The sequence below is a fragment of the Periplaneta americana genome, chromosome 9 (genome assembly GCF_040183065.1).
Source record: "Periplaneta americana isolate PAMFEO1 chromosome 9, P.americana_PAMFEO1_priV1, whole genome shotgun sequence".
Lineage (NCBI taxonomy): Eukaryota > Metazoa > Arthropoda > Insecta > Blattodea > Blattidae > Periplaneta > Periplaneta americana.
This window is the reverse complement of record NC_091125.1, coordinates 103060634-103122988: the sequence shown is the minus strand read 5'-3', so window position 1 is coordinate 103122988 and position 62355 is coordinate 103060634. Positions and strand designations below refer to the sequence as shown.

Genomic DNA, 62355 nt, shown 5'->3' with positions numbered 1-62355 from the left:
CCCCCCCCCTTCATCCGGACATCGGGCACGGTATCAAGGTCACTCTTTCGGACCTTATGAGGGCCAGTATTTAATATGAATACTCCCCTTCATACAGACCTCAACCGGATTGGACCACTTAGAACCAATCAGATGCCAGAAGGAGAACCTACGACCTATCACAGCAAGTACTCCCCCTATTGAGACTACTATATATATAAGAACTGGCAGACTATTTCCTTATTCAACAACTGCTCTGAAGATGGCCACAACACAGCGGTCGAAACGTCAGCCAATAACACCAAGACAACGCGGTAGAAGCCCTGAAGCTTATCCACACACCATCTAGTTCTTATGTTTAACTTATAAAAAAATATGGCATGCATACGAAAGAATATTACATGAATATTTATGCTTAACATATTATAAAATACAGTGTGGTAATTAGCATTTAATAATAAATAAATATACATAGAGCAAAGAGTCCCGCTCTCTAATCTTTATACCATATTGAGACTTACACTTAATTTTGTTATTTTATGCATAACAAAACAATTGAGATAGGAAATATTTAGAGTAAATTTCTTTAAACCGCTATTTTGAATTTCAATAGCAATACACTGCTCCGCCGATTTAGTAGAATGCGTTTGAGTCTAATGTTCTGTTCTTGTGACGAGAATCCAAGCCCCCGTATATCGGTGAGGCAACATGTCACAAAACGTTCACGTTTAAGTATTTTTATGCTCGACCATGCCGAAATGTACTAATTATACATCTGGTAGCAGGCCTTTAATGCATGTCATTATAGTACACCTACTCATTAAAGTACAGGTCTTCAGCCAATGATAACTCAGCTTACATGTGTTCAGCCAATGACAAGTCAGCTTTGTACCGTTATAAAACCGCAAGTATCGATTATTCTCGGATATGCAATCGAAAGAGAAATAGCGAAAAGTCACGGAGGCTGGAAATCCAATACTGTCGCAGAAGGTTATGTTCTGTTACTATAATAATTAGCGTTAATTTTAAATAATATTCAAATAAATTCAATTTGTCATCTCGTTTTTCAATGTCGAATTCAATATTATAATATTATCAAGTTTAACGGGACTACGTCAAGGTCAATGACATTATTGTTCCTCGGAAAAAATCAATACTTTCGCGTCTGCGCACATCTCACAATTCACGACCTAGAACAAGGTCACTTCCGAACTTGTCAGATACAAGTAAAATGTATACATCTGAATACCGGTAATTTCAAGTTAGAAATATGGTCGAGCATAAAAAGTCGTATGAAACTCGCCTATAATGGTAATTAAGAAGCTCGTATGAAAATTATGAAACTCGCTTGCGCTCGTTTCATAAATATCCATACTCGATTCTTAATTACTATCATTATAGGCTCGTTGCATAATGTACTATTATGACAACGTAAATATTATTCAACGCCAAGAAAACGGCTCAAATATTAAGAATGTTGGAATGTTTAAGGTAATATTTACTTATTTATTTATTTATTTATTTATTTATTTATTCACTCACACTCTTATTTACTGACTTATGTATTTGTTTGTTTGTTTATTTATTCACTTATATTTATTTTTTAATTATTTATTTACTTATTTATGTTCTTATTTATTTAATTAATTACATACTAATTTATTCATTATTATATTTTATTGATAAATATATTCTAGGAAATAAAATTAATTTGTATTAACATTGTATCAGATTCACTTTTTATAATGAATGAACAACTCTTAAATATCCATTTCCGTGTGATCGATGTTTTCCTGTCCATATTATTTCTCGACTTTCATGCTCTACCGCTTGCCGATTGCAGGGAACTTTCTCCGCCTGTTACTTCTGTATAGGCTACATTAGGTAAACATCGACTTTCTCCTATATCGACGGAGTATAGTGTAATAATAATAATAATAATAATAATAATAATAATAATAATAATAATAATAATAATAATGTATTTTCTTTTGATTATACAGATGACGTATATAGTTACTCGTATAACACCCGAAGGAGCAAAAGCTCGTGCTCGGGTGCAGTTTAGTTAAGTATACCGATCGTCTAGTTCAAAAGTGCGAAAACTAAAAAAAACAAGTTTTGAGATATCTTCAGTTGAAAGTTCCAAATAAATCACTTAGAAGGAACAGAGTTCTGGTTCATAACCACGACAATTAAAAATGAGTCAGTATTCAGGTCGAGAATATCACAATTATTAATACATTTCGAATTGTACTAATAATGAATTAGTAAAGTCCATAGTTATAATTATTTCTAAAGCAGTTTATTTAGTTTTTTTGCTTTTCGGTTGTAAATATGATTTATCTCAATACTGAATCGGAAAGAGCTCCGAAAGGGGCTTTCAGTAGTATAAATAACTAAAAATTGGCAATTTCTTAGTTGTCGCACCTTTGAACTGGACGATCGATACATTCAATATCAGAATTACTTTTATATTAAAGATCCATTTCTTAATAGACATTATGTGCATCATCCCCGGATGAACTGATTCACACGTGTTGAAAATATACGTTCACTAATATGGAAGACAGGCTGACAGACAGACAGACAGAGAGACATACGTTATATAAAAATTATCATTTTTATATCAGAGATGCTGAAAATATTTATTCGGTATTTCCATGAAAATCCCGATGGATTTCTTGCAGATTCGCAACATTTTTCACTTCGCGCTTCTTACAAGAGAAAATAGAAAGAAGGAATTAACTGTAAAACGTGAGATTTCTATTGGTTGACGCAGAATGTAACTACAGACGGAAAACCCACATCATAGCTATCTGTAGTACTACTTCATATCCGCACTTGATACCGCTGTGTAAGAATGACCGGAGCGGCAGCAACTTAGTGACGTTTTATCAATGTGATATTCTTATACTATCGCTATAGCCGTCCTCCTGTCATGACATTGTGTTGAACAAGCAATATGCCCATGCAGGCATTTATTACAAGACATTTCACTAGTAATTTACAACCTAGTTACTTTCGTGTGCTCTTCAGCAGCTTTTGTAGGCAACCGATTTAAGTGGTAAGTGAATTCTGTCACTTAATTTAAGTAGTAATTTTTTTTAAACACTCATAGTAATTAATTTGTAATTTGCAACCTATTTAAGTTAGGCTCGTATATAATCTACAATTTGCATAGTACAGAAGTGATTTGAGTGGTAAGTGAATTTGTTCATTGCAATCATTATTTTGAAAATTCATAGCAATTAATTCTAAATTAAACGTTATGAATTCTAATGTTATTGGCTAAAGAAATTTTATGCACGGTACGTGTCGCACATCCAGTAAAATACTGTCGTCTGTCGAAAATCATATATTACTTTCGTAAATTTTTTCCAACACTGTTTTTTCTAGTTGGAAGTATGAAATACTAAAAATAAAATAGTAAATTATCAAAGGTTTTGTTACCCGTTTATTAGAATATTTTGACAGCAGTATGTTACTAGGAAAAGCATATATTTACAAATCATGATTTTCGAGTTACGACACTATTTTACTGGGAGTGCGATATTTACACACAATATATCTTTAAGATTTCGATATGGCACGGCTATTGATCACATTTAATTAAAGCATAATATAATATATTTTAAATTTAAAATGTAATGATATCATTAATAACAATATAATCACTAAAACCCGGATTTTATGTAATTACATATTTTAATGCTACATATTATTTTATGCACGAATAAAAGACAAATGTTGACGAGATACAAATGCAGGAATGTTGTCCATAAATTTTATTTTACATTTTTTTATACATTTAGTTTAATATTACGTATTTCACACCGTACTACATAATTTTACATATTTTAACATTATTGCAGAATATATAATAAATAATAATTTATAATGACAATAATAATAATAATAATAATAATAACAATAATAATAATAATGTGTTAAGCAAACTCCCGTTTAGCTTTCAAGTGTCTCTCATCTCTTCCTCCTCCAAAGCTTTCTCAATACTGTGGTTTATAATTGAGAAGGATTACCAATAATATATCACGATGCATTAAAATGATATGTAGTCTTCATTTTTTCGGTACCTAATGTACCTAATGTCTAGAGATTTATTTGATGTAATCATTAGTTCTATCAATAACACTTTTACACCATGGAGTATGTTTTGATGGAATGTATTCGTTCATGAGGAGTCGAAAATTGTTGTTGTTAGCTTTCGGAATTCGACTTCATTGGCACTAAAAATAACCTGATCGTCGATAAATAAAATAGCATTTAGGTAGGCCTACTTTATTCCTATCTTATTACCATAGAATAAATATTATGTCATGCTTGTATTTCTGAATGTAGTAGATACTCTGATATACTTTTTCATTTTCGTATGTGAATCCGTCAAGACATTTCCTTGAAGTTTCTTAACAAATGGTACAAATAAATAATAAATAAGTACACAAATAAAATTTAAGTAAATGAATTAATGAACTAACTTACTAACTAACTGACTAACTGACTGACTAACTAACTAACTAACTAACTAACTAACTAACTAACTAACTAAATCTTTATTTTCCTCCAAGATTCTATACAAATGATCCATTTCGGCATACAAAAAGAAAGAAGTCATTAGTTATAATAATAATAAAAATGAAAATAATAATATTAATAATAATAATAATGTTCATAACAATAATAATTATTTAATATTAAATATTAAGTATATAAAGTTGTCCACCTTATTCCTGTTACCGCTGTTAGGAATAAGGAACGGATAAAAGTTTACAAAAGTCGCTTGTTGCTACGGCAACAAGCTATTAGAAAAGAAAAAAAATAGAAATATCCATTCCTATTTCCTAGCAACAGTAACTTCAATGTACAGAGTAGTTTAATTACCTGATGGATAAAATATAAATGAAGATATAGCTTTAATCAATTGACTGATTTTTAATTATGATGTTCGCTCTGATAGTGAAAGGTGAAAGGTATGATAGAACTTTTGCTCTACTAATTGATAATTCTGTATATAATAATCAACTTTTCTAACAGAAACTATTGCTATAACACGCAGTAACCTTTACTAAAAACCATCGCCTCCGTCAGGCACGTAGGCTACTAGTAGTCAGAACTCTAAATTCGCTAGTTTCGCATTACATGCTCCTCGTTGTCTTAGATTTATTACGATAGTAGAGTGAGGACAGTAACTTTAATTCAAATAATTGTTTCCACAGTAGTGCGTAAAGTTGCATTTTAACTACTGTTATCAGTGCCTAAAGTGAGTCTTTAAAACACTAGTGCGTAAAAAAGTAAGTAATCACTTTAGGCATTGCTATTCATTTTATGCACTGCCAAAAAAAATGTAATATTCAATGTACAAATTTCATTCAGTAAGAAATTAATACATTACGTAAACCTTTAATTACTTAAATATTATACGTAACACAAAAAGTAACTAATTTAACATTTATATCTACATTTTAGCTCTTATTATTCCGAAGTTACATGTAGTAAGCCTACTCATTGCAACAAGATTGATGATTTAACTATTTCTAACCGTTTTGTAGATTATATGGCCGGTGAGATGGCCATGAAATCGTGAACATGAATAAAACAGGATGTCATCACAGTCTACTATATACAGTCACGAAGCTTGAGTTTTGAGGGTGCTAGAAACAATAGACTGTGACGGTACTATTTTGCATTGCCTGTAATGAGGCGATATTAGCGATCCTAGTGGTGAGCAGCTATCTAATGTTTGCATATTTACTACGTATTGAGCTTCGCGATTGTATATACTAGACTGTGATGTCATTCCATGGATATTGTGTTACTTCTTAATGGTTCTGAGTATAGAGGACGATGACATTGTGATCTAATAATCTCTACAACCTGAAATATTTATTTAATGTAAATTTGTGCTATCGTAGAAAAACATTGTATGACACAATTCGTAACGTTATCTTTTTGGCCCTCGTGTGTGTGTGTGAAAAAGAGAACCTTTACGAATTTGTCTTATAAATAATGATTAAGAATTACGTAATAGCTACAAAATGGTGAAGGTCATTTTGAAGGAAAATATTACAATTCTACTTTTACGTACCAACCGAAATCATATCTTTCGTCTGAAGGACTTTTCAGCTATGGGCATAATTCTATAGATAATAGCTCTGACATAAATACTTTTATTGATAAAGGCTTAACATAGACAGATGGCTTAGCAAAGCACTGTGCTTGTTCGTCTAGTATAAATTAAAAGCCAAAAATATGACATAAGAGTAGTATGCAATTAAATGGAATGTAATTATTTCCATTTCATAACGACTGTGAAATTAACTTAATAGGCTGTCCATTATTAATTATTATCGTCTTCTCTTTTTATAGAGTGTATACAATTAATAATTATCCTGTAGATGTGATTAATTAATGTCAATTTCTGCACGGTAATATTTCCATGAAAAGCTGTTACTTGAATATTAATGAAATACTTTGTAAACTCATATCATTATATATATATTCCAAATATTTATAAAAGCACTAAACGATTATTACATACTATTTAATTTAATTTAGGTTATCTATGAGAAGAAAAATATTTCAAATACAATTTTGAAACTAAATTATGCCTACATTTAGATTTATTTGATTTAATGGTAAGTTTGGATAACACTTCGAAACTACTTCAAGTTAAATGTCCGCTTTTTAATACTATTTATTTTCAGCTTTTTATCTAATTCCGATACTATTGTTTGAGTGAAGGTTTTGAAATAGAATATTATCTACAAATGTTATGGATGAATTACTTCGTTGAGAGCTAATACAAACAACCAATGTCAAAGCGAGTAGAGGAAATTACTGGATAGACAGAACATAAATGTGTAATTTTTCATTTCTAAAAATACTGGCAGTATACCTTTGTATCGAAGTCTCGTGAGTGGTATTTTACACATTACAGTACTTCCTTTGCACAACATCGGAATGTAAAATATGAAGAATTACAGAAATTTGAAATTAAATATTAAAAAAATCGCTTTTTTTGAAATCATATCTACTGTAAAAGCATTATCGGATAAAAATGTATTACTTTATTAATATATGGAAGTGAGGCTTGAACCATAAATAAATCGGATCAGCACAGACTTACAACTGTTGTTATTTGCAACGTCGTGCGCTGGCCTTTACGTTTCACTTGCTTTACAAGAGACTTCACAAGTAGAATCTCTCTGCGATCTCTGCAAATACATTTATTACTCCACAATTGAAGGGTTCAGAGCCATAGTGGGCCAAGTGCCATTTATTAAAAGCAGAGAAAGCAAGGTTAATAGTTAAGTGATTACCGCAGTTTGATGAAGACTGACATATCATTCAGTTTTAATGTGCATACTTTATATTACTTGCTACATGTTTCGTTAAATTATGGTATTAATTTAATTTTAACCCTTGTTTTCTATGTTTTTAATATATGGTGCTTGGCCCACTATGGCTCTGAACCCTTCAATTATGAACTTAGAAATGCTAGGAAAGTATGTTGAACAAGATATCCAATGAATTCGACATACTCATACAGATTTTGAATAGGTAAAGATGTGTATGATAAAGCGTCATGTTTCCTGTAACGAGTCGCTAGGAGACCATTTTCAGCACTTCTTGTCAAAGTAATCTTATTTTAATGTAGCTAGGAAACAGAGACAACCATACTCTGTGTAATGTGGAAACAAATACATTTCGGCCATAATGAACTTATTCATTGTTTAAGATCCTGAATAAATCCCTAATATTGTTGGTTTATGCCATGAAACACTCTGTATAATTAAATATGTAAAGTTTTTAGGCTTACTGTTACGAGGACAGCTGCGATTTTGAATGCATTCGCTGGAGACTAGACTCTAAATTCCGGCCAATCCAAATGATATTTGTAAAATACACTGGCGTTAAAAGACATCTGACATAATTTTATGACCGTGTGAGCGAAAATTTTAACCACATGATAAGTCTGAACAAAAGAAATAACAAATGGACAAACTTTTAAAAAGTTCCGCTAGTTCTCAATAGGTGATTCTATTATTGGGACGGGTAAAAATGTGTTGGGGGGAGGGGAGGAAATGATGTAGATTAAGTATAAGTCATTACCATAATTGGCAAAGTCAGTGGTATTCCACCAAACCTAGTGTTTTTTTTTTAAATCAGCAGAGTGGACAGAATTTTAAATTCTATAATGCGAGTATATTTATGTACATTAGTGGCAAAAAAAAAACCAAACCGACGGAATAATCAAAGTCCCCGAAATGAGCCACTGCGCATGCCACGCTCGCATTCACAAGATAGCGAGTAATCTATTGAAACTGTTGTAGTTTCGACTGCTGACGTAGCCCATTTCGAAAACCATTAGAAAATAAGCTGGTAAAATTCATGTTCTGGGAATAATAAGTTAATTAAGTAGTAAAATATCGCTGCAATCGAAAAGTATTGGGAATAAATTTGAATAAGGAACAAATAAAGTTTCCTTCCAAGGCAGGATTCGAACCGAAAGTCTTAGTTACCAGTCTGTCGACGCTATGGAATGAACAAGGCTCTGAAATCAGCTACAAGGGTCGGTCCGGTTTTTTTTGCCACTGCTGTACTATTCACGACACTGACTGTTCTCTTCGCCACCTATTAATAGAAGTAATAACTAAAGAAGCCACACTTACTCGAACAAATTATCGATCATTATAGGTTAGTAGGGTCCGGTATCTTCGAACGCCAGTGTACACTAATGTTGTGTAGGCTTACTAGCGTAGCTTAGGCAATAGACGTGCTTTCCTAGTGATTCGGAACTGTACTCGAGCGTGAGTTCGATTCCCAGTTGGGCTGAGTGCCTGTTTGAGTTTTTTTCCCGAGATTTTCCCGAACTGTGATGCAAATGTCACATATTGACGTGGCAAATCCTCGGCCTCATCTCGTCAAATACCATCTATCAGCAATTCCATTGACACTAAATAACCTGGTAGTTGATACATCATCGTGTCGTTGAATAGCGGATTAGAAATTATGTTGGGACGGATTTTCTGAGCGCATTACTGTTTCATATCATTGTTTCATAATTTAATGTTAGTCATTAACAGTCACCGATGGAAAAATACTATACCAGAACATCTTGAGTAAAGAATAACGCCTACTGAGGCAAGTAACCATGGAAATACCTTCAGTTGTCACCTACGCCTAACATCACTTAAGTAAGCAAAATATTTTTGTAATCTGGACTGACATTAGTGCCATCTCTTCAAATACAAATATTTAAATTACATTTCCAATATACGTAATGTAAATAATTTACAGTATAATTCAGGAACTGAACTTCCATCTCTTTGAAAAGCAATGGTAATCAAGTAGACTATTTAAAACAAATATCTACGAGTAACAGGAAGCAACGCAATTTGCCGGAAGTGGTCAGGACTCGTCGTTAGACCTATATAAGGCTGTTCTCTGTGTCTGGCATTTTACTAGGCCAGTTCAGTATGCGCATGAATGTGGCATGTTTCACATAGTAAGAGGTGTCTGTACAGTTCAAAGGTATGAAATAAATCTTTTCGACTTTAGAAACTCAGTAAGTGAACAAAAAAAAATGTTTAATTTGCATGAGGTTATTGAATTGATTAAAACCATGTTTTTCATATTTTAATATGTGTGGTTTGAGAGATATTAACTAAATAAAAGACTCATAATTCCTGCAAGCAGTTGGTATTAGCACAGTCTACTATATACAGTCACGAAGCTTGAGTTTTGAGGGTGCTAGAAACAATAGACTGTGACGGTACTATTTTGCATTGCCTGTAATGAGGCGATATTAGCGATCCTAGTGGTGAGCAACTATCTAATGTTTGCATATTTACTACGTATTGAGCTTCGCGACTGTATATACTAGAATGTGGTATTAGCGTCGTACATTACAGGCGCTATGTTCGGTTCAAGTTTGTCGAGTATGGCGAAGTTCGATATTCGTCGATGTTCGCTCTGCAGAAGGAGGCCTGTCGTGTTTGTTCCACCTTGTTATAATAATATTCGCTTTCCTCCGCTTCCACTCATTCATGTTATATTCGCTTAAGGGTTTTAGCACAGATCTTGCGATTAGTTTTTTTTTATATGAAATAAGACGAAGTTTGTAATGTCTTGGTTGCCTTTCATGTTCGAACATTGCAGGACACTAGTTGATATTCTAAAGTGTTCACTTTTATATAAAATTTATAGCAGTTTAGGTTAATATAATATGATGTGTTCGTGTTGTTTTACATAATAATTTTTGTAATATAGGATAGACTCTTTATAAAATTACTTTTATTAAATATGTAATAAATAAATTCATAGAAAGTGTCGCAAATTTAAGTATCACTAATTTTTTGTATTGCAATTAACATAGAATAAAACATAAACTGCGCTTCTATAGAAACAACACATACGTATTAACTAGCATACTGTTAAGATAACTTCAGAACTGCATGTATAACCTTCCAACTTGTGCCCTGTAACTATAATATGTGAATATTGAATAAGTAGCAGAGTTTAAAAAAAATAGTATTGAGTAGACTATAGATGCGTCTTTTTAGAATATATTCCTCCTCTTTGTAATATAAAGTTATTTACACATTTTTAAATGTATATAAAATAACATAAATATTTCAAAATGCTGCAACTAAACATTGTTTTAATTATATAAACGCTTCATATCGCTTATAAGTGAACCTAATTTGTTTTATTTCTAATAACCGAGTAAATGAAATGAAATTACTTCTGTTACGTTAGACAATACATAAATATCTTACTTTAGTTATATTACAAAAAAGGGGGTTTGTCCGCTAAAAAGACGCTTTTATACCCAATGGAAATTTCTAAACTCCAAATGCTCTATAACAACTGTATCTGAAGTTCGTGGGTTTAAGTTTGGCCAACGAAAATTGATTTTAAATAACAGTAAAAACCTTTGCATTGCTTCTTCTGAAAAGGAAGTAAAGCTGGGTTCCGTGCCGTAGATTTACAATACGTAAATAAGCTGTCCCTGTTAAGCATTGGTTTTTTTTGAACCGACGCATGCGATGTGCGAGGCCCGCCTCGTGCAAATCCGGACTACACCAGAGATAGTGAGTGGTTTCTATTGCTGCGAGGTGCGCTAACTTCGTACCTCGCAGTTATAGAAACCACTCATTATCTCTCATGTAGTTCAGATTTGTGCGAGGCGGGCCTCGCACCTCGCACATCACATGGTCGGTTCAGAAAAAACAAGGCTTTAGAGGTCTCGAGGACAAATGTTTCAGTTACAATGGAACCCCGGTAATCCGGAATTCGCGATAATTTGGACAGTTACAGTTCTTTTTTTTACACTGACACTTCGAAAACAATATTTCACACATTAATGGTACAAGTGAGTGCAAAGAGTGAAAAATGTCCTGATAAATTCAAATTGTACAACATAAGATTCATCAGATATACAAATCTGGCTTTCAGCTAGTAGCTCCCTGTAAAGTAGGTTTGAATAATTTCAAGGAAAAATTGTTCCGGGACCGGGTATCGATCCCGGAACCCTTCGTTACTGGAGGTACGTTAACAGAAAGCCACAATTTAAGTCACACAAGTATTTGTGTGCACTCATAGTTGAGTTCTGGCGCCTTGTCAGCTCATTATTTGAGTCGTGTGGATACAAAGGAAAAATTGTGACGGTGTCGTGTATAGTTCCTGGGGTAGCTCAGTCGGAAGAGCATTCGCGCGCTAACCGAAGGGTCCCGGGATCGATACCCGGCCCCGGAACAATTTTTCCTTGAAATTATTCAATTCATCAGATACATTTATTGAATTTGTGGACTGTAACCGAACTACCAGAAACAGACGTAGACAAGAATTATCTCTTTCTTTAAATAACAGTCTGAAAATTCCAAAGCTAATACATTCTGTGTTGCACTAAATAGCTTCAAACTCGTTCATTTTTAATTAATATTTTGTCTTCGACAAATCTGTAAAAGCAACCTCCACGGTGGTCTAATGGCTAGAGCGCTGGACTTATAACCTTGTGAATTCCGGATTTGATCACCGGCGTACCCCTGATATATAATTTGTGCTCGGCAAGGCCGTGAACCAGGTAACATGGGGGTTTTCTCTGTTTCTCCTATGACATCTTAACAAATCTTCGTCTCGTCGCGGGTGTAGCGTAGACCAGGCTCCTATGGCGCACTCTGGGTAACGACACAACTGCCTTCACATGAGAGAACTGTCAAGTATCGCCATTAGTAAATAAAAATTGTAAAAGGTAGTTATAGTATGTAGGCTTATTATCCTGTCCAGTAATTGACTTGAACTAAAGAACTTCAAACTTATTTTTTAAAATCAATATGTTTTGTTCCGAAACGAAACACTACAAAGACTGACGAACACAACTGACGCAGCAGAACGAGCCACGGCAACGAAGTGGACCTGGGGGGGGGGACATGTGGCGAGACTACACCAGACAAGATGGACCCATGCAGTCACGATGTGGGACCCCTATGTCGGAAAGAAAGGACAGGCAAGACCACGGCTCAGATGGTCTGACATGTTTACCAAAATGGCGGGGAAACAATGGTCGAAGACAGCAAAGAACAGAGTTTTGTGGAAAGAACTAGGGAAGGTCATTGTAAATAGTGTTAAGATATTGTAAATAGTAAAATCAATATTAGTAAAAGTGTGAGATAAATTTTGTAAATAGTAAAGTCAGTGTTGAGAAAGTGTTAGTTAAATAGTGTAAATAGCAATCAGGGTTTGTCAAAGTGCTAGTGTTAATATTTTATGTATAGTGCAGAAAATGAACAAAGTAGTATACACGCCAAGCTCGTCTGGATTGGCTCACTAAGCGAGTTCACTTGAGCCATCCCTGTTGAGGGCCTTCTAATCCCAACACAGGAGGCCTGGCTAGAATTCATTCATTCATTCATTCATTCATTCATTCATTCATTCATTCATTCATTCATTCATTCATTCATTCATGTTTTGTTTCATATGTTTGCAAAATAGAATGATTAAACACTAAGGGCCATATTCATAGACATTCTTAGCGCGGACTTCCGATGGATGATCAACGAACTAATGTTTTTCGTATTCATAAACCAGTGTTAACGATATGATAATGATATGAATCCTGTACAAGTAATCACTCCATAGCCGGGGCTAGTTCAGCACGCACGTAGCGCGGGCTAGCGAAATGTCTGTGCATAGCACCCTTTGCTAGTAATTAAATAACTATACAATACCATTTTTTTCAATAAATAATCTCGTTCCAGTAAATTCTCTACAATTCAGTCTTTCACTGGATATTTCAGACTGGATATTCCCCCAATTAGTCCGAATTATTGAGATTCTCTTGTATTTCTAGCCCGAATAGAAACTTCAATGCTGAATAACCTCTGCAACCAGAAGCTTGCTGAATAAAATAAAATAAAATAAAATAAAATAAAATAAAATACTACTACTGCCACTACTGCAACTGCTACTGCGGTACAAGAGATAGCCGTCTCTTTACTTGTGACACCAAAGTTTTCAACAATCCACAAACAACGTAGATTTTATTAAAGTTAGCATGGCTGATAATATGATACCGGTAATAATAATAATAATAATAATAATAATAATAATAATAATAATAATAATAATAATTCAGGGATAATATGAAATTAACAAACGAAAATTATTTCTGAATTATTTTTATTATTATTATTATTATTATTATTATTATTATTATTATTATCATCATCATTGTCACTGTCATTATCAGCATATTAATATCAACATTAGTCACTTTTCTATGCAGTGAAGAGATCAGACTGTTGGTAGGTGTTCATTTACATACCTACTGTTACGCGACTGGAATACCTTGACTTACCACACCTTTAGTAACCTTGTTATATTTTTTGAGATAGTTCTCTCTTAACTAGAATTTCATTTACATAAGTGTTACTTTTATTGTTAACCGCACATTTACTTAGAGTAGTCTTTTCAGGAGGAAATATATCCTTTGGTAACGTAAGTCATTTTGTCTTAAGTAATCAACTAGATTCCTACTTTCAACATGACGTCCGTTCTGATAACTGCCCATCAGGGAGAAAGATAGCAGCCCTTCCACGTGTAAACTTGAACTTCATATATTACGAGGTATATTACTTTTCCTTGTCTCTATTTCAGAGTCTTCCCTGGACAGCACAATTCCTGGTCAGGATGGCGCGATGTTCTGTCTCTGGTTTGCTGTTGGTGTCCAGTATTTTGGTGAGTTCTTTTCTCCTACGGAAGTTTTCATAATATTTGCATTTGAGAATTCATCGCCGAATTAACTTCAGTGTGGAAAAAACAGTTTTTATTCACGCATGGCAATTATATTGTAAACTATTAAAAATATTTTTCAATACCATAAACCAACTTCGATTTCACGAAAATGACATGGTTTCATAATCGTTCGACCTAACAGTCAAGAATTTTACTTGTTTGCAATGATATTGATCTATTTTTGTTTCCTGTCTCTTCTGTTTTCTCCTATCGTCGTCCTTCTCTTTTTTCATTACCGTTCTTTTTCCCATTCTAGCATTTTTACGTTACTTGTTTATTTCATTTTTTTACAATATGAAGTTACTTACTTACGGCTTTTAAGGAACCCGGAGATTCATTACCGCCATCACATAAGTCCGCCATCGGTCCCTATCCTGAGCAAGATTTATCCAATCTCTACAATCATATCCCACCTTCCTCAAAACCATTTTAATATTATCCTCCCATTTACGTCTCTGACTCACCAAAAGTCTTTTTCCCTCCGGCCTCCCAACTAACATTCTATATGCATTTCTGGATTCGCCCATACGTGCTACAGTCCTGCCCATCTCAAACGTTTGGATTTAATGTTCCTAATTATATCAGTGAAGAATATAATGCATGCAGTTCTGCGTTGTGTAACTTTCTCCATTCTCCTGTAACTTCATCCCTCTTAGCCCCAAATATCTTTCTGAGCACCTTATTATCAAACACTCTTAACCTTTGTTCCTTTCTCAAAGTGAGAGTCCAAGTTTCACAACCATACAGAACAATCGGTAATGTAACTGTCTTATAAATTCTAACTTTTTTGAGAACAGATTGGATGGTAAAAATCTTCAAATAATAAAACGCATTTCACATAATTATTCTGCGTTTAATTTCCCCCTGAGTGTAATTTATATTATTTGTTACTGTTGCTCCAAAATATTTGAATTTTTCCACCTCTTCAAAGAATAAATTGGCAATTTTTATAATTCAATTTCGTACAATGTTCTGGTCACGAGACATAATCATATACTTCGTCTTTTCAGGATTTACTTCCAAACCTATCTCCTTACTTGCTTCAAGTAAAAGTCCCGTGTTTTCCCTAACACTTTGTGGATTTTCTCCAAACATATTCACGTCATCCACATAGAGAAGCAGGTGATGTAACCCGTTCAATTCCAAACCCTATCTGTTATCCTGGACTTTCCTAATGGCATACTCTAGAGCAAAGTTAAAAAGTAAAGGTGATATTGCATCTCCTTGCTTTAGCCCACAGTGAATTGGAAACGCATCTGACAGAAACTGGCCTAAACGAACTCTGCTGTACGTTTCGCTGATATAAATTTAATTAATCGAGCTAGTTTCTTGGGAATTCAATAAGAATATAGTATAAAACTTCTCTCTTAACCGAGTCATATGCCTTTTTGAAATCATTTCTTCTTCAATATCTGTCGAATACAAACATTCTGATCAATAGTTGATCTATTACGCCTAAAACAATACTGATGATCCCCAATAATTTCTTCTACATATGGAGTTAATTTTTTCAGAAGAATATTGGACAACATTTTGTACGTCGTCAACAAAAGTGACATTCCTCGAAAGTTACTACAGTTAGTCCTGATCCGCTTCTTAAAATTAGGTACAATTATGGACTCCTTCCACTGTTCTGGTACAATTTCCTTTTCCCAAATAACAAGTACAAGCTTATATATTTCGCTAGATAATGTAGTTTTACCCCTTATATTTTGTATTATACCCTCATTTACATATCTATTTTTTTCCTTCTTTCTGTAGTTTTTGTTTCTTTCTTTACATTTTGTTCTTCTTTTCGTCCTATGTTTTTATTATTTATAACTGTTATCGCTTTCAAATTTATCCATTATAATCATGCACTTTATTTTTTCCTCCCTTTCTTTCAAATCTCTTCTTTTTTAATATCTCTGTCTTTCTTTCATTTTTGATCTCTATCTTTCATAGTGTCGAAATTGTCATTTGTTACTTTGTTCCGTTCCTTTATATTTATTTTCATTTTCACCTCTCTTTCTGTATTCATCTTTATTTCATTCTTTGCTGCTCTCTTTTTTATTAACTCTTTTCTTTCCAGCTTTATTCTTTTCTTTCTATACATTTTATAGTTTTCTACTTAATATTTAATTTACATTATTAATTCAGTTTATTTGTTACTCCTCTTTTTTAAATACATCTCCTTTATTTCCTTCTTTATTCTTTACATATTCCTTTTTTCTCTCTACTTTCGTTTTTACTCTTTTCCTTCTATGCAATTTATTATTTTATAATTTATTTCTTTATTTACATTATTTTCTTGCATTTTTACTGTTTCTATTCTTTATTTCCTTCTTTCTTTCTTTCTTTCTTTCTTTCTTTCTTTCTTTCCTTTTTCGTTCCTTCCTTCTTTTATTTCTATTTCTTTTTCTGTATATCCTTCATTTTTCTCTCTCCATCCATATTTGTTCTTTTTTACGATCTATCATTTTCTACTTTACTTCTTTATACTCAACTAATTTATTCTATTTCCCCTCTTTATTTATTCATTTCTTTCTTTTTTCTATATTTTTATATACGTCTTTGTTTCCATCTCTGCTGTTTTCTTTTTTACACATCTTTCACTTTCTACTTCATTTCTTTAATTGCATTATATAATTATTGTTTGTTCTCCTCCCTTTTTATATCTCTTCTTTTTTCTTCTTCCATTTTCTCTTCCACTATTTTCTTTCATACTTCTTTGCCTCCTGTTGCTATTTTTCTTTCTTTTGCTTTTTTTTTTTTCTCTCTACATCAGTCATTTTTTATACGTTCTGTCACTTTACTTTATTTATTTTTTTATTTACATTATATAATTAATGTAGTTTCTCCTACCTTCATCATATCACTTTCTTTTATTTCGTTCTTTATTATTTTTATCTGTCTCTCCTTCCGTCTTTCCTCTGTGCTTTTTATGATTCTGTCACTTTATAGTTTATTTTTTAATTACATTATATAAATGTTGTATTTTCTTCTTCCCTTTTCATATCCATTTATTTTCCTTCTTTTTCTGTCTTTTTTCTCTCCATGTTTGTTTTTTCTATGTAATTTCATTTACATTACTAATGTATTGTATCTGCTCTCTCTTTCCTTTTTGTTCTGTCTTTCCTTCTTTCGTCCTTACTTATCTTAGTCTATGTTTCATTTTTTCTTTCTCTGTTACCTTCGTTCCTAATTCAATTTCTTTTCTTACTCATTTATATTATTCTCACCTTTGTTATATTTTAATTTATTACTATTCTCGTTTTCTACTTCTTTAATTTTTTCCTAGTTCTTTCTTGCGATCTTTATTTCCTTCATATGTGAGAACTTTTATTATCCCTTCCTTCTACCAATTTACATTTTTATACATTCCTTCTTTTTTCCTTTTGACATATTTTTGTTTACTATCTCTTCCTCTATTTCTGTCTTCTCTTTCTATACCCTTTAGCGTTTGTATTTTTATGTTTGTCTTACTTACTTACTGGCTTTTAAGGAACCCGGAGGTACATTATTCTCACCTTTATTATATTTTAATTTATTACCATTCTCGTTTTCTACTTTCTTTAATTTTTAAATAATTCATTAATTTTTTCCTAATTCTTTCTTGCGATCTTTATTTCCTTCATATGTGAGAACTTTTATTATCCCTTCCTTCTACCAATTTACATTTTTTATACATTCCCTTTTTTTTCCTTTTGACATATTTTTGTTTACTATCTCTTTCTCTATTTCTGTCTTCTCTTTCTATACTCTTTAACGTTTGTATTTTTATGTTTGTCTTACTTACTTACTGGCTTTTAAGGAACCCGGAGGAACATTGCCGCCCTCACATAAGCCCGCCATTGGTCCCTATCCTGTGCAAGAATAATCCATTCTCTATCATCATATCCCACCTCCCTCAAATCCATTTTAATATTATCTTCCCATCTACGTCTGGGCCTCCCTAAAGGTCGTTTTTCCTCCGGCCTCCCAACTAACACTCTATATGCATTTCTGGATTCGCCCATACGTGCTACATGCCCTGTCCATCTCAAACGCCTAGATTTATTGTTCCTAATTATGTCAGGTGAAGAATACAATGCGTGCAGTTCTGTGTTGTGTAACTTTCTCCATTCTCCTGTAACTTCATCACTCTTAGCCCCAAATATTTTCCTAAGCACCTTATTCTCAAACACCCTTAACCCATGTTCCTCTCTCAAAGTGAGAGTCCAAGTTTCACAACCATAAAGAACAACCGGTAATATAACTGTTTTATAAATTATAACTTTAAGATTTTTTGACAGCAGAATGGAAGATAAAGGCTTCTCAACCGAATAATAAAATGCATTTTCCATATTTATTCTGTGTTTAATTTCCTCCCGAGTATCATATATATTTGTTACTGTTGCTCCAAGATATTTGAACTACTCCACCTCTTCAAAAGATAAATTTACAATTTTTATATTTCCATTTCGTACAATATTCTCGTCACGGGACATAATCATATACTTTGTCTTTTCGGGATTTACTTCCAAACCTATCTCTTTACTTGCGTCCAGTAAAATTCCCGTGTTTTCCCTAATCGTTTGTGGATTTTCTCCTAGCTTGTCTGTATTTAAAAAAGTATTAATTAAATGCCATGTATTATATTTTCATGAGTAATTCATTACATATAAAATGCAGTACACTGCTCGAAGTGGGTTAAACGAATGTGTGTACATGCAGCATGTTTGGAGGCTCTTCAAAACAAAACAAAATAAAGAAAAATAAAGAACGACTATGTTATTGTTGAATGAAATATTATTCTAAACATCAGACAGGTAAACGTGAAATTTCTTGTAAACAGAAAAGCAACTGAGCCGTAATGTTATCGTGTAAGGAAAGAAAAAAATATATATAGTGTCGTTAACAAAGTTATCTCCAAGCAACGAAGGAGTGATTATTTCCTTCCGAGCATATTAATGTTTTTCCTTATGTGCGACAGAGCGAGCAACCTTCAACGATATTGATACTCAAGAAAACCTGAATTCAAGATTTCTATCAGTTTTGAGGTATACGGACGGTATAAAGGAATTACCAGAATATTAAATTTAATATGGGGGTTCATTCAGAGTGACAATTAACGCCCTTCAGCAACAAAATTCAGAAAATTTATTTTTCTCTTAGCATATTGTGTTTTTATTTGTATAGTAAATTTGTAATAATTCATATCAACGTGAAAATAAAACTATAAACGTTTTATTGCACTGAATATTAATTTACTTTTAATTGAACTATTTTTAAACGTTCCTAATACTTCAATCTATCCCTGCTAGGGTAACTCTGTCCTTCATATAAATAAAGCATGTGAGTGAGCAGGAATATATCTATGTATAGTGTATATTTTACTTTATGTAGTGTAAAAACCGAAGGCACAAACAGAGAGTAAGAAATTAACCAGAGGAAGTCAGGGAAAGCAGGCAAGAATCTCAATTTGATTGGCCCGCCAAATGTGAGTAATTGAACTAGCCCTATAATATGCGTTACAGGAAATCCTTGCCCTAATGGGATTTCATAAACTGTTCTTATTTATTCATTCATTCATAGTGTTCTGCCCAAGGGCAGGTCTTTCACTGCAAACCCAGCTTTCTCCAATCTTACCTATTTCCTGCGTTCCTCTTTTTCTCCTCATGTGATCCATATATCTTAATGTCGTCTACCATTTGATATCGTGTTCTACCACGAACTCTTCTCCTGTTCACCATTCCTTCCAGTGCATCCTTCAGCAGGCAGTTTCTTCTCAGCCAGTGACCCAACTAATTCATTTTCCTCTTCCTGATCAGTTTCAGCATCATTCTTTCTTCACCCACTCTTTCCAGCACAGCTTCATTTCTTATTCTGTCTGTCTGTCCACTTCATATTCTTCTCCATATCCACATTTCAAATGCTTCTTTCACTTCTCTTTACGTCGTCGGTTGTAATGTTCATATTTCTGCCCCATACAATGCCACACTCCATACAAAGCACTTCACTAGTCTCTTCCTTAGTTCTTTTTCCAGAGGTTCGCAGAAGATGCTTCTTTTTCTACTAAAAGCTTCCTTTGTCATTGATATCCTCCTTTTGACTTCTTGGCTGCAGCTATGTTACTGGTTATAGTAGGGCTTCATCCAAAGTATTTGAAGCTGTTCACTTGCTGTACTGCCTCATTAAGAATTCACAAGCTTGCCTTCTTTATTTTTATTCCGACAACCATGGTCTTCGTCCTATTTGTATTTATCTTCATCCCATACTGCTCACAGCTGTTATTTAGCTCCAATAGCATATCCCTTAGTATCGTCTCCTCTCCTGCTAACAACGCCATATCATCAGCAAATCTTATGCACTTTATTCTTCTACCTTCTGCTATCACTCCTCCCACTTTTCGAAAATAATTCTTCACTAAATCTTCCAAGTAGATGTTGAACAGGGTAGGTGATAAAAGGGATCCTTCACGTACTCCTCTCTCTATTTCGCTTCCTTCTGACATTTCTTCTCCTGCCCTGACTTTGACTCGTTGTTTCATATAAAGATTACTGAACAGCTTTCTCTCTTTCCAATGTACACAAATTTTCTTTAGGGTTCCCAGCAATTTATTCCAATCCACGTTGTCAGAAGTTTTTTCGTAAGTCCACAAATACTATAAACACTTCTTTATTTTTCTCTAAGTATCTTTCGTCGATTGTTCGTAGCAGTCCAATTGCATCTCTCGTACCTTTTCCCTTCCTGAAGCTAAACTGCTCTTCTTCCAACTGTTCTTCCATCTTCCTTATTCGTAAGAGAATCTTCGCTGAGTATGATATCAGGCTGATAGTCTGAACTCGCTACACTTCTTGTCATTCTTTTTATTAGGTATTGGAAGCAACATTGTCTCCTTAAAATCTTCAAACTATTCGCCTTCCTCATATATTTTGTTGCATAATGATAGAATTGTCTTAGCTCAAGCATTCCAGTAATTCAATTAGGATTCCATCAATTCATTTTATTATCCCATTCTTCATTTTCTTAAGCGCTAATTCAACTTCTTCCCTTAAAACAGAAAATCCCTTTTCGTCTTACGATGCGGCTGCTTCGTCTTTTATAGCTAATTCTAAGTCATCTGGACAATTCCTTGGCTCATATAACACTTCTACATATTTTGGCCACTTGTTTAATATTCCTTGTTTGTCTGTTATTTCATTTTCGATTTCTTATACTTCAAAAAAGTTGTTTCAGGAGACTTGGTACAATCGCCAGCTGTTTTGTTTGCTTTACCTTACCTCAAAAGAAAATGAATTTTCTCCAGAATTATAGCAGATAGGCAAACACAATTTTTATTAATCCTAAAGCAGAACTTGACAAGTTTATTGATATCCACAATGAGTAACTGCAATTATTTTCTTTCAAAATAATTAAACACTGGAGTGCAAATTTCCTACTTTTTTCGTTTAGTACCATGTTCTAAGAAAATATTTGTCAGAACTTAAAAAAAAAAAAAAACTTTTATACACATTTTAAAAAATAATTTAACATTGGATGTGAAACCTTTTCGACACAAAATCTTAATTGTTTTTTAATCTATAAATTAACATAATCAAAATAAAATTATGATTGAAATAAATGTGTTTAACTTGAAATAATAGGTACAACTTTGTATATAATTACATAGACTTTAAAGAAAAAGATATTTTCCTCTTTTCTGTATTGAAATAAATGTGTTTAACTTGAAATAATAGGTACAACTTTGTATATAATTACGTAGACTTTAAAGAAAAAGATATTTTCCTCTTTTCTGTATGTTGATATTAAAATAACCTTCTGTTTTTTAACAGGTGTTATATTTCGGAGTCACGGTTCAAGCTCGATCAACAGGTAAGTTTCAGCAACATGTATAATTGTAGGGGTCTATGCAACTCGAGGAATATTTATGAAACACTGTTTTAGCTTTCATATATTATATTATATCATATATTATATTATATTATTGTATATTATATTATATTATATTATATTACATTACACTATATTATATTATATTATATTATATTATATTATATTATATTATATTATATTATATTATACTATATTATATAATATAATTTATATTATATTACATTACATTATATTATATTCGGGCCAGTTCAAAAGAGAAAAATACTCAAATTAAATTCATTTTAAAGTTTCATGTTGCTGTAAAAAATCCAATCAACATAACTAATTGGAACTTCCAGTATTACCTGAAACATGGTTAACAAAATTTGGAGCATTTTCAGTCATCCTTGGATTTTTCATAGCAAGATGAAACTTTAAAATTAAGTTTTCTCAGAACTTTAAATTTTGAATTTTATTTCCTTTTGAACTGGCCCATCGATATAACACAATATAAGATAACATATTTAAAATATATGAACAAATTGTTGCATGTGTAGAAGCAATTTGATTAATTACTTTTTATATATAACTGAACGTAGAAAATAATAATGCTCGTACATTCTCACATTTAAATAATATTATGTTAATCATGTTTCGAATACTTAGAGAGTTAAATTTATTTCATTCTACAGATCGACGGAAAAGAGATCCTCAAGCAACGAAGCCTGCCGATAACGCATGCGGAACTGGAAATTCTTTTTGTGATAACGTAGCGGATTATCCTATGTAAGTATCAGAGAAATACATGTGCCAAAACCTCATGCTATTGTTGGAGAACAGAAAGCAAGCTTGGAAGTTTATGTTACAGTGGTTTTAATCGTTTTAGAACCGTCTGTGTGCTGCAGAACTTTGTCGAGTCTATATCTGACATGTGCCAGAAAGTTATTGACAATTTTAAGGAACGTGTTTAAATCATTGTATTGCTATTCGCACTAGTCATTTTGAAAATGTTACTAATCGTGCATGAATCTCTCATGTCCTCTCGTTATACTGTACATGTGGAGCAATAATTGAAATATATAAAATTAGTTCAAGGTTATTAATTATTAAAATCGTTCGTATCTTATTGGCGCTCTCGGTGCCATTCTAACGTGACCTAACCTAACCTGACCTACTAACCTCCATATTATTTAATGCAAAGAGTTACTAGAGTTGCACTTGAATCATTAATACTATAATGAGTCAGAATTGTATCAGGTCAGACAAATTATGTAGCAATTCGTATAATAATAATAATAATAATAATAATAATAATAATAATAATAATAATAATAATACTTTATTGCCAGAACAAAGATACATATTAATTTTTTTATATAAGACTTCTCTAGCACCCCCAGAAAGAGTAAGTTGCATACTCGTGCTCAGGGGGCATTCCACATAAGTTAATGTTAAGACATTTTATTGAATAACGGAGTAAAAAGTAATAAAAGTAAAGAGAAGAAAGAAAAAACATTTCACAATAATTGAACTCTAAATTTTCTCTGTTGACAACAATTTTTAATAGATTTTTTTAAATAAGGAACATTATCAAATTGTATGTTTGGGAATTTGGATATTGTCATATTATAAAGCATTGGACCGAAGTGTAGAAGTAAAATATCTAACAGTGATAAAGGCTATGGAAACCAAATGTCTGAGATGTACAGGTTATGTCGGGACAAATTAAATGGTTTTGGGCGCGTTTGTAAATACAAATACATAGGATTTAGTTTCAAAATTCCGCGAAGAAATTAATATTTCTCTTTTTCACAGCCAGTGGATGTGTTCCACTTGTTTAATGTTTGCACTGTGTTTTTATGAAGTGAACTTAGGAACTGTGACTAAATGGGATAGAAGTTTCACTCATTTTTGTGTCTGTTGTTGGCTCAGTTTTGTTACAAAAGGAGAAGACGCATAAATACAAAGCTATATGACTAAAACTAAATGACAAAGTCCAAATAAATGACAATTCAATGAAGAAAGAAGGGAATGATGATTCACATAAGAGAATATAAATCGTACTTCACACGGAACAAGTCATTGAAAGAGAAATAATAGCTCCTAATAACAGTGGCATTATTTCTGCGGTAACTTGAACGCCGTAATTTAAAATCATAGACTTCGTTGAATTTCAGTTTTGTTTCATGACATGTAGGTTGCAACGTAGCAATTACGCACTCTTCGTTCACTGATATTTATATCCTCTTTCTAGTAGGCTACATAATGTACGAAAATGAATAAATTCAAATTAAATATGTGATAAAGTATTCTGTAGGGCATAGTTTCAATAAAAGATAAATCAGGCGTTTATAAAATTTAAAATGTAGGATATCACGTAGCATATTTATTAAAATTTTAAATCATATGAAAGATTATAAATTTATATTTCTTAAGTAAGTAGTTTCCTCTGTCTGAAAAGGAAGTTTCTGGGTATTCAGTTTTTTGTTGGAAGAAGTAAAACTGTTCCATTCTTTCTATGTGGTCTAATTCGAATTCTGATTGCAATATATGAAAATTCCAGCATTAATTCTCTTACATTTAATCTCTCATTTGAACAGATATGTTTATTTTCCGATAGAATAATACCTACATGTATCATAAAATTGTATTAATTTACTTTTTCGCTTTAGGCAGCTGAATTTTAAATCAGCCACCGGTATAGCTCAGGCGGTAGGCGCGTTTGTCTGCTGATCTAGGGTGCACTCGGGCGTGGGTTCGATTCTCGCTTGGGCTGATTACCTGATTGGTTTTTTCCCCGAGATTTTCCCAAATCATAAAGCGAATGTCAGATAATCTATGGCGAATCCTCGGCCTCATCTCGCCAAATACCACCTCGCTATCGCGTCAATTCCATTGACGCTAAATAACCCAGTACTTGATACAGCGTCGTTATATAACTAAATAAAAATATTAAATCATGCATTTAAACGTAACGTTATAGGAGACCAAAGTATTATATGAGGGGCTCACAACCAGAGTGGACCAAGTCCACCAGTGATCAGTTTGTGGATTAATACAATCTCGGATGAAGAAAACTTTGATTTATTCATTGCCATCACAAAGTCCATAAGCGTGAGCCAAGAACTAAGACTCTATTCCAGATGGACTTGGTCCACTCTGGTTGTGAACCCCTCATATTTAAGAACATTATTGGAATGTTGTTTTTGTAGCATTTCTCTTGTATGAATTATATATTTTCAGAGCCAAAATAAAAGAAATTCTCGAGAAAGAGAAAGGAAAGCATGGAGATATATTTGGGGTTGAATCACAAGTACCGAAGGAAATGCCGGTAAGTTTGTGTGACTCTTAAGCCTTGGTTTTTCTGAACCGACGCATGCAACGTGCGGGGTGCGAGGCCCGCCTCGCACAAATCCGGACTACACGAAAGATAGTGAGTGGTTCCTATAATTGCGAGATACGAGGTCTGCGCACCTCGCAGCCATAGAAACCACTCACTATCTCTCGTGTAGTCCGGATTTGTGCGAGGAGGGCCTCGCACCCCGCACGTTGCATGCGTCGGTTCAGAAGAAACCAACTTCACAACACACGCACACACACACACAATCGTAGCTTGGCTAGTGTTCTCTTCAAAACGACCGGAATTCTGTAGCAACGTTGAACTACTACGACATCGCATGGTAGACAAGCTTGCAGATTGAATTCCCGTCTAGAATATTAGATGTTTATCCGTTTTCAGTTTGATGTTCTGCGTTATCTGATATGGAGGCCCGATCTGGTGCTAAATCTACATCATGGGACTCTAACTTGTCATATAATATCAGGTTGAAAAAATAAATTATGTCCGTAAACTTGGCAACGGTATGAAGAATTCTTGAAAATAAATGTTCCATGTATAATCCCTATATGAATATAGTAGAGACAGAGAGAATGGACCTAAGTGAATATTATGATCTTTTGTCTGAAGAAAAATAGGTGAACATTTCTTGTGTGTCAAATAAATGCATTGCCTAAAACGAAAGAAACAAAATTATCATCATTTAGAAATATAACTTAAAGTGAAATTTTATATTACTTAATAATTAACTATATCAGAGTTGTTCAAATTTTATATTCGTCTACTCTACGTGTTTCACATCGTTAGTGTAAAGGCTAGAGTATCGTCCTTCTGCGACACATGCTACACTGGGCTGCAAAAGTAATGCCGAGTCGAAGTCGCTACCGATTTGAAATATTATCACAGTCTAGTATCTACAGCCACGAAGCTCAATATGTAAGAAAATATATGCATCCATAGATAGTTGCTAACCACTAGGATCGCTACTATCGCCTAATCACAGACAATGCGAAACAGTACCTGCACAGTCTATTGTTCCTAGTACCTCATGAACTCAAGCTTCGTGACTTTTTATACTAGACTGTGATTTATCGTGTTACGAGGACTTCGCCCTTAGGAAACAATAGAAATAGAGATCACAGAAGGCATTGCAATAAAATAATTATACAAATCTGATACAAATACACTGAACTAGCCTGAATTTTCTAAATAGTTTTTATTCCATGCAAAGAAGAAATGTGTACTTAAATGTTTCAATTATATTTAATTTTCAGTTCTGTATCAGTATTTATAATACAATGTTAGGTTTATATTTGTAATTGATGCTTTTTATTAATACAATATGAAACATAAACTGGCCATATACTGTATATCGGTTGTAAAATGACAGCATTCATGGATAGTAAGGAAGGCTGTGGAATAAACTGCAGTTTCACTATTTTTGTGTAGTACTGTATTGTTATTAAAGTTGTAAAATAAAAGTATATGAATAATTTGAAGTCAATTAATATTGAATAATAATGTGAACATGTCATAAAAATCGCATTTACATGTTAAAAGAAAATTAATCTCACGAAAATAGCTTTCCACGTTGACATCTTTGCTGAAGTGTTCGGAAAACGATATAATTTCGTATCAGAATTTCTTTTGCAGCTCAGTATACCTGGTACAAAATCACAGTCTGTCCAGATGCAATTCTTTGTGTCAAATACAATCTATACTAATAATAAATCTGTAGCCGAAATTTTTCTGGTAATTTTCGATTTTCTAAAAATAATTGGTCCTAACATATATAATTAACCGTCCTGAAACCGAAAATCGCTTTTTTGACATTTTTGTTTGTATGTCTGTCTGTCTGTCTGGATGTTTGTTACCTTTTCACGTGATAATGGCTGAACCGATTTATATGAAATTTGGAATATAAATTAAGTTCGTTGTAACTTAGATTTTAGGCTATATGCATTCAAAATATTTTATTTAAAAGGGGAGCTTGAATTAAATAAATAGAAATATCTCCTTTATTATTAATTTTCATGAAAAATATTACATAACAAACGTTTCTTTAAAAATAATTTCCGATAAGTTTTATCATATGCAAAATTTTGATAGGACTTATATTTAATGAGATAAATGAGTTTAAAAACTACAATAACAACGCCATATAAGGCGGTGTACTGAAATAAAAAACAAATGACTCCGTCTATAAGGGGCCTTGGACAACAACAATCGACAGCTATGAAACATACTGTAGCCTACAGAGAATGTTTCTGTGTTTGTATGAAGTAATATTGGAAGCTAAATTAACCGATTTGTATAATTAATTATTAATTCACCATTGGGAAGTGTAGTTTCTCTAGATGGACATAATGCTAGGCCTATAATGTTATTACAGTAACTTCTGAGTGAATCGAGGACAGGTAAGATTAAAATAGCTTCTTATGCACAGAAAACTTGATAGGCATTCGTTTCCTGTATTTCCTAAAATAATTTTTATGACCAAATGAGTGGTCTCTGGATCAAAATGATACCATTTTAATTTTTTTAATACAATTTAAATTAAGTAACATAATAAACGATTTATCCTTCTATCAAACACGAATGTTCCCCGGAACAAATGTCCTATTTTAATTATGTAATTACTTTATATTTATTTCTAACGGGTGCAGCGGAGCGCAAGGGTACGGCTAGTTTATGAATAATTTTTTTTTTCGGAATTATTCTAATTCCATGTTGCAGTTGCTTATTTTCTGTATAATTCACAACTGACCTTGCTGTCCACAGTACAAAACCACTGTAGTAGTATATCACCTTACTTCAAATAACATAATGGGATTCATGTAATGAAACTTGCATTAATTTGATGCCTGTAAGGGTTTCTATTCCTGGTCTAAACGCGTGAACTTCAGAAGTGAGACAAAAAATGACAGATACACAAATATTTTACGAAAATAAAAATAAATTCTTTTCTGAAATTTTTGACGTTGAAGTTGGTTTTGCTCTCTAATGCTGTTATACTTTAGAAGAGGATTACACATTGAACAGTAAATAACATAAAACATAACTATGTGTATATTTTGATTATAGTAGTAATACAGAGCGATCAGTATAAACCTTTACAATTTTAATGTGTTATAATTTTCCTTTTGAAGCTAGTATAAACTTGAAATTGAGTTTAATGATCTCAGTGGTTCTGGGAGAATCTATGTTGGTGCTCATCATCCATTGTTGACTATTATGACTGTTGTTGACTATTAGTAGTTAGTTCGCAGTCTCTAGTTTTTGCAGTCATAACACGAACATGCAGTTCTCAATTCGGCAGCGTGTTTTATTTGAAAGAGCATTGGAAGACAAATTCCTTGATTAAACACAACGAACATTCGAAGAGAATTCTGTGTGCGCAATGTTCCAACCAGACCAACAATTTGATCCACATGGCAAGAAAGCAGAAGACAACTGGCTCGCTCCTCAGCGAGAGCGGAAAAAACAGACCTGCAATGAGTCAAGATTGTGTTGATGAGGACGTTTAATGAACTCACTAAAGAAATAATTGCGCCTATTGAGCCACGAGACAGCCAGCTTATGTCATAATTTACGTCAAATATTCCATGAAACTTATAGCCAGCTTCTTCGGTGATCGCCTAATCTCAGAAAATCTGTGGCCTCCCAGATCACCTGACTTAACCTTTCCGGACTTCTTCTTACGGGGCTAACTTAAGGATAGAGTATACAAGAATAAAGAACGGTCACTTGCTGAATTCCATGAGGCCATTAGGAATGAACTCAGCAACATTGACGAGGATACACTTCGGAGAACGTCACGGAATATGGTGCTATGAGTACAGTTGTGTATGGATGTAGGTGGAAGACATTTGCAACATTTACTTTGAGGAATCTCCCACAGTTACTCTGTAATTCGGAACAGATTCCACACGTTTGCTATTATTGATTCAGAAGTTATAAGTCATTAAAATTGTGAAGATTTAAGTGGATCGCTCTGTACCTATATTATATTCCTACGTCATATGTATACGTCATAATTAGTAACCAAGCAACAATCAATTGTTGTGGACAAATGCATTTAAATGAAAGGACATAATTTCCATTGTATGCTGTAACTGTCTATGACAGGCCCTTTTTTAAATTGAACGCCCTATATCATTTGCGCTTTTAAATGTGTTTCCATTTTTTCTTTCAGAATACTATCATGTCGAGGATGGGAGAAACCGAAAGTTATCTCTGTCCTTCGAGGGTAAGGATTTTTTTATACACAAATTTAATAATTTATTCTCTAAACCAGTAGTGTCAGAGTTGTAAGCTCCGAAACCGGTTGTGGTGCTAGAGACGTCCAGTCGGAGCGTGAACTTGCTTATGTCTGTGGAAGCACCGGAGCACATAACGAGTTATAGTGGAGCGCTCCGCTCCGTTTAGGCTGTGTCTGACAACGCTGCTCTAAACCACTTGAATCAACGAAAATATGTTTGTTACCGTTTAGAAAATAATTTAAACCGCTACTTTCACTGTTACAACAAAACATCCGATAAATCTTTCTTTATATTGTGTTTATTTCAACATTGGTTTCCTTTTTCAGTTCTGTATTCATAAAACGTTTTATTTATACTGGTTAAAGAATATGAGTCCTAGAATAAAATAATCATTAAAATAAAATAATACAGGTGACATTTATTTATTTTGTTTTGTTTTGTAACATAAAATATAATATATACAGAAAAACTTTAGAGTAGAACTCGTGCTCAGAGGCGGATTCCTGAATTGAAATTAAGAAGTATACAATACAAATTAAATGAATTACTTGTAACATTCTCCTGAGATATTATATTCGATCAACACTCGCGTGGAGTATTAAAAATATGTCACAACATATGATGAAGTGAGGGGAGTCATTTCACTTTTTGTTTGGGGGAGAGGAAAGCTTTTTTCAGGAAGACCTCATAGGCTATATTGCGTGGCGTACTCCCTTACTATTTCCTCTGAAATGAACAATATTCCATACTGTAAACTGTCTTAAACTTGATTGGAGGATAAACTTGGCCATGGAAAGAAAGGTTTAAACCATTATATCAGATACACTGAAAATATTTTTAAAGTTCATTATTTTTCTCAATTTCTTAAGTATTTCTTATTATTTTTAGTCACAAGTAGAGCTGAAATGTTTTTTTTTTGTTTGTTTCATGGCTGAGTTTACTTTCACTTTACAGTACATTTCTAGCTTCCACACCTAGTTTTTAACTTCTTATTCTACTTATAAGATACGTCATTTGCATGAACTTATTGTTAATAGAACGTAGGTTGAACACACACTATTTTATTGATAAAGAAGTTTTAATTTAAATTAACAAAACATTATACTTGTATTTACAATAAGTAACAACCGATAATGTAGCAAAGTGTAACGCCTTGGTTTCATTTTAGCAAAGTCACTAATCAGCTTGTATTTTATTTTCTTAAAAGTTTATAAATGCTAAATTTTTTTAAATATTAATAATACAGTTCTCGCATTTTTTTCCTTCAGTAGTATTTCTCCCACTAGTGGACACATTTCCCACTTATGTAGAAAAGTAGCTCAAAGACGTGAGTTCATTTCGGTATTTTTTTTATTTTTGTTTACCTATTAATAGTAATATGCGTTACAAGAGCGGTATGTTGAAGTTTTCATGTTCGAGGAAAAGTTTGAAAAATCGAAACGTAGTTGAGCTTTTTTAATTTTCGAGAATTGAAAGAAAACATACCGATCGTGTATCGTACATTATTTTGTGCGAAGATCGTTTATTACATACCTGAAAGAGGAATTTCTAATTAGTTGCAATGAAATCTCCAACTTGGTTTCTGTTCAATGACGGCAATTTTGGAAAACAAAAATATCTATCTTCAACATTGTTGCTTTAAAATGTTTTCTGTGTTTACTATACTCCAGCAGGCCGTGATATACTTCTGTCTTTTTCCCCCAGTCTATGATGAGTCTGGAATCTTGTTGATTTTATCACGGCTTCCTTAATGTTACTTGCATCACGAATGCAGTAACTTTAGTGGAGTTGTAGAGTTTACTTAATTTTTGCAAATATTTAAAAACAATAATTAACAGTGCAATTTAGGTGAAATTGCAGTGGTAAGTTTCCAATTTATAATTATTACTATATTGAACGTCTCTAAAAATAATATGTTAAAAGCCTAAAGCAGTAAAATCAATATGTCACTTAAGCGGTAAGAAGAGGGAAATTGTTATGTGTGTTAGGTTGGGAATACTGAATGTGGAATTTTAGACTTTCCCCGGATTGGTTTTGTGCGGAAACCAAGCAAATACGCACGATCTCGCACAAAAGTTTTTTCTTAATTATTGTACGTTACTTTCCGATCCACCCTCGTATAATTAATATACAGCCGTACTTCAGATCACAGGTAAGAGCAAAAAGCCTTCCTAATTTAGGAGTCTAATTTCCATTACCATCATTTCTGTTCATGAAATCTTTGAGTGAACTTCATGACACATTCATTTTTTGTTTGATTGTTTGTTTTTTTTTCTTCTTTTTTTGTAGCTTTATACTCGTAGTTAGATACTTTCTGCTCCCTCACCATTTTGGCGGCTGCAATAAGTTGATTGCATCGTATTTTATGTATTTAATTCTCTCTTTACCCATGTTAGACCTAAAAGCACAATAGGTAGGTAATTTCGTGGTAGGCACTAAATTAATAAAAAAATACATAGATAGAATTGAAGTACGTTTTAAGGGGAATAATTTTCTTCAAATAAGTTTTTCTGGCAAAGGTACAGGAACTTTGCTATGGGCCGAAATAATGAGGCTTGTTCGGCAGCCATTATTTTCACGCGAAGAAAGCTAAGAAATCGCATCCATTTCCTACGCTTTAATTGACGCCATTAACATCAATAATATAATCTAAATATACTTATAGTTAGAGGAACTCAAGTACTACAGTATAACACAAGTATGGACTTCTTACTTTAAATATGTGCTCAGTAATCATTGCAACACTACAAGCAGTTCAAAAACTACCCAAATTCTTAAGAAAATACGTAGCGCACAATACAACTTTTTGTCATGGCCAGCACAAGCAAACTAAGATGGAAGAATTAATAATGTGTTGCCATCCGTGAAATAATGCAGTATTACTAGCAGACGCTAGAACTATTTTCTACAGTAGACATAATCTTGAAAGCTTTAGCAAAAATTATCACGGATATACCTATATCACGAAAATACCTCTCCTTACCCTACCTCGTATATGTGAATTTGCAGGTGAATCAGAAATTTCTCTCAAAAAAAAAAACTACTTATACATATTTTAGCTTTGCAAGATCTTCTACTCGAGGACAAAATATTAGTTAACTGTCCTATTTTGTAAACTTAATAATAACATAATTATTCTAAATAATAATGCATTTAAACCAAATGGCCATTTTTTGTAGATACGAGTTATCACTTCTTAGGATAAGCTTATATTCCTTTTTGCACATTAACTACAATTAAATTATTAATTTTATATGTTTCTTTTATTTCTAGTCGCAAATCATCTTTCCCAAAGTAGGAGAAAATAAAGACGGAAATAAACAATATATTGTGAACAATGAAGACGATAAGCAGGGAATTCGAGTGGAAATTTGTGAGTAAGTATTCCTTTAAGTACGAATTTCTTTTACAAAAATTGGTGAGTAAATATTCTATTAAATTTGTATTTCACCATACAAATATTTCTCAGTATCTCTCTTACTGGTAGTGATATTTTTGGCAGTAGAAATAGTGGTAATATTTTTCTATGGTGTTAAATATAAAGCTGATTGCTGTGTCCATTTAGCTTTCATTCCATATGTTTTTCTTGCCTATCAATCATCATCATCATCATCATCATCATCATCATCATCATCATCATCATCTATTTAACCTTCATTCCGGTCACCATTTTCTATAACATTGGAATCCGGACAAGTTGCAAATTCTGAACGTTACGAATTACAAATGGTCACGTCCCGCTTTCTACCGAATTATGTAACCCTTAATCATCATATTCCATATATGATCAGTTCATCAGCAACTTTCGCGACAAACTAGCCATCTGTCCATTCATTAAGTGAATAAATACCTGTAATGATTATTCCTGAAGTAAATTTTAAGGGTTCAGATGATAGGATAATTGGCCATGAATTCAGCGTACATGGTTCGGATCCCGAGCAAGGAAATGACGATTTAATTGATATTTCCTGTAATGGGCTAGGGTACATACCGCACTGCTGTATTACGCTTTGTTTCTCCAGCGATGGACCTTGCGGCGCGCCATCCTGATTCCATAGGCCTAAGTAAGAATGTTGCTACCTGCGTGTTAAAAATTGTTAAATTTGTTTCTAGATTTTTTTTGGGCCTATCATTATAATATTAAAAAATTCCATTGTAACATTATTGATATTCTGATGGCATATTATTTAGATCTTTTAGAAGGTACGTACATTTTCATTAGATACTGTTAACTTATATAAGTTATTTATTTAAATATTTACTTTAAATATGCACTTTGTAAATAACAAGGTACACTTTTCCCAAAACTATTACGAGTATTGACTTGATTTCTCGTCTTAATTTGTTTGAAAGATGGATCAGGACAGAAGTAAAAAATGGTGAAACTGCAGTTTATATGGTAGAACTATTCCATAGCCTTTCTTATTATCAATGGATGCTGTCATTTTACAATCGATATACAGTATACGGCCAGTTTATGTTTCATATTGTATTAACAAAAACAAATGCATTGCCAAAAGTTACCCAGCATTTGTTCTTAATGGGTTGAGATAAAACCCCGAAAAAACCTTAGGCAGGTAACTTGTTTCAACCACTATTTGAATCCGGGTCCGCTCGTTTCACGGTCAGACATGCTAACCGTTAGTACACGTGGTGGACTCTGAGACTTTTGTGCAAAATCTTGTCCACCCAATATTTAAAAAAGTCGGCGCCAAACTCTACACAGTCTCAATACACAGTAGATCTGATTTAGATTTTCCATTGCTTAACTTACATCAACATTCATTTAAATGTGATTTGTAGAAGTTAGATATCACTATTTTTAACGGTTGGCTTCAAATAATTTGATATCATTACAACATAGACTGAATAGGTCAGTGACAACTAATGCTGATGAAGAAAAAGATTACTGTTATTAGATTATAGGCTTATAGTTCTCTGAAAACTGAGGTCGGAATAAACCAGTGGTTACTGGTCCTGAAAGGAAGAAGAAGAAGAAAATAAAATAATTTGCTTAGGCACTTGAAAAAGTTATGCTTATGAATTGAATTTAACCGTATCTTATTATACATCTTGACTACACAACTTTTAACACTGTATCACTTCGGAATATGTATTATATGACTGTATTGTGTTAAATTCTATCGTACCTGGTTTACATGTTTCGACCTATTATGGGTTTTCCTTCAGAACTGGTCTTGATGGTCTTGGCGACTCTTGTTTTTGCTTCCTGTGAGGGTGTGTTCGTGTGGTGTAATGTGGAGTCAAAGAGTGTATGTGTTCTGAAATTGAGTTGTGTGTTGAGAATTTCATTGGGGTGTGTTTTTGTGTGTCTGTATATTTCATGTACACACAAGATTGCAACCTCGTTCAAGAAATTAAATTACAACATCGCATACAGAACAAATAACACTCTACAAAAACATCTCAACACACAAACAACACAAACAAATACAACCGCACAGGGGTATACAAACTCAAATGTAACATCTGCAACAACTTCTACATAGGACAGACAGGCAAATCATTTCAAACACGTTACAAAGAATATATCACAGCCATAAGAAAATTACAAAACACCTCCACATACGCAGAACACATCACAAATGAAGGGTACACGGGAATAACGATCAAGGTCCATTTTAGAAAGTTTCGAGAAAAACGAATTTTAAAGTTTAAGCACTTAATACTTTGTTATGTGTGTATTTAATGGAAATTGACGTAGTGGAATGTCAAGAACGATGATTTGTTATTAATAGCTAGACCACATGATAGTACTTCCTTTCCACTATAAGATAGCATTGTAAAATCAATTTCGATTTTTGATGGACCTTGATCGTTTTTCCCGTGTACCCTAACCACACCTACAGAGACATCAACACAGACATGGAAATACTACACATTCAACCAAAAAGCCAGAAACTAAACATACTAGAACAATATGAAATATATAGACACACAAAAACACACCCCAATGAAATTCTCAACACACAACTCAATTTGAGAACACACACTCTTTGACTCCACATTACACCACACGAACACACCCTCACAGGAAGCAAAACAAGAGGCGCCAAGACCAACAACGACCAGTTCTGAGGATGACCCATAATAGGTCGAAACATGTAAACCAGGTACGATAGAATTTAACACAAAAAAGTCATATAATTATAGTCCAGTCGCTCTAATTTCCGGCAGTCAATCGCGTTGCAGATCGGCTACATTTAAACGTGTGCGTCTTGTGATTCGCTGAGGAAGACGTTATTCATTTCTTAAGGCTCGATAAATACTTAATATAATCGCGCGCATTTTAGCTCTTTCGTTGGCGTTCGCAGAAAGCACACGAAGACGTTATTTGCCGCTCAATTATTTGCTGAATTACAATGCGTTTGATTTATTATCATAGGAGCTACGACATGATAATGTTTAACGGTGTGGAAAATAGATTCCTCGTATGGTAGCTCGGCAACGAAAGAACAAAAATGGCGAACGATACTACCTACCTAGACTTTATAGAGCCTTCACTTCCCAGGACGTAAGCAAAGAGGAGGAGTCAGGCTGGGAATAACAGCGTCGCGACTATAATATTCCGACGTATCTTATTATTTAGTAACGAAAGATCTACTAACGAATTATGATTAATTGTACTTCTGTGTTTTTAGGCATTCAGGAGAATGTTCCCTGTCCTCTTCGTTTCCTTCTGGCTACAAGACGAAGTGTGTACAGAAGTATGTATACAAGAGAATGCTGGCGTTAAAGGAAGATGGCAGTTCAACTGCTGTGGATGAATTTAAGTTTCCATCATGCTGTTCGTGCTCTGTTTCTGGTCCTTTCAAATAACAAAAATGTGTGAGAAAACCAGAATCTTCAGCTCTTTTCTAAAATATTCTTCAAATATGCTGTACTTCAAAATTTGAGAGAAAACATTTGTTTTATAATAACACAAAGTATATTGTAAATACAATTTAATTGAACGTCTGCCTTTCATTTAAATATCTATCGGTGTCCAAATTTTATTTAAAAAGATACGAAACTGAAACTTATACGCTTTTTGTTGATGACATCTTTTTAATAGACTGACTAATTAAATTTGCTTTCTTCACATGCGATGATAACGAAAAAACTATCACGTTCATTGTTATTTTCATGATATAGTTCAGTTTACTTATTAACTTTGAATAAATCTTAAAACTGTTTTAATGCAGGAGCCAAGTTTTCAATTCAGTGGTTATGCTGCAAATATGCAAGACGTAACAAAATTAGTTAAACGTTAGGGATAAAATATATTCAAAATTTTATACAAAACTCTATTTAGGTATCTTACTTATATTCAAGTTTGAGCATTATTATATCTCAAATAATATCACGGTACTCATATTAATTTTTTTTATCCTAAATGGGAGGATAAGAATTTAACTTTAATTGTTTCGTATAACGTAGATTAAAGATTTTGAAAATAACTTTGAAGAGAATTGTCAAACATTTATTATTGTTACAGCGTTTAATACAGAGTGGGGCATAGGAACAAAGTGTTTTTAAAATAATCATAAAACAGTAAGTTTTTGTTTTCAACACATTTTATTGGTAGAATAACGTTTGTGAGAACATACCATTTCAATTATGAGCGGAAAATTACATCTGGCATGTGATGTCCGTCTGTGTTGATGCATTGTTTAAGGCGCTGACGAAAATTCACCCCTATTCTTTCCAGGGGATCTCTGTTGATTCGGGTGATGTGTTGACGTATTGTGTCTTTTAATTCATCTAATATTCGAGGCTTATCTTCGTAAACACGTGCCTTTAGGTACCCGCATAAAAAAAATCACGTGGACAAGTCAGGGGACCGAGGGAGCCATGGAACATCACCAAATCTCGAAATGAGACGATTGGAAAACAGGAGGCAAAGAACTGCCATTGACGCTCTGAAGATATGCGCCGTGGCCCCATATTGCTGAAACCACCCATCTTGTTTGGGTGTAAATGTAAATCGCCATGCAAAATCCGTCTTACCGTATGATTGCTTATTCCAAGAGCAGCTGAATGTCTTCGAGCAGAGCGGCCTGGGCTGCGCATTATCGCTTGTCTGACTGAAAATTTTCTGGAGTACGGACTCTGTGTTGGGGGCCGGGCGATTTATTCTTTAGTATTGCGCCTTTTTTTTTAAGATTTTTTAACCCAACATAAGATTGTATCACGCACGGGAACAGAATCATTGCGATTAATATTGAATCTGTAGCAAAACTCACGCCGTATCCAGCTCACCGACTCGCCATTTCTAACAAAACAATCATACGCAAACATGCGTCCACTGCTCCATGATGCCAGCTGCAGGTGAAATGCTATGAGCCACGGAAGAAAATGTCACATGCCGCACGTCTCTCCCTTTCATAATGACTGAGTACAAGCCATTCCAAAAACACTTGGTTCCCATGCCCCACCCTTTATTTTGCAGTAATTTTATTCACAACTTGAAATGTATATTAATTGCAATGTAGGAAATCTTGTATTTGTCTTATTGCGCCATGTTACAAATAATCTGCGGTTACTGTTGATTATACATGGAGAAACTTTGAGTATTTCGAAGTGTATCTGAATATGCGTCCTCTAATTGCGACAATAATATTATAGATTAATTAATTTATTGCGTTATTTAATAATTGTTTCCACTTGAGACGTAGTTTTTTTGGTGAAGTGAAAAGACAATATTTAAATATAAAAACAAATATTTTTATGGGATAGTCTTGGCATTTGACTGAGTAAAAGCATAAACGTCGAAGATGATATCACGGTTATCCCGAGTGAAAAGCTAGCACACTACCAAGCAGCTAACTCCAATATTTTCTTTTGTACAAGAGGTTATATTTAAAACTGTAATTTCAATCTTACCATTGAACTAGTAATACATTTTTCTACGGGTCAGGAAGTAAAATTTCTTAACTAAAAAGGTACATTAATAGACAGTACTAAGGTACACGTACCAAATAACGCCACCTTAACACTTCAGTCACTTTTGCTCTGGAAATAAGTTATGTAGGCCTGCAAACACGAAAATTGTGAAATAGAAACTGTAATCTTATCTTTACAATATAGCACAATGAAAATGGATATATTATATACCGAACAAGAATTAGAACTCAAATAGGAAAACTTTGTAAACTGGCGTTATTAGGAACAGGTTGTCCAATTAACGCCACCTACTTTCTAGTAATCTATATATTTATAATTGTTAATGAATTATTTTTCCTAAGCAACACAAATTGAACTAAGCGACTAAATTTGAGTTTCTGTTAATAAAAAGTACAAAATCACTCAATACTAATGAACGATTCTTGATCTGAAACTGAAACACCAGATGGATTAAGAAAATATGTTTTCCAGTGACTAATTACTTTTAAAAAAAAAGAGACAATGTGACACAGTAGAAAGTTATTAAACACAAAAGCATTTACCTTAGTTTAATATGAATGTTTTCCAATAAGTAAAACAAAAAATTGAGTTATGTAAAATAAAAAAAAAATATATAAGAGTTCGATAAGCACTGCACATTCTGAACATTTGTAAGTTGAAAGCTTAGTGATTTTCCTGAGGTTTTCACACTGATGCTGTACTAGCATAACCTAAAATTTTGTCTGTAGACCTTTAACGCCACATGGCATTAAAGCGCTACTGAGTACTAGATAACATGACATGCCTGTTTCTCAAACATTTTCAAATTTTATAGATAGCAAATAATTTCTATACATAGAAGAATGTTTAAGAATCACGAAAATATATAGTTTAATATAGTTATTATTTGCTCAACACACAAAATAAAATATTGCCTCTAACCTTGATATAAGAACAGCCATTCACTATCAACACACAACAGGAAAATGATGGAATATAGTGTCACTCGTAAATGTCAGCGGACAGCAAGTAATTCATTTCATCACTAGATTGCATGCGAATGCAGGCTACAGTAGTGCACTACCGAAAACTTATGTAGTTAACAAATTTTAATAGGGTGGCGTTAAAGGTATACATGGCGTTATTTGGCTCGGGACCTTATAATTAGTATGGTGTTATATACACAATGTTTATCCTCTGATTGAGGTTTTGGCTGATATGTAGGGTAAAGTTGCCCAATTCCGTGATATCCCTAATTCCGTGATACGTTTTTTTCATTAAATGTCACGGGATTGGGTATCTTGCTAGGAAGTTCACCGATGTCTCAAATTCGAGAAAGATGTCTGGCGCTGTGGTCGAACGGCAAAGCTTTGACTGACCTGCAATTTTAAAAAAGTGTCACGGAAATAGGCAGCTTTACCCTACATATAATTATAATATCAGGCAGTGCATCTCACTTGACTATATGTGTCAGAGGAAGAACAATAATTGTTTGTATGCATCTGAAATCTGACTAGTGTAATATGTAGCTAGTCAGCGATGTATTCAATGGAGGGGGAAAGGAACTGGCCACCCTACCCCATTATGTCCTGGCTTAGTTACCTCATTAGTGGTGCATTCTTGGTATCACATGTGAGGTTCAGACCTGTTTTCGGACAGTTGACTAAGCAACAACAACACAGTGTGTAATAGTATAGTATATACAGTCACGAAGCTTGAGTTGTGAGGGTGCTAGGAACAATAGACTGTGCCGGTACTATTTCGCATTGTCTGTAATGAGGCGATATTAGCGATCCTAGTGGTTAGAAACTATCTATGGATGCATATTTACTACGTATTGAGCTTCGTGACTGTATATACTAGACTGTGGTGTAATGTTATTAAGAAAAGCATAAACATGTTTTATCACATGTATCACACAAATTCAGACGAGAGTTTAATATAGTAGACTTAAACATGAGTGACAAAAGTTGCACAATAATACAGTTTAATTAATAAAAAAACTTGTTATGTTAATAGAAGCGAAGTGCATTTATTAATATTATTGCACAACAAAAAAATGTAAGTGTTTTAAATGTGATATTCATAGGTTGGTGAAAGAAATCGAAAACCTTATTTTAGCAAGCGTTTCCGAACAAAATTGTCTACTCATATATGTATTAAAGCTTATAAAGTTTAAGTATTTACTTAATGATAGTAACTCAGTAGATTTTTAAGAAACCTGATAATGTATGAAAATATATTCGCAGTATATTTCTCGATATTAAAAGGAATACTTTTCTGAAGTCCTATCACATAATATGCACCACAAAATAGAATAAAACAAATATTTTTGCACAGAAGAAATTCCCGTTGATTCTTAAAAAGTAATAACTTCAGAATAGAACGCCTTGTTGATATCTGAAGGAATATAGAATAGAGTTTTGTAGTATAAAATGTTTTAAGTAAGCTTCCGGTTCTTCAAGTGATTCAGAAGTGATAAGTTTTGGGTATTTTTAACAGTGTGTGTGTAGAAATGTAATTTCTCAAACGTTTCGAACCTACACGCAGGTTTCATCTTCACAATAATGTCGCTCTAAATCTGAATATTTTGTGATTATCTACCTCAAACAACACACACGATTTCAAAATTCCAGAAATTAACCACAATCAATGTCTGGGGAAATGTAATGAAAATACTTTAACTTACAACTCTAAAATTTATAAAGCTGCGCTCTTTAAATATTTTTCAGTTTTCATTCAGTTTCTGAAGTGTCAAGATTTACATACAATCTTATAATTAACGTGTTAAATGAAGTTAACTATAGTGACCGTCAGGTATGAAGGTGATCTGCTATGAAACTCTTCTGCGCAAGTAGTTTCGTCTAATATTTCCATCGGGCTTATTCATTTGATAGACGTCAAATCAGTTAGATTGCATATCTTTATTAATTTTTATCTACTATAGAGTTAATTTTTATTAATTATTACACGAAATATTAATGCAAGGATTGCAATATTCATCACAGGCAAGTTAGAGGAATAACTTCAAATATACAAGCAAAATACTGCGACTGCTGTGGTTACTTCATTACCAAATAACTGACAGAAGAAAACTGGCTAAATCAAGTGATTGCGCTTGAAAAAAATGCTTTTTGAACACGACAGCTTTCTTAACTGACGGCTACTATAATTCAATTGTTTTATGTTATTGAAATTGTACATTGTAAATGGTGGATCTGTATTATATTTACTGTGATTATGCTTATGGTAAATTTCTATACCTGTTATTGAATATTTAAATATTTATTTATTTATAATTATATTTTATTGTTGGAATTTTAAGTTATGAATTCCTGTTATTTATTTCCTAACTGAATCTTTGTGCACCTTTCATCCAAAGTAATAAATGTCACAAGATACACAATTTGTTGATTTGTTAAAACATTTATCTTAATTTCGCGATACACATCTCCTGGTTTCCAAGGGAAAATCTTACTTGGACCTGTTTTCGCATAATTATACTGTTTTGTATCTGTTAATGTGTTGCCATTTAGCCTACATTACTCTTAGCCACCGGCGTACCTCTGTCGGCTAAGGCGCTTGCCTACCGATCAGAAGTTGCGCTCGGGCGCGGGTTAGATTCCCGCTTGGGGTGATTACCTGGTTGGGTTTTTTTCGAGGTTTTCCCCAACCGTAAGGCAAATTTCGGGTATTCAATGGCGAATCCTCGGCCTCATCTCGCCAAAATATATCATTTCACTATCACCAATCTCATCGATGCTAAATAACCTCGTAGTTGATACAGCTTCGTTAATAACCTAGTAAAAAAAGACATTACTCTTGGTTGAGGGCCTGGCTTGTTCGAGTTATATTATTTGAAGAGTCTACTGCAAGAATGATGGATGTCACTTCCTTGTCGAAAATAAACCAAGACTGTCAATGCATAGCTTAAGACATATAGAATGTACATAGAGAGTTATATGGCATTAACACTGATAGTCATTGTCCAGTAATGATCGGAAAATCACAGTTAAGCTTTGAGCGCTAAGCATTTCAAACTTTCAAACTTTCAATTGCTTCTCCTGCAAAATGTATTCCAAATGACATCCATCATTCTTGCAGTGGACTTTTCATTTGTCTTGGCTTATGAAGAAGAAGGGACGACGATGAAGATGACGATGATGCATTGCCCGAATAATTAACACGAAATGTGTATTATATTTCTGAAAGTAATTATAAAATTATTAACTTCTAACTTTGTTGAAAATAGGCTACAATGTTTTTTTTTCAAATTGCTTAAGATAGTTTATTTAGTTATTTATATTCAGCCAATATCTTTTATCAACAGTAATCTCGCTAGAGGTTTTGATTTATCTAGAGAAAATCAAAACTCGGGTGGGATTTAATTGACTATTACACGATTAGAAGAAAGTATATAAAGATTAGAAGTAACAAAGTACTCCAATACAATAAAATATTAATTGGCTTACGAAAATACAACTGTCTTCAAATATATTATTGTACCATCTCAACATTACAAATATTACGCTAAATGCATGCTAGATGGCAGTAGTGAGCAATGCCTTCTCGTCGAGAAGTTCTCGATCTATTATACACGATGGCAATGTTACTAGTCAAGAAGGCTTTGTTGATTCAGTTTCATTTTTATTAAAATGCAACATTCCACTTCAATTATCCGAATCCCAGTAATCAACGTCACTTGACAGATGATTTTCAATAAATCTTAATATTAAGCAATCTCTGATACGTGACTATCCATAATATCATATAGCAGAAGCTATAACATAACCTAACTAATATACACAAGTGTTAGAAAAGTTTTAATTAACGACGATGACATAAAAAATAAACATGAATAATTTTAAAAGGAATAATTATTGACTGTACAATTTTCAAATTTGAATGTGGTTGGTGGTTCAATTGATGTTATATTGGACGTGTGCGTAACAGAAGTGGAACTCGTTGATTTAGGCCTACATGGTGTATTCAACTTATTCAGGATTTCCGAATGGTGCTCTTCATTTATTTGTAAATCGGATTTCAGAAGATGCATAGGTATGATCAGTGATTTTTATTAATTCTTGTTCTTGAATGCCAATGCGAGTCATATTTGAAACTGCTGTGCATCAACTGGAGTGGTTTGTAATTATATATATATATATATATATATATATATATATATATATATATATATATATATATATATTTTGACGTCCAGAGCAGCGCAGTTTCAAATGTTGGCAAACAAAGAAACAAATGCTAGGGACGCGATAAAATTAAACAAATGCTAAGGACGCGATAAAATTAAACAAATGCTAGGGACGCGATAAAATTGTGCGATAAGCAGCCATGATTGGTTGAAATACGTCCTTTCGTACCGTTTTATTGGTCAAAAGTAGTATGACGTAGTAAGAGTGTAATAGTCATCAGAAAACAATCATAAACCTAAGCAGTAAATTCATATCGTGGTCCCGCCGCTGAACGTCTTACCTGCCCTGTTACGACTTTTCCTTGCCGAGAGGGCAAGCGGGCAAGGCTTGATGACGACACAGTGCTCTGAGTTGGGAAACACTGGTTTAGACTAACAGGATAGATGAAAATCTGATTTGTGTCTTGTATTAAAATTATAATTGTTCTGATTAGTACTATATGTATATGTTCGTTTTTAACATAAAAAATCATGAGTAAAAGAGTGTTCTCCCAAGGTACGGTAAGGTCAACATTTCTAAATTTTGGAAAGTCTTTTTAGATGATGTCTTTTTATGCACAGCTGTCATTATCCTTAGGGGTTTACTTTGTAAAACAATCTATATCATCGATACTGAAATGTGTATTTCGGCGAAAATCTCTTAATCTATTTTTGCAGCACCAAAATAGATTCTATATAAAAAATAAACAAAAAAACTAAGCACGTTATCTCTTTACAGGTTACCCCAGTCACTTCTCCCTTTCGGTCAGTTATTTTAAAGTTTATATTGTGTTCTATTGGGAATCCTGTTTCATAGCTATATCGTCTAGGCAGGGTATCATGCCTTGGAGTAGCGCTACGGCATGAGCGTCGGTACGAATCTTCATTTGGTAAGACATTTTTAATGAAATTTTGGCCAATGTATGGAATCGATGACACCCAGCATCATAATAAAATTAGGGTGCTACAGTGAGTAGCGAAATTTGGTTTCGTATGTCAGCTATACTGTCTGAGGGGATCATTATGCTATCCACACGTTACCTATGTACCAGTTGGAAGATCATTTGCATGTGCCGAAACATGTGGATGTGAATACAGCAGTCGGTTGGTAGAACTTGACCCTCTATGGCAGCGGTGACCAAAGCGGGTGTCGTGATTACATCGTGTAATCACAGACATTCAAACGGGTAAGAGGACTTTCCTGTACATTGCTGTGTGTTTCATTCACGTACTGGAGGCAAGCAGTGGCGATATCATGTCGCTCTACAAGAAGTAAGACGTGGTTTCGTAAAGAATGAGAAGGAGAACTTTTTTGTTGTTCTGTCGGACAAAATGTAATATATTTACTTTGCTCAAGGGTTCAATTAGAAGTATATGGAAGCATTAATTGGCACGCTGAATAATGTATTATTATTATTATTATTATTATTATTATTATTATTATTATTATTATAATTGACCACTAAGTATGTGTTTCTATAATTCTTCTGTACGTGCATGAATATTGATATTTTTTAGATCTTGTCCCTAGAAGGATAAAATTATTAGGTTTTATCTCAATTTTAATTTTCTTAATCTTTAGATGAGGTAACTATTTATTCATTTAATAATAACAATATTGTAGAAAAGCCGATTCAATATTATGTGCCGACGAACTGTTAAACTCCAGGAATTGACACGTCTTAAATCATAACCAGGAAGAGAAAGATGAGATAGCCTAAATAAATGTAAGGCAGTCAGCTACCTAATGAGGTTTGAAATATCTCGTGCTCTAAAGCCTTTTAATAGAACAGAATTTCTCAAAAGAGTCATGATTAAAATAGCTTAACTAACTTGTCCATAAGAAGTTTTTGATTTTGAAAAACTACGAATTTCTCGACCAAGTATCGAGAGAAGAATTTAGAAAATTCCTGATTATATTCAAGAGGAAGATTATAAAAAGAAGCAAGAAAAATCGTATATTATTGACTGGCTCTTAATGACAGCAGTGACATTACTAATACAGCAAAGATTGAGATTTTTATCCGCGGGATTGATCAAGATGTTAGTATAGGAACCACCACTAATTGTAATTTTCATGCCAAGTACCTTTCCTCCGTCTCCTTGCTTCATAGGCTGTCTGTTGCATGTAACCACTACAGCTCGAGTTTTGGTCACCGCTGCTATATGGACTGTTGTGAAACGGATTTTTTTTACGTTATTTTCTTCTATAGGTACTCACTTATGTGTTCTAGAATTAGTTTAGATAAGTATTTATTTTAATTTAATATTTCCAAATTCAGTTTCTTCTTTAATACCTTTATTTGTTGAATGGTTATTCAGAGTGGTATGAAAGTCATTTTACACTATTAAAAATAAAATGCAAGAAGTATTCCTGTTCAAAAACTCGAAGGTGTTCGAATTATAACCCTTCGCCTCTCCAAGAGTTTCTGGTTTTCTCCCACACACTGAGCTTTCGGACAAGAACACTGAGCTCTATCTTCGTGTGTGTCAGAGCGTTCCACACAGACTCCAGCTGTGTATTAATGCAGAAGGATGACAATTTGAACACAAACGAAGTGAATTAATTTAAGGAACTATCACAGAAAATAAATTTAATGTAACCTAAAGTTTAAACAGTAGTGTCAGAGTTGTAAGCTCCGAAACCGGTTGTGGTGCTAGAGACGTCCAGTCGGAGCGTGAACTTGCTTATGTCTGTGGAAGCACCGGAGCACGCAACGAGTTATAGTGGAGCGCTCCGCTCCGTTTAGGCTCTGTCTGACAACGCTGGTTTCAAGTGACCTTTTGCGCCATCCATGATAGTTAACATCTAGTAAGAAGTCTCAACAGTTTCATATCCGCCATATTCGTGCATCTTTCTTTTTGAGTTGTTAATGTCAATGTATCAGAACCGTACAATAGAGTAGGGAACGCTGTGGCATTGTAAAATTTTAAAACTCCCCTCGTTCCTCCTTTATCTTGATTTTCTGATAATATAATTATATTCCTGATGTAATTTCTTCTGAAAGATTAAATTAATTACCGATATCTTCAATATTTAGCAGAGATGTATTTATTACGTTTAGATCGTAGCTATGAATTTTAAGTTACGAAGTCTTCCTTTTTTATTTTTGTGCATTTGTTTGCTTGTTTGTTTGTTTCTCTCTTTCGAGGTTTCTATTCCATTACATCACACATTATATACAGGTAGGTACACAGCATAGGTCATGTGGTCAGCACCACACAAGGCTACTGACGAGACAATGCGGGATAACCCACGACAGGGGACATTCAGTCCCTTAGATGGGAGTTAGGTCTTTTCCGTTATCCACGCTGGGAATCGAACTACTGACCACTTATAGCCATGGAAAGCGTGTACACTATTCACAAAGTCAAGAGGGCGGACTTTTTAAGTAAATTCCAAGGTACTCAATATTTTTTATCTCAGTTCTTGGACAAATTGTAGAAATCCACATTCCAATATAGTATAATAACTAGGGGGCGTATTTTTATGTAATGCATGCATTTATGACCTGAAAACCATGAAAATATGACCAATAGAATTGAAAGTATGACTTTATAAGACATAACCAAACACAAATTTCACATACACTACCTTATTGTAAGTAGGCTTATTATAATTATTTATACAAGAAGGTGATAGGAGTGGTAAGCACAATAAGCCTCAGGCTGCAGTGTAAAGGCTGGTTCACAATAAACCAGGAACGGAAACGAGAAAGGAAATAATGTTAAAATAAATGCATTTAAATAGAGGATTCAGAATAGTTAATTGTGAATGCTCACATTTAAATTATTTTTAATTTAATTTTAACAATTTTCCATTCTCGTTCTCGTTGCCGTTTCCGTTCCCGGTTTATTGTGGACCAGCCTTAAGCCTTCTGGTTCCTCCTTCGTACAAGACAAAAAAAAACTTTTAATTTTCACCAGGATACTTGGATTCAGGTTTAAAGTAGTTTAAAACATGAAATAACAGCAAAGAAAAAAATATGACGTGTCATAAAAATCACCCCTCTAATAATAAAACCTATGGGCCGTATTTATAGACATTTTTAGCGCAGGCTTCCGGTGGATGATCAGCGTTTTTCGTATTCATAAACCAGTGTTAGCGATAGGATATGATTTGAATTATGTACTAGTAACCAGTGGATAGCCGGAGCTAGCTTAGTACGCTCGTAGCGCGTGCTGCGAAATGTCTATGAATAGACTAAATGAATGATTAAAACAAAACCGGGAAATTCCGAGAAGGCGCTTCTCGACAACTGAGATGGGTTTATTTGTTTTATTGATTGCCACTCTGTCCACAATTAGTGGAATTCCAAATAGCTGTCGGTCCAGTAGTAAAACCACTGCATCCATTTTTTTTACAGCGTAATGAGTTTAAAACCAAAAAAATATTCTTTTACTCTCAATAAATAGTCTATTACAGGCGGTAACTATAGAATTGAATTGAAAGAGGAGAAGTGAGAGGAGATATTTAAAAGGTACGCAAAACGCCTCCTCGCAAAGGATTACGGGCTAAAAGAAACTGAATATGTGAGCTCCAAGCCTGTTGGCCACTTGTCTCACTCCGGATTACGCTACTCCACTGAAGGAGCTCTAGAAAATTTTGAAGGGGGAAAGGCGAAAATAGACGTAATCTCTTAGGTACCACATACGCGAGGGGAGGGAAATGTAATCAAACTGATCACAGGACAGGACGAAGAAGAAATGGCGGAAGGTGTAAGTGTGCACATTGAAATAACTGTACAATTGAAATGTTTATAGCTTACAGTATATAGGAACTTTTTGATGACAGCAAACATTGCGGCCGATTGTGCTAGGCTGTGCAGCCCCCGAATATAAGGGCCTAAATTAAAGTATTATTACGCAACAGTATCCCGCGGTGGCGTCGTGGTCTGAGCAATCCTGCCTCAAACTCGCGTTGCGGAATGCACTCTGATTCGAGTTCTCATGGGGGAAGAAATTTTCTCATGAAATTTCGGCCTGTGTATTGGATCGGTGTCCACCCAGCATCGTGATGAAATTTGGGGAGCTACGGTAGGTAGCGAAATCCAGTTACAACAACCAGCCATAACGGCTGGGGAGATCATCATGCTAACCACACAATATCTCCGTTCTGGTTGGATGATCGTTCACTCTGCGGAAGTATGTGGATGTGAGGCCAGCAGTCGGCTCTGCCTTTTAATAATAATAATAATAATAATAATAATAATAATAATAATAATATAATAATCCGTGGCGCTACAGCCCTTGAGGGCCTAGACCGATCAGCCGGCTGCTGGCCTCACACCCACATGCCGAAGCAGAGGTGGACGATCATCCAACCAGAATGGAGGTATCGTGTGGTTAGCACATTATAGCTGGTATTCGCAACCAGATTTTGCTACCTATCGTAGCTCCCCAAGTGCATCACGATGCTGGGTGGGCACCGGTCCCATACACTGGCCGAAATTTCACGAGAAAATTTCTTCCCCCATGAGGACTCGAACCAGCGCGCATTCGGTAACGTGAGTCCTAGGCAGGATGCCTTAGACCGCGACGCCACGGCGCGGGACAATAATAATAATAATAATAATAATAATAATAATAATAATAATAATAATAATGTTTTATTTTCGCTGGCAGAGTAAGGTCATAAGGCCTTCTCTTCCACTCAACCAGCCTTAATCAATATAATACATATTTCAATTACGAATATTTACACTACACTTAAAGGTTCTCCAGCAATATTTTTCAGTGAAGTTAACGACTAGTAGACTACATATTTATTTAAATTTAGATAAACTTATAAGTTAAAGTAGTAACTTAATTTATGAGCTGATTTAATTCAATCAATTATAATAAATTTGAGATTTGAGATAGCTAGTAAAATGATGAAAATTAATTTAATATAAGCTTACTAGAACTATGTTCCAGGGAGAAAAAAATATATATATATAATCTAAAATATATTTCAATAATGAGAATATTAATGTAATTGCCATTAGAGGTTTTGTAAATCTATTTAGAGAAATTAATGATAATAATAAGAGTGGACAGATGTTAGTTTCATTATATGTAATAAATATTAATCAGCAGTTAATTTGTTAAGTAAGAATTTATGTAATTTTGACCTAAATGAAGTTATTGTCCAACAACCCCTTACAACACTCGGTTGGGCTGTTGTTCCGCGGAATTATTTTTTATGCACTACTAGTAATAATAATTTTAATAATTTGATATTACATCAGTCCGCGATATGTAAGTGGGACGGAAAGTTACAGTTCCAGCGTTTCATAATGGAAAAGACATTAAAGATTTACAACGTCCTTGCATAGCCTGAAGTTGTCGAATCCAGCTCCTTTGCCGACTGATCCCGAGATGCGCGCTCTGCCTTGGGGTCTATTTGCGCTTGGATAGGTTATCTGGTCGGGTTTATTCCTACGTTTTCCCAATTTGTAATGGAAATGTCAGATAATCCTACGGCAATTTCTCGGCTTCATCTCGCTAAATATCTCTTTATCATCAATACCATCGACGCTAAATAACTTAGTAGTTGATACAGCGTAATTAAATAACAGTACAAAATCATGCATCGTATTGTAACTTGCCATTCGCATTACAGCATTTGGAATAGACTCTGTAATAAAAAATATTGTACCTTTCCTATGAAATGATAGTCAAAAACACAAGTAGAAATAAAAAATGGAGAGAGTGTGTTTATTTTAGGAAATGCTTGAGGAATTAATATAGTCCACCGCTGTGGAGTAACGGTTAACATTTCTGACCGCGAAACGAGCGAGTCAGGGTTCAAATCCTGGTTGAAGTTTTCCCGCGGTTTTCACTCAACCCGAAAGAGCAATTGCTGGGTAACTTTCGGCGTTGGACCCTGGACTCATGTCTCTGGCATTATTACCTTCATCTCACTCAGATAATTGATATAGCGTCGTAAAATAATCAATTAAAAACCACATTATATTTGTAAATGGGTATTACGAACTCATCTTAAAGAACGGTATTAACTTTCCTAATGATCTGTGCTTGTTGTCTTCACATGAGCCATTCCTTATAGTGCTCATCCACCCCTAATATGCCTACATTTTTTTCTCATTAACAAGTTGCGTTCCGGTGTTTTACATTATTTGTCAGTCAAAATTTTATACATACCCTTAGAAATGCATTCAGTAGAAAAGTGACTAATTCAACTTTACAATAAAGTACCTACAATAAAACTTTAGGGATGTACCATGAAAGTAACAGCTCATATGAGTCTACAGGATACGCTCAGCTGGTACTCTCTAGTGGTGGTTTGCCTGCGTTGGCCCTCAGTTCAAGCTTGCTGAGTTAGTAAGGATCTGATATTGACTTCGTGTACTTCACAAGAGAGCTTTACTTCACGATTTTAATACGCGTAAGTGCATTAATACTATTTCAGATAATTAAGAAAAAGATACGTAGATAATTCAAAATTTTGAGCTGATCTTCGATATTGCCACAAGCTACACACGGGACTGACGTCTGAATTAAGTTTTTTTTTTATGAGTTAGATGGGTCAAATGAGTGAATAGCGAAGTGATATTAATTTTGTTTCTATTTTTCTGAGTCACTGAGAAATAGGTGTACCGATTTGGATAAGTTAAGTTAAAAATTGTGCATATCTCTTGTCTGCAAATCTTCTGTCGCCAAATTCTACAATTTTCAAGCTCTCAATTCTCTTATTTTCAGTTATGAATATCTGTGGAGTAACGACTAGCGCGTCTGGCCGCGAAACAAAGTGGCTCGGGTTCGATTCCCAGTTGGAGCAAGTTACATGGTTGAGGTTTTTTCCGGGTTTTTCCTTAACCCAATATAAGCAAATGCTGGGTAACTGTCGGTGCTGGATTCCGGACTCATTTTACCGCCATTATTACCTTCATTTAATTTAGTCTAAATAACCTGAGATGTTGATGCAGCGTCGTAAAACAACCTACTAAAGGAAAGAATATCTCGTCTTATATAGATTTCGACAATGTAACCGCTTTCATAACAAAGAAACTGACAAAATATCAACAATAAAATATTGTTACCATATAATCATAACCATAATGCTTCTGTAAAAAAACAAATAAAATACCACAAAAAATATGCTTTTCAGATGGTATTAAAAACTATAGTGTCGTTTAAAATGTTTCCGAAGACTTTATATTAGCAAGAATAATTCTACGTGAAACTATTCCTTTATACATGCAAGGTTTGACATATTGTCAGAGCTTTTTTGTCCAGAATCTGTCATTCAATTTTATTTGCAGTTACGCGTTTATTTTGAAACGCTATACAGGGTGTAAGGGATATGTGCCATTATTTTAACTGATGATTGTTCGTCATAAGGAAGAAAAAAGTCCTTAGAATTTTTTATAATTTCAATACTTCACTAGTTACTAAAGTTTACAGTATTAGAAGTTTCGCAACATTGCTGGATAGGGAGAAGTGAGTTTATAAGTAGGCCTACACAGTACAGCTCAAGCGGGTACAGACATACCGGTACAGATGCTCTGTTCTAATACAGGAGCGGACCATGATAATACTCGCTTTTTACATAAAACGAGCAGCAAATACAAACTTTCAATCTAATTAATAGAACATTATGGTAAATTTACATTTTATATAATATTGTTCCATTTTTATTGTGTATTTAAAAAATAAACTAACGGCTTTTTGCACAAAATCACACTAAATTTTTACAAATGCAAAATTTTAATCCCTCCTGCTTTCGTAAAGGATTATAATTTTTAAACAAATTTCTGGTTGTGCGATTCTCGAAACTGAGTAAGGGACTCCTAGTTTCTAAAAATCGTTGAGAAACCGCTACAAACGTTCGCCGATTAGGGAACCTTCTTTGAGGAAAACGTTAACAGTACATCCTTCTAGTCTCACTTGAATTACGACGACTCTCTCCATAAATTAATAACATATATTTCTAAACTGTAAATGACATTGTAAGTTGTTTATCGAATACCCTGTACTGAACTGCCATCCGCTCGGCAGTGTACCTATGGACAGGGAGCTTGAACTCCGCTGTCTCGTACTTACGTCTGTGCAGAGTACTGCCTGCTGAACACGTTACCACGTCTCTCACGCCAGAATATTAACAAATTTAAGCATGAATTTCTGTTTAATTTCACGAAAACTTAATATAATACACAAGTATATATTTAAACTAATATCAGCTCTTTGCTAGATATACCTACTGATGTAATTGTTATCATAATTTTACTAACGATATAAGCAGTATAACTCAAAATGAGAAAAATATTTTTTTCTCGGAAAACTAACAAGTTTTGACCCTATGTTGTATGGACATTTTTTGATCCTGTAGACCGTCCCCGACGACTGAAAAGGACGACACTTATACCCCTTACACCTTGTATAATACAGTATGTGAGTTACATTTCACCACTCAAATTATTTCCATTCCTGTGATTATAAATTAAACTACTTGAACTAAATGCTTAAGAATTGTATTGTCATGTCTTTTTTTGTTAATTGATTTCCGTAATAATTTATTAGACCCGTAGAAAATCGCGTAAAAATTAGTTTTTTTACGTCGCCAATTCTGCTCGTTTATTAGTTTTAAAGTTCTATAGCAGACATTTCCAACTTCTGACTTTGTGATGTCCTACGTCTCGGGTCTCGAGCTTCTGGAGAGGGGAACATATGTAAAAGAACAATGTAGGGGGAGTCTGAATGGAAGGGTTGGCGATGTTTAAATAGCCGAGACACATTACCCTCCCTCACGTGCTCTTCCAGCTTTGCAACGAAAGGGAAAGCGGGCTCTGTTCCGACGTTACAGGTTGGCCAGTTAGAAATTACTGTTCTACAGCAAGCAGCAATGTTTTCATGTTCACTGATCACGCGTTTCCAGATTTGAGGGGGATGGCGGCCTAACAAAGTACTCTTAGACAAAAAAAAAAAACCCCGAGCTCCAGATTCTATATCAGATTCGGAAGACTTCGGGTGCATTCGTCAGAGCATGATACACACGCGGACGAATTTCTCCGTCGTAAATGTTTCGAACACTCCACTGCCACCACTATGATTTTTATATAACATGCTTCTTAAAGAGTCATCGTCTCTCTCGCATAGCGTAGTTGGTAGCATTGTGGTCTTGTATCCGAAAGGTTTCCATTTCGAATCTCGGTCTATACGTTGTTTTTTCATTCTCATTTTTTACTTCTTGTATACTGATAATAACCAGTATTGTGAAATATTTAACAGAAAGTTAATATTTACAAAGGGCAATCCTTTCCCTTGTATCTTGTATTTAAAGAGACTAAACGAAATCTTCTCGGATAGAAATAAACAAAAATAAACCTTGAGTAAAAGAAATCTTTCTCGGATAGGAATAAACAAACATCATCCTTTTCTTTATATTAAACAAAATAAAGAAATACATCTCGGAGACCAATAACCAAAAATCAAAATAGACAAGAAATTCAATACCGGATATGTAATCCCTCCGCATCTATAACCGCCTGCATCCTACGGGGTACACGACCTTGAATCACCTACACAAGAAGCTAGGCTGTTACCATGGAGCTATTACAAAGCAGATATGTAACGGCACTATTTACGAGTGTAGCCAATATCTAGAACACATTGGTTTTGTCTTTAACATTATTCATCTCGTTCTTGCAATGCTATTATTATTATTATTATTATTATTATTATTATTATTATTATTATATTGTGTTTGTAATACTATGATTATTATTATTATTATTATTATTATTATTATTATTATTATAATATTGTGTTTGTAATACTATGATTATTATTATTATTATTATTATTATTATTATTATTATTATTATTATTATGGTTGTTGCACTACTACTACTACTACTACTACTACTACTACTACTACAAAAAATTATAGTAACTGATCAATACTCCTTATGGAGAAGGGAGAAGATCCAAGAACTGAGCATCTATTTTAATTCAAGGGTAATTAGGAAGAAGTCTCCGATATTACTGAATGTTTTTGTTTAATTTTTTAACTAATTCAAACTCCTATGCACGTTAATAAATGTATAATTTGTTTCTAGCTAGATAAAAAATAAAACGAAACAAATACATATACTTATACGAAGGGGGATACGAACCCGGTTTTCTGCGTGTGAAGTCCGTTTTACCACGGAGCTATTACACACACACACACACACACACACACACACACACACACACACACACACACACACACACACACACACACACACACACACACACACAGTTCAAATCGTTGTTTGCCGGTATAAGAGTATGTGCTTGGATCTCGCTGGTTTCGTCCTTACTACTCTGATTTTAGTCTTGCGTATCAGGCGCACATCCGAACGGAACTTAGACAAATTTACGCTTCAAGAGTCCGGTCATTCTTTTTGTCTAAGAGTGTACAATCAAATAAATTTTCAGTAATGTTTGTATTTGTGTCCGATCTTCTGTTGTATTACAGCTTCATCTCGTTATGAAGTATTATTTTTGTTTTTCAGGGTCTTCAATAAACTGTGACAATAAATTGCTGATGAAGATGGTCCGATATTCTTTTGCTGGTGTTCTGTTAGTATCCGTGGTCTTGGTAAGTTCTCGAGTTACATAGAAATTTTGCAGAATATTATCAGAATGAAGATTTAATTTGAATATAAGGAGAGAATTAATATTAAGTTATTCATTTTTGTAAAATTAATAACATTCCCCATTAGACCCATCTCGAGATGTCTACAAACGTAACTAGATTTTCATCGTCGTCGAATCCGGCGTCAATTAGGATACTTATGAAATATTTCTTCGGAAACATTAATATGTCTTTCCGTTTATGCAATCCTCTATAATTAATTTTCTTACTTCATCATTTAGTGGGTACCGGTGTGGTTCAGTCGGTTAAGGCGCTTACCTGCTGGTCTGAAGTTGTGCTCGGGCGTGGGTTCGATCCCCGCTTGGGCCGATCACCTGGTTGGGATTTTTAAGAGGTTTTCCCCAACCGTAAGGTGAATGCCAGGTAATCTATGGCGATTCCTCGGCCTCATCTCGCCAAATGCCATATCACTATCACCAATCTCATCGACGTTAAATAACATAGTTGATACAGCGTCGTTAAATGACCAACTAAAAAACTTAATTTAGTCCACACCTGTGGAGTAACGGTTAGCGCATCTGATAAAATCTGTTATAAAAGATTTTATGCGATGTAATATACTCCAAATCCTATCTTTTTCAAAGATCTTTGATAAAATATTTTATCATATTCTTTTTCAATGAAGTTTGATAGTATAATAGCAGCCATAGGCAAGGATTGCTTGGGAAACTTTATTACCACAATTATTCTATAATTTGTTCATGAATAATATCCATATTCTAAAAAATTGCATTTTTTTTTCATATAATACATCTTACAAAATGTACAAAGAGAATGGTAAAACAGTAATGACAGGTCGTACTGATATGTCGTCGGAAAAAATATAATATATACACATACAAAAGTAAAATATAATGAAGAGCAGTCATCTTTGCTATGTGGTACATGCAATTTTAACGTTGTGTAGGTGCACTACTTAATTACGAAGACATGTATGCTTGCTCATTTCCAGTTAAATATTCTGTTATATACTAAACACAAATAGACCACGTGCTATGTTAATTTCATGTTTTTTGAGTACGTCCGTTAGTATGTCTAAAGAGAGGTCCAGAAATGTCAAACGTGGGCCTGGTATAAAATTACCATCATTATAATTTCTAATAATGTTACGTTCAACCTAAAACTCGTAAATTTAGAACACACTATGTTAGACATTAGGAAGATTTCCTTTTCTGTCGAAACGTATTTCATTCTGATTTGATAAACAAATTCATTATAATTTTTTGTGTTATAAACAAGGGCTCTTTGTTTACAGGTTTTAATTTTCGGATTCACAGCTCAAGATGAAACATCAGGTATGTTGTATAACTATGTCGAGACTATAAAATTAGGTAACTCATTTTATTCAGAAATTTCTCCATGGGTTTTCTCAATATAAAGGTACAAATATACAGACATAATTTTTTTTCACTTCTGCATAATATTCTATTAAAACAATTATCATTTAAATTTATCAAAAGTTCTCTAACTCCGCCCATCTACATCCTGACTGATCTGCCTCTCCTCATTCTTCCTTTGACATCCAGCTTACCATCTGTTTAGTTGTCCATATGCATGATGTAATCTACACCATCTTAGTTTTTTAGTTCCTATAAACCTGCAATATTTCTCTTAAAGAAAATTTTCTTTCAGAGTCCTCATTCTTCACTGTATTTTCTTGATAACCTTCTTGCTCGCCTCAAATAATTCACTTCTGTAATTAATAAGTTTTTCTTTCTTGTGTATATTTTGTCTGTTTCGACACTCCATATCTGTATAGGCCTACTTTTAACAATTGAATTATGTTAATTTTGTTTCCGTAAAATGTTCTTGCTCTGAAAAATTAATCATTAGTTTTACCCTTGTTTTACTAATTCGTTTTTCTGGTTTCAAAACCAGAGAAGAATTTTATTGAAGATAGAATCCACATAATAACATTGAAACTATGCAGTTGTAAAATTAACAATTAATATGTAGTGTGTTGCTGCTGCTGCTATATCTGTTTTCTTTCTTTTTTTTTTTTTCTTGTATTAGCACGATGAGAGCTCTATAGTGTTCTTTTGACCCAGTTGACCCTCTATAGGGCTTTAATTTAATTTGTATTATTTTCATCAGTGTTTGTATTTCTTTTTTGTATTTATATGTGCTATCTGGTAGGATGGAAGAGAAGGCCTTATGGCCTTAATCCTGTCAGATTAAATAAATAATAAATAAAATTAATCATAATTTCATTTCCATTGATATGATGTTCTGAATGGTCTGTTCCTAAATACTGGTACTGTATTTTTATTTATATAATTTATTTTAAGCCCCATTGTTATTATTCTTGTAGGCCTAGTCAATATTTAATATTCTTTTTCAATGTTAGCTTTCTCTTAATGGACAAATAGCAATAAGTAGTTAGTCTTTATGAACTTCTGCACAAGAATAATACTACTTAGGTGCTAATTAGAATGTTTTATTTTGATACAGGTAACCCGAAAAAGGAATCCCAATTAATGAAGCCTCCCGATAACGCCTGTGGTGCTGGAAAGATTTTCTGCGAAGAGGTTGAAAATTACCCCGAGTAAGTAACTGTGTCAGAACTCGAAACTAGAATAAAACTGTTCACACTGCAAGTCGACATCAATTCCATTGATCTTCTTTCTTAATGTTCTTGAAACTCTACTACTTGTGTAGATATATATTTATACCCTCTCTCCTGCTTTGTTAGCAAGAGATCTGTGGTTCTAGCAGTGTTGTCAGGTTTGGTAAAGGAATTTATCCTTCAGATATCTAACACTTTCCCGATTTTGAGAAAAATTTCCCACAGTAATATATATGAAAACTTTTATTGCTACTTTTAACTATTTTTTTTTTTCGAAATCAGAATTCTGAACAAAATAACTTCATATGCCTAAACGTGTAGGCTTAATGTTTCATCGCTGTAATAATAATAATGATAATTCATTTCATTCACCATTAAATATGTAACAAAAGAAGAAATTTCTTAAAGGTAATGACTTAACATAGCATGAACATTAGAATAATTATGAACAGTATAAATGAACAGTATAATAATTATTTCTCTTTTAAAACATTTTTCACAAGACATAAAATTGACCTCGGTACAATTTTTAATTCTTCAGACAATTTAACGTAAATTTTCACATCTATGGAAATATGACTTTTTAAATATTTCGATAAGTGACGTGGAGAAATTAAAGTTTCGTAGTTTCCTTGTGTAGTCTTGATAAAGTTAGTAGAAATATTATTATATTCTACTAGGTATGAGAGTCTCCATTTATTTAGAGACGGTTTACTATGTAATATTTTAAATTTGTATTGCTGAATTCTGTATTATAAAAATAATCGCATTCCATAACCATCTTGCAAATAATTGTTACTGACTTATACACTGATCTACCAAAGCATATTGAAGAGCAAATTAGAAAACAAACTTTTATATTACTTCTTATTAATATTTAAAAAAATGTGAAATAATGGTAGGCATGAGCTTAGAAATTCAATAGAAATTTCCCGTTTTTCGATAAAAATTCTGTTTTCTCTCTAAGAATATGAATTTCCCGTTTTCCGGGAAATTTCAAACCACCTGACAACACTGAATATGAGAGGCATTGTAGAGCAGAAACAGATATAGCCTCAAAGATGACCCGCGCTTGTCAAAATGTGAAAAATATTGTCGCTAGTCTTTAGTCAAATTCTTGACGAATCAAAATAAAATAAAGCACGGAAAACAAGACTTGATCCTGCTAACGTGATGGTGTGCACTTCCGAATATTTCAACCAAGAAGGCATAGTTATGCCAATCTGCAGATAGGATACACAATTAGATTCTGATTACCTAACAGTGGTCAGTTTCTTTGGTGTTCTCACAAGAGATCGTGGTCATAAAAATAGCCATGTTTAATTAAAACGCTGAACAACGAATATTCATTGTGAATATCTATTAGAGCCAAACGTAAACCGTAAAATGTTAGAACAAGTTTACGGCTACATTTTTTCGGAAACTACCCAACCGTCTTAAGCCTGGGCTCTAAATAGTAATTATATTCTTGAATTGTTTTAGAAATGGTGTGAAACGAGCTCAGTTATAAACAATAAAAAAAAAAATGCAAAGGAAAACCCTCGCAAAATCTTGACGATATACGAAGTCAAAACTTCAAGACTGTTAGCGCAGGAATTATGTCGCACCGATCTATTACACGAAGACTCAAAATGCTGAAGTTATATTCGTATAAAGCGTTGCATGCCGTCCGCCAGATAAGTGTGACTAGTGGTGAGTGAGCACTTTACTAGCCTGGTCAAGTCTTGTTTGCTGCGCTCTGAAGAAAACACTAATTGAGCAAAAGATGGAATAACTGAGGAATTACGAAGCTTCATAAAAAAGCTCTCATTTTATTTGAAGGTATCTGCAATGGCATGGTGATTTGGAAGCTTTGCTATATTCTTTAAATATCTATAGAGTTTTTATGTTATTAGTCATAAATGTTCTCTCCTGTAATTTAGTCTGTTACAATAGGTTATTATATTGTATTGTATTTATTAACATTCCATGGTATTCATACATGCTTACAGCTTGAATATGGAACAAGTCAAAAAACTTAATACTATTATAAAATCTTAATTTATAGTCACAGTCTAGATGAAATATATATAGACGAGATGTTATAGTATCAATTTCATGAAGTGTTACTGAATGTCATGAATTCACCTACAGAATAGAAGGCGTGAGAAATTGGGTACTTCTGTAATTTGGCCCTAAATAATTTTATGTTTTGAGTTTGTTCTTATATTGATAATTATAACTTAAAATATTTCCTTTTGACTGATGATTCTGCCCTTTTACATGAATATGGTTCTTCTTTCAGAGCGAGAATAAGAGAAATTCTGAACAGGGACAAAGGCAAATACGCTGACCTGTTTGGAGAGGAAACAAAATGGGTGAGTTGTAATGTATTTGTACACACGTGTACATATTTGCACAAATTCACTCGTCAATACAGGGTGAATTGTAAGCAATATTATTAATTTCGGGAGATTATTTCCTTTTAGATATTTCAAAATTGAATAAAATTTTACTCGTTCCTTTCTTTTCGAGATACAAATTGTTTTATATGAAACATTTCAAAGCATGTTTTGGGAAAGCCATTGATTTAATTTCTAAAATGCGCAGTCTATTTAAGAGAGCTGTATATTATGATAATAAATGATTGAAAGATGATGTTTTGTTCTTCAAATGTGCAGAAATTTGATCCGAACAAATGTAACTTTTTCGTTCCGCAATCAAATTTTGCAATTATTAATTTCAATGTTCCACGTAATATGTACAATAAACCTCCCTAATATAGACATCCACCTTTCAATAAGAAAATTTTATCAATCTAACCAAATATTCAAGGTGGAGGGAAGTGGATATATTAAACTGTAGCATCCAATGAAAAGAAAGATTACACATTAACTGAATAACCTAATGAAAGAGGAGTATCAGTTAAGCAACAAATTGACTAACTTCGTCTATTAAAAATTACTGTACTAAGAAATTCACAAACATTTTAATTTACTTGCCCAGTTAAGTTCTATCCAGGATATTATTCATAAGAAGTGTTAATTTTCATTTAAATTTGCTTGTACATTTAATTTTCTGAATTTAATTTTTCAGAGCCGTATTCCGGGCCGAATGACTGACTTCGGAATACAACTTTGTGCTGGAGAGGTAAGTAGCCGAATGTTTTTATAGCTTATTTAAAAGAAATTTGAAGTTAATACTGTTATATTTTCCAAAATATGGAATACTTGTAGATCCATGGAACCAGAAAACCTGCACACAATGAAAGATCGATTTTTATGCTGGGCCTAAGATTTTAACTTTATACATTTTCTATTTTCTTTTAATATATACTCTGTTGCTGATAAAATTTCATACTACACACTTCTAAAAAGACTTAACTTCAGATACAAGTTACAGTACATAAAACTAAGACTTTACTGGACGCATTATTGAAGTTTTACTGTAAAAATCGTGCCTAAAACTTAAATTTCATTCTTCTGTTTAAAGGAGCGATTATATTTCCCGAAAGTTGGAGTGAATGACGAGGAAGACAAACATTACATTGTGAATATTGGTGAAGAATTCAAACAGGGTATTCAACTTGAGATTTGTCGGTAAGTAATATTTGTGTATGGAATTCTTAAACGCTTAATGTTATCAGTAGTGAAAGAAATGTATGCAGCGGTAGAAATAGTGACGGGATTCCGTGACTTCGAGCGTGTATCGTATTTAAGACAATACGGAACAAAACACTGACAGATCTCCTTCGAGGGTTTGTAACACTGCTATGGGCTTCACGGATCTGCAATGCTTGGACGTTGCATGCATTGCAGCCGGATTTTTCAAATTTTAATAATAATAATAATAATAATAATAATAATAATAATAATAATAATAATAATAATAATAATAATAATAATAATAATAATAATAATAATTAAAAAAATAATAAAATAATAATAATAATAATAATAATAATAATAATAATAATAATAATAATAATAATAATTAAAAAAATAATAAAATAATAATAATAATAATAATAATTAAAAAAATAATATAATAATAATAATAATAATAATTAAAAAAATAATATAATAATAATAATAATAATAATAATTAAAAAAAATAATAAAATAATAATAATAATATTATAATAATGAATAATAAAAATAATAGCAATAATAATGCTTCAATTTTTTGTCTTTGTCGGAAGTTCACGTTAAAAATACTTTTCATAGTGTCGACTTTTTTTTTTAAGTGGTAAGATCCTTAAATTTTATTCGCCCCGCCACCACAATCGTGGCCCATAGATGTTGCTAGTGGCGAGAATCGTAGATTGCTTAATTCATCAGAGACTGTCCAGAG

At 33.5% G+C, this 62355-nt stretch overlaps 2 protein-coding genes across 3 annotated transcripts in view; both read left to right on the top strand.

Moving 5' to 3' along the window:
- The first annotated feature begins 2906 nt into the window (after window positions 1–2906).
- On the top strand, window positions 2907–36718 carry LOC138706325 (protein spaetzle-like). Of its 2 annotated transcripts, none has more exons than XM_069835461.1 (8): window positions 2907–3046; window positions 14161–14241; window positions 22095–22134; window positions 22827–22920; window positions 25378–25465; window positions 29667–29720; window positions 33007–33110; window positions 36396–36718. In XM_069835461.1, exons 2-8 carry the CDS (start codon window positions 14194–14196, stop codon window positions 36571–36573), a joined length of 606 nt encoding a protein of 201 aa, XP_069691562.1. In that variant the 5' UTR covers window positions 2907–3046; window positions 14161–14193; the 3' UTR covers window positions 36574–36718. The 2 variants fall into 2 exon arrangements, with proteins under 2 accessions (XP_069691562.1, XP_069691561.1); XM_069835460.1 differs by lacking the exon at window positions 2907–3046 and adding an exon at window positions 9468–9534.
- A 14363-nt stretch (window positions 36719–51081) lies between these two features.
- LOC138705685 (protein spaetzle-like) overlaps window positions 51082–62355 on the top strand; it is a 15405-nt gene continuing 4131 nt past the window's right edge. Inside the window, exons 1-7 of the mRNA XM_069834266.1 lie at window positions 51082–51200; window positions 55315–55400; window positions 56713–56752; window positions 57909–58002; window positions 60308–60380; window positions 61099–61152; window positions 61495–61601. Coding sequence (XP_069690367.1) covers window positions 55347–55400; window positions 56713–56752; window positions 57909–58002; window positions 60308–60380; window positions 61099–61152; window positions 61495–61601 — 422 coding nt within the window. The 5' untranslated portion in view covers window positions 51082–51200; window positions 55315–55346. The remainder of the gene's footprint in view (window positions 51201–55314; window positions 55401–56712; window positions 56753–57908; window positions 58003–60307; window positions 60381–61098; window positions 61153–61494; window positions 61602–62355) is intronic.

Coding starts and splice junctions, on each gene's coding strand:
- LOC138706325 (XM_069835460.1), top strand. CDS start 9,490: ATGTGGCATGTTTCACATAGTAAGAGGTGTCTGTACAGTTCAAAG. Junction 22,921..25,377: donor AACGTAGCGGATTATCCTAT/GTAAGTATCAGA, acceptor ATATATTTTCAG/AGCCAAAATAAAAGAAATTC. Junction 29,721..33,006: donor GTTATCTCTGTCCTTCGAGG/GTAAGGATTTTT, acceptor TTTTATTTCTAG/TCGCAAATCATCTTTCCCAA.